Raw genomic sequence first — 72,089 nt, 5'->3', positions numbered from 1 at the left:
GGTGCCTCCGAGGGATAAGATGCTGTGGAAGAGTACGCTGGAGGACGAAAAGAAAGCATGCAGTATTTCCAAAGGACGAGAAGCCGGACCAAAAGATGGCTCGAGAAGGCCAGAAAATACGTTCGGGTAAGCCCCATTCTAGATGGTCGAGATCATCCAAGCGAACGGAGCCAGAATTGAGCAGAATCATAAAGTCAACTCTGAGTTGACTGATGTTCGAGCGCTCGGACCACTTTAGGTGCCCAGGGCGCCACCGAGGCACCCTCAACTACGGATAACATCTGTGAGGGTCTGGGCGCTCAGACCAGGATAAAGTTTTATCCCAACTCTGTCGCTTAGCCGTTTACAAGATGATAAGAGTTGCCATGCTGGGGGTGCCCGGAGAGGGTCCGGGCGCCCGGACCATGCCATGCCAGCAAACGATCATATTCGATCAGTGGACTATAAATAGAGCCTTGGTCTTCCCCTTTTTGAACAACACAGTCTGTACTTCGAGTTCTATTCAGTTTTACACTTTCGAGCTTCATTTTCGTGTGTGAGGCTTCTCAACCTCCGATGTTTTCATTGAGAATGAGATTTTCTTATTGAATCAACTTGCCTTAGAGTAGCAATTATCTTATTGTCAATCAAGTAAATTTTTGTGTCTCGTACTTATTTTAATTATATTATTCTCTTTCAATTAAGTGTGTAATTATTATAAAGCCCGATCAAGTTGAGAAAGGTATTACCATTTTTTGTTGTGCAGGGCAATTCACCCCCCCTCTTGCCGGCCGCAAGGGACCAACAATTGGTATCAGAGTCCAACCACTTCAAGAGGACTAATCACCGAACGAAGCACAAAAGACGATGGTCAGAATAAGCATTCATTCGCCGAAGTTCGATGGAGACTTCGCACATTGGAAGAAGAAGATGGAGGTTTATTTCAAAATTGATTTTGATATATTTCTTATTTGAAAAAAAATGGTTTTACAGTACCTACCGACAACAACATCAAGTTAAAGAAAGAAGAACACTGGACAAAGAAGGAACAAGCCTAATTTGTGGCAAATGGAAAAGTAGAATTTTATTTGCTAAGCACGTTGCCACCACAAGAGGTCAACTGAATCAAAGTCTATGAGTTTGCAAAAGATCTCTGGAAAAAATTCCTAGAACTTCACAAAGGATCATCTGAAGCCAAGCTCATAAGGAGAGACCTACTTCGGAACCATCTGACGAATTTGCGACTAAAGGAAGGTGAAACAGTTCCTCATCTACACACCATGCTAAAGGAGCTAGTCATCGAACTCACGAATCTCAGAGAAAAGGTAACCAACCGAGATTCGCTAAGGTATGCGACGCTTTTCCTAGAACTCCTGAATGGTCAACTCTAGTAGATGCATATTACATCTCTAGAGATTTAGAGTTAAGTAATTTAGAAGAGCTATTTTCTACTTTTGAAATTCATGAGTCTAGATTAGTAGATCTAAAAAAGAAGTTGAAGCACAACATTGCCTTGAAGGCAAAAATAGACTAACTAAAACCTGAAACTTCTCTCGATGATGACAAAACGACATTTATAGTAAGAAAGTTCAAAAAGTTTGTTAGAATTAATAAATTTAATCAAGAGCAGGCTAAAAGAGGACAAAGAAAAGTGAGGTGCTATCATTGTAATGAAGAAGAGCACATTAAACACAACTTCCCAAAATTGAAGAATAAGGACAAGAACAAAAGACCAACCCAGAAGAAGCACAAAAATCTAAACATGACGTGGAATGTCATCAGATTCGGAAGTCATAGCCTATGCTAGACTTGTACTGATGGCAAGTCACCAAGAAGATAACAAAGTAAGCTCATCTGAAATGAGTATCGAGAGCATCGACGAAGAGGGAGCCACTTCAGAAGGAAGTAGCGATATAGGGGGAGCATCAGACAGCGAGATCGATAAGGTAAGTCAGATACAATCTTTACCTCCTGATAAGTTATTTAAATTTATAAAAATACTGTCAAAAAATTCTTGTAAATTAGAAATTGAAAATGAAAAATTTTAAAAAGAAAAATGAGGAATTAAAAATAACCTTAGCAACATCTTGTCGATTAGAAGATTTAGACAAGATAAATATTGAAAATAAAAATTTGAAAGTAGAAAATTTAAAATTTAAAAAATTATGCATGTTCACATGTTTAAAAAATTAGAAATTATCAAGGACTTAATTGGAATTTTAGATATCTTAAGGGCTAAATTAAAAAATTATTACTAAAATATATTCTAAAAAATTATCTAATTAATCCAGTAGGCAAGAGCCTATATTGGGTTCCAAGATCATTCTTAAAGTAAAAAATTATTATACATGCTTTATTTTGTATTTGAATTTATAATTTTTGCTTAAAATTGTTTAATATTTTTTTTCATATGATTTCTCTTCAAAATTAATTTGATATTAATTTTTTTGAGAAAGAGGGTTTCATTACTTATCAATATAAACAATTTCAAAAAAAAATTGCCCTTTAAATTATTTTTTATAAATTTTTTAATAAAAATTATATTTTTTAATTTAAAAATATTTTATAGAGTTATTTTTGTAAACTTTATTTTTTGTGAAAATTTATTATGCTTTCTATCCATGAAAATAATTTCAAAATTTTTTAACCTTTATTGAATTTTATATGAGTTAGTTATCCAAATGCTAACTTTCAATATTAAAAATTCTCAAAAGGTTAATTTTTGAAAATTTATTTATTTTGAAAAATTACTTTCTCTAATACATTCCCATAAAATTTTTCAAGATTTTTCAAACTTAAAAATTATTTTTTAGCCATTTTTTATGAAAATACATCTTTTTGTAGATAATAATTTATTATTACTCAAATCATTTCCAAATTTTTGTGAAAATTTTATTACTACTTTAAATATGTCTGTTTAGCTGTTATAAAAATTTTCAGAATTTTTTAACACTAAAACTTAATTTTAAAATTCTTTCTCCAAAAATGCTTCCTAAATCGTAAAAGTTAACATTTTCAAACTTTTAAATTTCTCTGAATATTAGTAAGTTGTTAGAAATTATTTTAGAGTTATTTTAAACTTATTTTTTCAATATTTCCCCTATTTTTAATGTAATCAAAGGGGGAGAATTAGAAATTACGTCTAGAGGGAGATTGTAAGTACCTTGTTATAGTTTTGATGTGATCAACCAAGTAGAATTAGGTCTTATTGTCTTTTAATGTCTTGTGTCTAAGTATGCAGGAACTTAGAAGCATAGGAAGTTGAGCAAAAGATGCAGCTAGCGAAACGGATGACACAGGAGAGAGTCGACTAGCTTGGTGCGTTTGAGGAACGAGATGCTGCTGAAGAGTACACTGGCGGAAGAGAAGAAAGCGTGCGGCATTTCCAAGGGACGAGAAACCGGAGTGGAAGATGACTTGATAAGGCCAAAAATAGGATCAGGTGAGCCCTATTCCGGATGGCTGAGATCACCCAAGCGAGCAGAACTGAAATAGAGTAGAACCAAAAAGTTAACTCTGAGTTGATTGGTGTCTGAGCACCCGGAGCAGCCCCCCCTCCCCCGCGGAGGTACCCTCGACTACGGATAACATTAATGAGGGTCCGGGCACCCGGAGCAGGTATGGGCGCACGAACTGGGATAAAGTTGTATCGCAACTTCGTTACGTGGCCGTTTGTGAGACGATAAGAGTTGCCACGCTAGGAATGCCAGAAGAGGGTTTGGGCACCCAGACCGAGCCACGTCGGCAAATAGTCGTATTCGACCAGTGAGCTATAAATAGAGCCCTGGTCTTCTTCTTTTTGATCAACACACTCTATACTTCGAGTTCTATTCAATTATTCACTTTAGAGCTTCATTTTCGTGTACGAGGCTTCTCCACCTCCGACGTTTTACTCGAGAGGGAGATTTTCTTACTGAGCCAACTTACCTTCGAGTAGCAATCCTCTAATTATGAACCAAATAAATTTGTGTGTCTCATACTTATTTTAATTATATTATTATTGTCACGCCCCAGAGGAGTCTCTGTCCGAAGAAATTTCGGCAGTATCTCCCCTGTACGGCGGACAATATGAAACTTTCTACATATCACATATACATCAGCTACAAGCGGCTGGAATGATAAAAAAAAAAAAAACACCACGCAGTTTATAAAGATATTCAGCCTCTGGCTGTCACAACCACGCAGTTAATAATAGTAATCAATAACAATAGGACTCTGACTCGAAATCCACCCTACTCCACTACACTCGTAAAGCTCAAATCCAACGAACTCACCTCTTCTGCCGTCCAGGCAGGCACGTAGTAGAATGAAATCCAACATCATATCAAAAATCCATCAAAAGGTATCACTCCATACAATATCCATAGGAAAAATCCAAAGACAATACTAAAACAAAGTCTGATATAGCAAAAGGCCAAAATAAAACAAATAATGAACTAGTAGAGAACTGGCTCTACGTGCAGATGGGGGCTAGCGACTGGAACTGCTCCGGACAGCCTCAACCTGAAAATATCAACAATGGAGGCGGGGTGAGTCCAACACTCAGCAGGTACAATTGATATACAAAGTAGGGAAACAACACCTAGCACTAATCATGCGTACAGTCTCCTGATAAGAAAGATAAAAATGTATCTGAAGTAAACAGGATAATACTGTACTAACCAGGTCCTGAGTATAAGGTCAAACAGTCCGAGGGATAAGGAAATCCTGTATGCATGTCAAACATAGGTATCCAAACAATATCAGCATATAAATGCAGTAAACACAAACACAAGCAATAAATGCATCATGCATATGGTGCCAATGATGCGTCCTGGTCACCCCTGACGCCAGTCGATCATCTCACAGAATAGTGAGGCCGAGTGGGTAGGGCTGTGACAACCGTGCACTCTGTCGTCACTACTCCTGATGAGTTACCGAGTGGACGGGATGCTGTCGGAGTACACCTATCCTCCTACCCCAAATCATAAATGGGGGAGCGCAATGCTCTCAACTCCCGGTACACGATGACGGGGAGGAATCCCTGCCGGATAACACGTTGTGTCTCACTACCCATGAGCGGACCAACGGTGCCTAACAGAGTCCCTGCTGCAACACACTCTGCCTGAATCGACCACTAACCCATGAGTGGTGGTGTGTGCAGATCCATGTAACTGGCGATGTGCTCAACAATAATGGAGCGGACTATCGCACAGCATGCAATCATGCAAATGATGCATGGCAAATATCCATAAAAGCATCCTGGCCTAATCCATATATATAGAAAAGTGCACCCTAGGTCAACGGATCATATCGAATCAAAGGTACACAGAAGGTATAAAAACCTAGGTCCTGAACATGGTGAAGCATGGTATATCACTACCCCCTATAAGCATGTATAAACAAATAAAGTATACATGGGATGCAAATCAAGCAATCAATCAATCATGTATCAGATAATGGGTAGTGACTAACTGAAAGAAATAAAGGACATAATTAATGCAACTTGTTAAATTCACTACTATGTATATCAAATGACATAAGTCAAAAGTACCCGCCTCCGAAAATAGAAAGGTCCAATCTGACTCCGAGATACTCGTCTCGCGTCAAAATCCTGTGTCATGAATAGAAATATATTTTATTTAGCTACAACCATATAAATAGCTAAATAAAAATCCTTTACACTAAATTAGGGCAAAACCTTAATCCATAAACCTTAACCAACTAGGGTTAGCTTCCTAAACCCTAATTCGTTCCACTATACAATTTGATCAAGGTCTATATATATATATATATATATATATATATATATATATATATATATATATATATATATATATATATATATATATATATATATATATATATATATATATATATATATATATACATCCGGCCTAACAAAATAAATTCGAATCAAATTCCATTTCTTAACCTTTCCTTCAATTCAATGCATGCTACAACAAAAGAAACCACTGCACTATATCTTACCTCAATTTCCACAGCCGTTCTTGGTTGGAAATCAAAGAATTTTGCTGGAAGCAGTGACTGCCAGATCCAAGAAAAACCCCACAGCAATTTATCCTCTTCTGGAATTCTAGTACCCTGTTCGGACCAAAAATGAGGAAAATAGGGGAGATCACAAATCAGATTCGAGATTCAACCACAGTACAGAATTAAATCACTATAATTTCAATACCAACCATACTTACCTCCAAGATCCGGCTAAAACACAACTCGGTATTGTCTTCGGCACTACCAAGCAGAGACACAAGAAGAACTCGTCACTGCTTGCTCCTGTCTGATACTAAACCCAAACAGATACGCACCGGCAAGAGACCCAAAACCAGATACACTATCCTGATCAAAAACAGAAATTCAAAACCAAGAATCCAACAAGGGTAGGCTGCTCACCTCACTACTGTTTTGTTCGGATCCAACAGCAAGAGAAAACCTAGGGCACAACGCAAGAAAACCAGAAGAAGGCGAGGCTAGGGCTCGGCTCTGCCCCTGGTCGAAGATGTGCGCTGGTGAGGAAAGAAATGAGGGGATCGCAAGTCCGAGAGGAGAAGTCGGCCGGAGAAGTAGGACTGAGGAGAACAGATCGGCCGGCGGCGACGCGACAGCAACACACCGAGAGGGAGAGGTCAGGTTGTGCCAGGAGATGCCGAGCACTGCTGGGCGCTAGGGCTTTTTGGACCGGCGGCGCTGGGTGGAGTGGCGTCGACTTCTTCCCTTGGTCACAGATTAGGCACGAGGGAGAGAGGAAAACCGCCGGGGTCGCCGGTTAGAGCTCCGGCGGTTAGGGCTCGGAGATGCCTGGCGCGCGGCGAGGCTCGAGCACTCGGGTTCGGCGAGGAAGAGAGAACGGCGGAAAGAAAATAAAGAAAAGGCAAAATAAATAAAGAAAAGGAATTAAGAAATTCAACTTTTCCTCATTTAAATGGGGTAGCCTAAACAGGCTTTTCCGGACCCCGTTTTTATCCCCGTCAACTCGTCCGTACGAGCTCCGAAAAATTCCCGAAAAATGTCCAAAAATTCCGGAAAATTCCCTTATTCATATTCGCCTATTTCTGGTATTTTACAATTATTTTTCAATTAAGTGTGTAATTGTTATAAAGCTCGATTGAGTTGAGAAAGGTATTGCCATTTTTGTTGTGCGGCGTAATTCACCCTCCTCTTGCAGGCCACAAGGGACCATCATATACTTCTTTTATTAGTCCATTTAAGAAGATTGATTTAACATCCATTTGGTAGAGCTTAAATCCTTTATGAGCTGCATAGCTTAGTAGCATTCTAATAGACTCAAGTCTGACTACTGGATATAGGTTTCATCATAGTCAAGTCCTTTTACTTGACTAAACCCTTTATCTACTAATCTAGCTTTATTTCTAACAATTTCCCCCTTTTCATTTAACTTATTCCTAAATATCCACTTAGTTTCAATGAATTTCTTATTATTGGGAAAAGGAATTAAGTCCCAGACTTGGTTTCTTTCAAATTGAGATAGTTCTTCCTATATGACAATAATCCAGTCTAGATCAACTAAGGATTCTTCTACTATTTTGGGTTCAACCTTAGAAATTGAGGATATTTGACTTAGGTTTCAAAACGAAGATCTAGTTTTAACCCTTAGTTCCAGATTACCTATTATTTGGTCAATTGGGTGGTCTGAACTTACTCTTATTGTTTTGGGTTCAGTTTGTGTTTATTTATTTTCTTATGGTTGATTTTGTTCATCTTCATATTCCTCTACTGGGCTAGCTTTAACGAAATCAATTGGTTGATATTGAGGTTGAGTTGAATTAGATTCTTTAGTAATTTTATCAAATTTTACATTGGTTGTTTCTTCAATTCTTAGAGTAGTTTTATTGTAAACTCCATATCCTCTACTATTTAGGGAATACCCTACAAAAATTCTATTTTCTACTTTTGAGGAAAATTTTCCTAAGTACTCTCTTGTGTTTAATATGTAAACAGAACATCCAAATACCTTAAAGTATTTAATATTTGGTAATTTATTATAGTAAATTTTAAATGGGATTTTATTATATTTTTTACTTATTGTTGTTCTATTTTATGCATAGCAAGCTATACTAACAGCTTCTACCCAGAAATATTTTAGTAGTTGGTATTCATTAAGTATTTTCCTAGTGGCTTCTTAAAGAGTTCTAATTTTCCTATCGACTTTTCCATTTTATTGAGGTGTATTAGGATATGTGAATTCTTGATGATAACTATTTTCTAAGTATAATTTAGTAAACCTATAATTTTTAAATTCCTCACTATTATCACTTCTATTTTTTTAATGTTTTGAATCTTTTTCATTGTCAGTTTGTTTACAAAGTTACTAAATATTTCAAATGTTTCATCTTTATTTTTTAAAAATTTTACCTAAGTGAATCTTGAATAATCATCAATTATTACTAGGCAGTATAAATTCCCATTTATAGATTTAATCCCATGTGAGTCAAATAAATCTAAGTGTAATAATTCAAAGGTTGAATTAGTTTGAGTTTGATTAGTTGATTTGTGGGTTGATTTGGTATGTTTTTCTTGTTGACAAGCATTACAAATTGTTGAGTCTAAGTTGGGTAGTTTTGGTAGTCCTCTAACTAAGTCATTTAGTTTGGTGAGGTTTCTAAAGTTAGTGTGGAACATTCTCCTATACCGCAATCAGGTTTGCTCTTTTGTGTCAAGTGACATTTAAGTGAGGAGCTAGTTAGGTTAATTGTGTAAATGTTATTATTCATAAGTCCTTTTAATTTTATTATAGGGTATTTTATATGTTTAATTAAATATTCAGTGGATGTAAACCTAACCTTATACTCCGAATCACATAATTAACTAATACTGAGTAATTTAAATTTGAAATTTTCAATTAGTACTTTACGAATAATAAAATTAGATTCTAGTTTAATGTTACCTATTCCAATTACCTTCAATTTGTCATTGTTTCCAAAAGTAAATGTTCCTAGTCTTTTGAAGGTTAATTTTATGAACATTGCTTGATCTCCAGTCATGTATTGGGAGCAACCACTATCCAATATCCATTTAGATTCCTACTAAGAATAGGAAAAAAATTAGTTTAAATGTGAACTTAGTTTAACTTAATTTAAATTTAAATTTAATTTAATTTAATTTGAATTTAATTTTAATTTAACTTAATTTAATTTATATTTATATTTATTTTTAATTTTAATTTAATTTAATTTAATTTAATTTTAATTTTAATTTTTTTATTTTAATTTAATTTTAAATTTTAATTTTTTTATTTTAATTTAATTTTAAATTTTAATTTCATTCATCTCACTTGATCTATATTTTCAATCAGGGAAACCTATAATTTTATGAAATGAGTTAAGTTAAATGTTAGAGTTTGGTTTAACTTGTGTTAGATTCAAGTTTAGCTTTGGGTTCAACAAACAAGAATTCTTTGGATAAACTTCTAAGTTGTGGTATGGGGTAGCTTCAGTTAGTTCTACTAAGCTAAATTCACCAAGTCGAATCTATATCTTACTAGACATGCATAGGTAAAGCTTCTCTAACTTACTATCATCTAAAACTTCTCCAATACCATTTATCTGTTGGTTGCTACTCGGAAAGCCTAGAGGTTCCACTGTACAAAAATTTTGTACAAAGGTCTGAATCTTTTCCTAGCTACCATGTGTTCTTTTAAATTAAATTTTGGATCGCCTGCGGAACTTAACACGTTTGATCCAAAACTTAATCTATTCGTTCTTTTAGGTTTTGACTTGGGTCTCCTGCGGAACTTAACACGTTCAACCCAAATCACCTTAAGTTATTAATTCCATTAAATATTAATTTCCATAATTGGTTCCCAGTACTGACGTGGCGAGGCACATGGCCTTCTTGGATATGGGAGCAACCACCACCGACTAGACAAAACCTTTTATGGAAAGCTAATATTTAATTTCCTAAAATAACTTTAGGTTAACCGAAAAGAACAATCAAATCACAAGGAAAAAGAAAACAAAAGAACACAACATCGAAAACATATTCGAAATACTAGAATCGCATGCCTCTTGTATTTGGTATTATTTCCAAAAATAACTAGTATGATGCGGAAAGGAAAAATACTAGTTATACCTTTTAGAAAGACCTCTTGATCTTCTACCGTATTCCTCTTCTAACCTCGGACGTTGTGTGGGCAACGATCTTCCGAGATGAGAAACCACCAAAGCACCTTCTTCTCCTTTCTTCAAGTTTCGGCCAAGCACAATGCTTCCAAAAGATGAAGATCTTTTTCCACCAACCAAGCTCCAAGGGATGTAAGCTTTCTCTCCTTCTTCTCCAAGCTAAAATCCGACCACCACTTGATCTCCAAGGAGGAAGAGAGGTTCGGCCACAAGGATGGAGAGAAGAGAAGGGGAAGGGCCGGCCACACCAAGGAAGAAAAGAGGGAGAAAATAATAGAGGTTGTTCACCATGAAGCCTTCTCTACCCCCTCTTTTATAATCCTTGGTCTTGGCAAATAAGAAAATTTAATTAAAAACTTCCTTAATTCTTTTGTCATGAAAAGGAAAAATTTATTTTAATTAAAATAATTTTTCTTCTCACTTAAACATGGCCGGCCACTTATTTCCTCAAATCAAGGAGAGTTTTAATTAAACAAGAATTAAAACTTCCTAATTTGTTTCCAGAAATTTATAAAAATTTCTCCAATAATTTTATCCCTTTATGATTGGTTTATAAAAAGAAAATTTAATAAATTAAAATCTTTCTTTTAAACATGTGGATAAAAAGAAAGTTATCTCTAAAAATTAAAATCTCTTTCAATCTACAAATAAGGAAAGATATCAAATCTTTTCTTAATCTTTTGTAGAAACTTATAAAAGAGAATATTTAATTTTTAAACTCTCTTTTAAATCATGAATATGTTTAAAAAGGAAAGTTTTCTTAAAATTTAAAATCCTCCTTTAATCAACAAATAAGGAAAGATTTCAAATTTTAAACTCTCTTTTAATCATGTAGATGATTTACAAATAAGGAAAGTTTTTACAAAAAATTAAAACCATCCTTTTAAACTACAAATAAGGAAAGAGATTAATCTCTTCTCTTAATCTTTTGTAGAAAGTTATAAAATGAAATTTTAATTTTTTTAACTCTCTTTTAAAATCATGATATCCACATAAGAAATAATTTTAATAAAAATCTTTTTTAATATTCTAGTGGCCGACCACCTAAGCTTGGGACCCAAGCTTTGGCCGGCCACCTACATTGCTCATCCACTTGGACTTAGTCGGCCCTAGCTTGGGTTCCAAGCTAGCTTGGCCGGCCCCATTGGATGGGTAAGAAGGTGGGTATGCGGTGGGTATAAATCTCTATATACTAGAGGCTACGATAGGGACCGAGAGGAGGAATTGGTTTTGGTCTCCCGATGAAATTAAGCATCCCGTGTTCGCCCCGAACACACAACTTAATTTCATCAATAATAATTCATTCCACTAAAGAACTATTATTGAACTACCGCACCAATCCCAAATTACATTTTGGGCTCCTTCTTATTATGAGTGTGTTAGTCTCCCTGTGTTTAAGATAACAAATGTCCACTAATTAAGTAAGTTACTGACAACTCACTTAATTAATATCTAGCTCCAAGAGTAGTACCACTCAACTTCATCGTCATGTCGGACTAAGTCCACCTGCAGGGTTTAACATGACAATCCTTATGAGCTCCTCTTGGGGACATTCTCAACCTAGATCACTAGGACACGCTTCCTTCTATAATCAACAACACACACTATAAGTGATATCATTTCCCAACTTATCGGGCTTATTGATTCATCGAACTAAATCTCACCCATTGATAAATTAAAGAAATAAATATCAAATATATGTGCTCGTTATTATATTAGGATTAAGAGCACACACTTCCATAATAACTGAGGTCTTTGTTTCTTTATAAAGTCAGTATAAAAGAAACGACCTCTAATGGTCCTACTCAATACACTCTAAGTGTACTAGTGTAATTATATAGTTAAGATAAACTAATACCTAATTACACTACGACCTTCCAATGGTTTGTTCCTTTCCATTTATGGTCGTGAGCTACTGTTTATAATTTATAAGGTACTGATAACATGATCCTCTGTGTGTGACACCACACACCATGTTATCTACAATATAAATTAATTGAACAACTACATTTATCATAAATGTAGATATTTGACCAATGTGATTCTTATTTCTAGATAAATGTTTATACCAAAAGCTAGGCTTTTAGTATACACTCTAACATTATCAAGTTAAACTTTTGTCCTTATTTATACTAGTCTTAATTACCCAGTCAGCTAACTTATTATTTTTGGATGTGCTAACTAATTTAGAGTCTCCCCCTATATTACTGAATTTTTAAGTTTTAGGTTTGTGTTGATTTGCTTTATAGTTATAATAAACTTGGTTATAGTTTGAGTTTAGATTTATTTTATTTTTATTTAATTTAGGTTTATTTGATTTTATTTTATTCTTTAGGTTTGAATTTTTTCTTGGAGGTTTAATTTTTGAGGTTGAGAGCGATTTATTTGATTTATTTTGATTTATATAGTGAATTTTATTTTTTGATACATAGTATTAATTGAGTCCTACTTGCGTGATTAGGCACGCTTTCGGAACCCAAGCTTTAGTTATTTTTAAATTTTGAGTTAGGGTTAAAAATGATTTAAATGTAAAGTTGCACTTGTATCCAAGTTCGATTTTATTGTACATAGCCCTTTGAGATCTAAGTATCATATTTAGATACTTGGATCCTAAGGTAAACTTTTCCAACTATTCTTTTAACTCTTTAACTTGATTTTTCAAAATAGAATTTTCTTACTCAAGATTTGTAGCTTGAGTTGAATTTCTGTCTTGAACTTGGTCAGTTAAGGAGATCAAGTTCAGTTGTTCTTTAAGGATGTTATTTTCCTTAAGGAGGAGGTTAGCGTGTTCCTCAGTTTTTTTAAAATTTTTTGTTTAAGCAGGAAATAATTTTTAAAAAAATTTATGGTATAATTAAAAGTTACCCCAGTTGGTTCGTCCAAACTGGATACGGATTCGTTGCTCAACTCATACCTGGACTCTTCTTCTGGATTTGAATCGCCTTCGATACTATCAGTGTGAGGTAGCTAGTTTGTTTCGATTCGTCAACTTCCGATCCGTCCAAAGAAGACTTGTCCCAAGTCGCCTTTAATGCTTTCTTTTGCTTCTTGATCTTGTCTTCGTTCGGGCATTCGTGTTTAAAGTACCCCTTCTTATTGCAGACGTAGCATGTGATGTTTGCCTTGTATGCAAACTTGGACATCTTTTTCATGTCGCATTTGGTGAAGCTTTTCTTGTGTTTAGTGAACATCTTCCTTACCATGTTCACTAGTTGCTCTTCTTCGTCTAATTCTGATTCAGATTCAGTTTCTACTTTGGGTTTAGCTCACTTTGAAGTGCCTACAAGAAATGCTGTAAGATATCGTAAAATTTAATAATAAATGTGAATGGACAAAAAATCTTATTGGATTTTATAGGGATTTTTAGAAATTTTTCGGGATTTAAACGGAGTCCGTTTAAACCGTTTTGAGGGGATGGATTTGGGGTACGGTGGAGGCCTGTTTGAAATCCTTTTAAATGGGAGTTGATTGAGGATTAAACTTAGGGTTAATTAAATTAAACCTAAGTTATATTTCTCTTATTTCCCGATTTTTCTCCTCCTTCCCCGGCCGAACTCAATCCTCCCGATCGCCCTTTCCTCTCGCCTCTACCCGAACCCCCCTCTCCGACGATTTCTTCCCAGCGACGCCGAGCACGCCACCGCCCGCCGGTGTAACCTCGACCGAGCCTCTCTCTTCCCTCTCCCTCCCGAGGCATGGAGTCTTTCTTCCTCTCTTCTCCTCTTCACCGCCGACGCAACCATCTTTTCTCCTGATCTCGTCGTCGTGCCCTAGATTGTTGATGCCGGATCTCTCTTGTCGAGCTCTCCCGACCAGGCCACTCCACATGGTGTAGCCGGTTCACCGCGAGCACCAGCGACATTGCTCCTTCCCTTCCGGCCAACCGTCGCCGTCCCTTTCCCGCGCCTGATCGCCGACCACCAGAGCTTGACCTTTAATTGTCAACCTAGCTTCAAGATTGATGCTAGGCATGATCCCGATTCTGATGTGAAGTGTCCGACCAAGCTGGATTGATCCAACAATGTGACCAAAAGGTGAGATTTGATCTTGTGCTCATTTAAGGAAGTGTTGATTTTGATTTAGGGTTTTGTTGCTTTGTGATGTTCTTCCTGAGGCTGGACTTGTGGGAAGCATCGGATCAACTTCTTGGTGGATTCTTAGTGAGCATATCACTGCCCCTTTACTTCTTGTAGTTGTTGAGGTCTCGATTGAGAGGTTAGGATCGATTTAGGTAAGTTCTGCTTCTGTTTTGTTAGAGTTCAGCAATTCTTTGCTGTATGATTTGGATTCTAGACTGATTCTTAGAGAGGATTGGTGAATAATATCTTTTGTAGCTTACGGGCAGTGTTCGTGCTGCTGGGGATAGGTGCTTCAGAATTATTATCTATACATCAAGGTGAGTTTCCTTTGGTGATGTATCTCTAGATCCTTTTATTATTGCTCTGTTGTAGCAGTGCTATTAATGGTTATTAGATTATGTTTAGTTTAGAGCACATGGAAACATGTAGAAGGATTTGTTGTAGTTGGTTGTTCTTGTGTGGTTGATGGAGTTTGATTCTAGATTTCTTGTGGTGGATGGGTGGTTAATTTAAGTTTATGGTGAAATCGGATCGATCCAATTATGTGTTTGGAGATCAGGATGCATTTTGTTGATGATATGGTTTTTAAGTGATGATGGTGCTAGGTTTGGTAGGAAATGAATTACTAAATATAGATGTGAATTGGAGGAGGAAATGATTGTGTTGATTGAGGATGGTTAGAGTTTATGGTTGATTGTGGTTTGATGATTTAGTTGATAGGTTGATTGGATGATTATTGTATTGGGAGATATTGTGATTGGTAGGGATGGATTAGAAATTATGATGAGATCTGATTAATGGCATGAATTTGGGTTGTGTGATTAAGGATTATTTGGAGGATTAATCAGAGATCTGATTTGAGTAGAGTGATCCTATTGGGTTAGAAATTTTATTTAGCTATTTAATTCATATGAGTTTAGCTAAATAAAATATATATTAATTTATGCAGGATTTTGATTCGAGGCAAGCATCTCGACGTGGGGGCTATATTTGGCACGATCTATATTTAAGGCGGGTATTTCTTCCTTGGCCTCTATGTAGATTTTCTTGTACTTAGTGCATGGTTATTATTGGATGAATTAGGTTGCTTTATCTTATATCATGATCGGTTGCTGTTTATTTCCTGCATGATACCTATGCTTGACCTTTGTGATGATCTATTTAATGCATATACAGTCTCCACTCTTGATATCTACTCTATTGTGATTACACGTATAGAGTATGTCTTGTAGGGAGTGTCGGGTTGTTGGTATTACCATGTTGATTGGGTATATGATGTGGACTGTCCATAGGTGAGTATGTGTTATAGGAGTTATCTTGTTGACCGTGCATTTACATGTAGTGTGTACATACGTATTTGTCATGTACTTGTGGAGGAGTTGTGTTGATTGGATATTTGGGGTATATACACATGTCTGTCGTGTTTTTTATTGGATGATACATGTTGATTGTACTTATCTTTTGTGTACATGTGTCTGGTGGGATTATTGGAGATTTTTGGTTGATTATACATGTATAGTGTGTACATATATTTGGTGGGATACGTGGAGGTATCATGACGATTATACTCTTGTTGGAGGTATTTATGATGTTTGAGGTTGTTGCATGGATGATGATTATATATATATATATCATGTTCATCATTCATTGCATCTGATGACCATTATCTCCCTTGTGGTTGAGAGAGTCATCAGTTGGTTTGGTTTAGCACCGCACACTCGGCCACTCATGGGTAGTGGTAGTTGGAGCAGTTGCTGCTAGTCCTGTCGTGCCACCCGGTCACGAGGTTTAGTGAGATCCGGCGTTGTGAGCAGTCAGAGACCCTGATGCTATGTAGTTAGATAGCTACTAGCGGACTGTCCACCTCGACCACTATATAGTGGGCTGGAGGGTAGTACAGTCGTCACAGACCCAAGCCTCTCGACCATACAGGGGTTGTGGTATTCGGAGAGGTGGCGGGGGTGACCATGGAGCATGCATGCACTTTTGCATTTGATGCGCGGTGCATCTTTGGAGATATATTTGCATACATGCCTACTAGATACTAGTTGCATGTGTTTGTGGTATGTTGCATTTGTTTGCGATATGATTGTTGCATTTGGTTGTCATGCTGCATACATGTCATTTATTTTACATGTATATGCAGTCGTACTTATATTGCACAGGTGTCACGGGTATATCTGTTGCAGATCCGGTGAGTTTACTGATCATTGTACCATGTGTCGATTCCAGATTGGGTATATATCAGTCATTATGTAGTTGTGGTTTGTACAGTTTATGTCAGGTTATTATGTCAGGTATGTTCAGATGCATTGATTATGATAGTATGATCATATTCTTATTCCCTACTGAGACTGTATACTTGTGATCTCCATGTTGTTTATGGACTATGCACTATCTTTTCTATTACCCACTGAGTTACCTATACTCACCACCGCATGTATATATTTATGTTTTCAGGTAGCCTGTAGATGGTTGGTGTCGCTCGGAGTATCCTGTCTGCCGGGTCCTACGTCACATCCGAAGATCGTGATTGTTTTCTTTTGTATATTCTTTTCTTATATTTGGCATTGTATTTGTGTATAGCCATGTGGCTATCCTATGGTTTTGGTGTTGTATTTGTGTTTAAGCTGTGCCGGCATGCATTGTATTTATTTGTGTTGTGTGGGCTTTCCTTCGTTTTTCCGCTGTGTTTTGGTACAGCCGTGTGGGCTGTTATACATATAACTGCGTGGTTGTGATTGTTTCATTCCAGCCGTGTGGGCTGTTATTATAACTGCGTGGTTGTGTATATAAATATTCCAGCCGCATGTGGCTGATGTATTTTGCTTGTAGTGATGTTTCAGATTGTCACCGGTACAGGGGAGATGTTGCCGGATTTTTTTGTCTGGCAGAGACTCCTTTGGGGGCGTGACAAATGCAATTCCTTTCTCGACCTTTGGGCCATTAGTTTATTCGTGCAGCTCTAATTCATAAAACAATTCATCTAACTTTAATTTTAAGAGGTTCCTCGAAACCTTATAAGCATCTACAATTGATGGCCATAGTGAGTTTCAAGGGAACGAGTTTAAAGCGTACCTGATAACATCATGATTCTCAAGTTGATGTCCGATCATGTGTAGGCCTTTGAGGATATCCTTGATCCTCGCGTATAATTGGCTTGCAATTTCTTCGTCCTGCATTTTAATATTTAGTAAAGAATTCAATAATAGATCACGCTTCATTACCCTTTGAGTCGGTAGTTCCTTCGTGTAGTTCGATGAGCTTGTCTCATGTTGCGACCGAAGGGATGTCCACATATCTCCACAATGACATGATATTGTCCACTTTGGGCCTAGGCTCTCATGGCTTTGCTCTTGAGTTCTCCCGCAAAGGTCTCATGCCAATGGAGATATCATCCATCCTTTTTAACCCTATGATCTTTACCAAATCTTTCCAATGTGGGACTTTGATTGAACCCCAACAATCCTCCCCTCAAACAAAAGATCACAATTACTCTCATGGTCCGGGCCTCTCAGCGAGCATCTGGTCACCCTGACCTACTCTGGGCCTCCCCGCAAGCATCCGTACCCGATCACCTTGACATACTCTAGGCCTACCCGCGAGTATTCGATCACCTTGACCTGTTTCGGCCGTCCCTGCGAGCATCTGGTCACCCTAACCTACTCGCCTCCCCGCGAGCATCTGGTCACCCTGACCTACTCCAGGCCTCCCCGCAATCATCCAGTCATCTTGACTTGCTCCAGACCTCCCCACGAGTATCCGGTCACCCTGACTTGCTTCAAGGCCTTTCCCACAAACATCCGATCAATCTTGACCTGCTTGGAGCCTATCCGCGAGCATCCGATCACTCTGACCTACTTCGGGCCTCCCTGTGAGCATCCGGTCACCCTGACCTACTTGCCTCCCCGCAAGCATCTGGTCACCTTGACCTACTCCGGGCTCCCCGCGAACATTTGGTCACCCTGACCTACTTCAAGCCTCCCCGCGAGCATTCAGTCACCCTGACCTGCTCCAGTTCTCCTCACAAGCATCCGGTCACCCTGACATACTCCGGGCCCACCATCAACTTCGTTCAAGGTCGCCCCACATGACATCTGGTTTGGACCATGGCTCTGATACCATTTGTTGCGACTAAAGGGATGTCCACATATTTCCACAATAGCATGATATTGTCCACTTTGGGCCTAGGCCCTCATGGCTTTGCTCTTGGGCTCTCCCCAAAAGGCCTCATGCCAATGGAGATATCATCCATCCTTTTTAATCCTATGATCTTTATCAAATCTTTCCAATGTGAGACTTTGATTGAACCCCAACATCTCATAGCTCCTTTGCATTCTTATGCGGGTCAACTCGGTTAAGTTCTTCTTTTATGAGTCCACACTAGATCATGTTCAACACTTTTGAGTAAATCTAGAATTTCTTCTTAACTTCTGGACTCCATCTTTCAGGATCAAGTGGTACTTTTGTTGCTTTATCTACAAGCACCTGGTACCCTCGTCGAATTATGAACCATTGCTCTGTAACAACCCACCCTTCTAACATTACTTTACAGGGCAGACATTACTCTTTTCATATCTAAAATTTTGACATTCTTACATATTATATACCGCTCAATCCAGAGATCTACTTTAAACTTGTTCAGACTGATAGGACGTGACCTGGAGCCAAGCAGATCTAGAAGGGAGTCCAGAGCTTCCAACGGTTCTGGGTCGTGTGGCCCTGACCGGCTGTGTCACCTTGGCAGCGTGTGACTGTGTGAGTGTCACATGGTCGTGCCACCTTGGTCGAGAGGAAGAGGTGCACGGCCGTGTGAACCCACACGGCCGTGTCACCTTGGCCAAGAGGAAGAGGTGCACGGCCATGTGAATCCACACGACCGTGTCACCTTGGCAGAGAGGGAGAGATGCACGGTCGTGTCAATCCACATGGCCGTATCACCTTGGCCAAGAGGGAGAGGTGCACGGCCGTGTGAATCCACACGACCGTGTCACCTTGGCCGAGAGGGAGAGGTTCACGGCCGTGTGAATCCACACAGTCGTGTCACCTTAGCCGATGAAAAGAGGTTCGAGGCCGTGTGAATCCACACGGTCGTGTCACGGGTCGTGTGGGGGTCACACCCTGCTCTACAAAAGGGGTTGTTCTCCCCTTTGTACTTATCTCTGCCACTCTAATTACTGCCAAATTGATAAATTCATCCTAAACAATTAGTGATAGTATTTCATATAAAGCGGAGAGAAGAAAATACTTTAGCATCAGTTCTAACATATTCCAAACAATCACAAGTTCCCATATCTCCTTCCACTGTTCCGTCACACACACACAAAACACCGCTCCTGATGCCTCCTCCAACTCGAGATTTCTTTTACCTTTATCTGCAGTATAAGGAAATGCAAATCTATAAGTGAATGCTTAGTAAGTACCATCTACTCACAAAACAAGAATTAAAACAAGAATAGGCTTTTCAATTCTTCTTGGAAAAAACACAAAACTCGCACTTGACAATAATTCACGCTAAAACGTATAATTCAGAAATATGTGCATGACATGCATTTTTAAATAGATTTATCATGCAAAACATCAACTTAATACTATGCTAGCAATGTAAACATGTAATGAAAACATAAGTCTTGCCATACTATAGAGTTCATCCATGCTACACTTTATAACTCAAATTCTCAAACTTAAGAAGGCTTCTACTAAGACAAACAACGAAGTTTGAAAACTTTATATTACATAACTAGTGAAAATAATAATACACATGTTTAGCTCCGGCATTGTACCACTTTGCGCGCATCCTTAATAAGATTTAAGGTAGCTAATCCCAAACCTATCAAGGTACTACTAGGCGATCTAAGGGCCTAGGGGCAATCTAGGAGCCCACCCATGGACCATGTGTCCAGTACATGTCATTTTAAAGTAAAATACTTTCTTTTACATATCGCTTTTTTATACTTGCACTTACTTGTCATTTAAACAAACACCTTATGTGCGCTTAATCCCCCACACTTATAGGGAAGCACTTTAGGGCACTTTGAATATACTTCTTAGCCCCAAAACTATATGGGAAGCAATTCAAGATACTCTGAACATGCTCTTAATCCCAAAACTTCAGAGGACATCTTACATATCATAGCATGTATCTTCTTAAATATGCATAAAACATAACACAACATGAATCTTCTTTACATGCAGAAAAACATATCACAACATGCATCATCGAAATAACTTATATTGCAGGTGAGTAGTACTTATATCCTTTCGCTAGATTTTACTATTATAGGGTGTAGGGAAAATAATCCTCTCTTATACGCCTTAATCTCCAAGACACCCTTCCCGCACGTACTAATCCTTGTGAAAACTCTCCTCTTAGATTCTCCTCTTGAAGAACTTAGAACCTTGGAACCTTAGGGTTCTTGGTCGAAAACTAAGAAGAGGGAAGAGGAGATTTCGGCTAGGGAGGAGAAGAGAAAATGAAAAGTTAGGTTTTCTTCTCTTCCCTTCCCCTTTTATACTATGTGGAACTTGAAGCATCTCTTCATCCATCATCAACATATAATGAATAGTTTCCTATTTCCAATGTGATGCTTTACTAGCACCCTAATGGCTACTTAAACCAATCTTAAATCAAGGGTCTAGGGTTCAAATCCCAGCCTGGGTCATTTATTATATTTTTATTTCTTTTCTCTTCTTCTATTTCTTCTTGCTCTTTCTTTTTGGAGGAAAGGAAATTTACAGGTGTTACAATCCCCATACCTTATAAAAAGTTTGTCCTCAAACTTAGAATAAGTGTGGATACTTCTGTCTCATATTATCCTCGTGTTCCCATGTTACCTCTTCATACTGTTGACTTTGCCACAGCACTTTCACTAACGGTATCTCTTTGTTCCTCGGCTTCTTAACTTCTCGATCTATTATCTGTATAGGTCGACTTTCATAACTGAGATTCTCTTGAACTTGTACCGGTTGTGACTCAATCACTTGGTTTACATCGGGAACATGTTTCTTCAGCATTGAGACATGGAATACATTATGAATGGCCGACATCTCCTAAGGTAGTTCCAGCTCATAAGCTACCTTGCCAACCCTTCTAGTAATCAGGTATGACCCCACATAACGTGGACTCAACTTTTCTTTTTTTTTCAAACCTCATCACTCCTTTCGTAGGAGCTACTTTGAGGAACACTGAGTCCCCAACATCAAATTTCAGCGGTCTATAACGCACATCCGCATAGCTCTTCTGCCGGCTCTGAGCAGTTTCTATTCTCTGGCGAATGTTCTGAATGGCTTTGGTGGTGTCTTCGATAAGATCTTTCTGGAGTCCCATTTCTTTCCTTTCACCATCTTCATACCAACAGATAGGAGATCTACATCTCCTCCCATATAGAGCCTCGTAGGGTGTCATTCCAATAGTAGCTTGATAGCTATTATTGTATGCAAATTCTGCTAAGCATAAGTATCAACACCCCTTTGAAATCTAAGGCAGAAGCCCATAGCATATCCTCCAGAACTTGGTTTACTCATTCTGTTTGCCCGTCAGTTTGAGGATGAAATGCAGTGCTAAATCATAGCTTAGTGCCAAGAGCTCTCTGAACACACTACCAGAAGTGTGAAGTAAAGCGACCATCTCTATCAGAAATTATGGTTTTGGGAACTCCATGTAATCTGATAACCTCTTTAACATACATTTGCGCTAGCTATTCAATAGAGTAGAATATTCTAATAGCTAGAAAATGAGCAGACTTGGTTAATCTGTCCACTATCACCCAGATAGCATCGTAACCATTCGTGGTTCTGGATAACTCTACTATGAAATCCATAATATATCCTCCCACTTCTACTCTGGGATCTGGATAGGCTGCAGAACTCTGCCCGATCTCTGATGTTCTGCTTTAACCCGTTGACAAGTCAGGCAGGTATTGACATATCTTGCAATGTCTCTTTTCATTCCAGGCCACCAGAAGCATTCCTTTACATCTTGTTACATCTTGGTGGAACCAGGATGCATATAGCGTAGGGTGTTCCATGGGCTTCATCTAAAATTTTTTTGTCGCAGTTATTCTTGATTAGGGACACAGAGGCGATCACCATAATATAGTATCCCATGGTCTGATACTCGGAACTCTCCATTTCCTTCTTCCTGTATTCCCTGCTTGATTTTCTGAATATTAGGATCTTCATCCTGCCCTTTCTTTGTATCTTCAAACAGGGTTGACACTAATGTCAAAGTAGAGAGCTGCCCAGTAACAATTTCAAGCCCAAAATTTACTATTTCTTTCTGTAGGGGATGGGACATAGCAGATAAGGACAATAAAGTTGCACGAGATTTTCTACTTAGTGCATCTGCCACTTTATTCGCCTTCCCTGGATGATAGAGGATTTCACATTCATAGTCTTTGACTAGTTCAAGTCATCTCCTCTATCTCATGTTCAGGTCTTTCTGAGTGAAGAAATACCTAAGATTCTGGTGATCTGTGTGAATCTTGCACTGAGCTCCGTATAAGTAATGCCTCCAAATTTTGAGAGCGAAGACTACCGCTGCTAACTCAAGGTCATGAGTAGGATAGTTCTTCTCATAATCCTTGAGTTGTCTCGAGGCATAGGAAATGACTTTGTCATTCTGCATCAGTACACCCCCCGAGTCCTAATTTAGAAGCATCACTGTAAATATCGAAGCTTTTGCTAGTCTCTCGAAGAGTCAGGATTGGAGAACTGGTCAGTCTCCTTTTCAGTTCCGTGAAACTCTTCTCACAATCCTCTGTCCACTCAAATTTTCTGTTCTTTTTGGTAAGTACTGTCAATGGAGAAGTGATCCTTGAGAAGTTCTCTACAAATTTTCTGTAGTAGCCTGCTAACCCAAGGAAACTCTTGATTTCACTGGCATTCTTGGATCTATTCCAGTTACTCACAGCTTCTATTTTTGTCGGATCTATCATAACCCCATCCTTGGAAATAATGTGACCTAGGAAGGACACTTGATCGAGCCAGAACTCACACTTGGAGAACTTTGCGTACAACTGGCTCTGTTGAAGAATCTATAATACTGTCCTCAGATGTTTAGCATGTTCTTCCTAAGTTCTGGAGTATATAAGGATATTGTCTATGAAGACGATTACAAACTTGTCCAAATATGCTTTGAATACTCTATTCATCAGATCCATAAATGTAGCAGGAGCGTTCATCACTCCAAAAGGCATAACTATAAACTCGCAATGCCCATACCTCGTTCGGAATGTCGTCTTCGGTACATCATCTGCTTTCACTTTCACTTGATGATATCTGGACCGCAAGTCTATCTTGGAAAAGACTATGGCTCCCTTTAACTGATCAAATAAATCATCAATTCTCAGTAGGGGATACCTATTCTTGATTGTTACTTTGTTCAGTGCTCGGTAGTCCACACACATTCGCATGAACCCGTCTTTCTTCTTTACGAACAACACCGGCGCTCCCCATGGTGAGTGACTAGGACGAATAAAACCCTTGTCGAGTAGCTACTGTAGTTGTCCCTGAAGTTCTTTCAATTCTGCCGGAGCCATGCAGTAGGGTGCCTTTGAGATTAGATGGGTACCAGGGATGAATTCAATCTCAAATTCAATTTCCCTATCTGGAGCTAAGCCTAACAACTCATCTGGAAACACTTCTAGGTAGTCACATATGACTCTAACTTCCTCTAACTTTTGGTTTCTTTCTTGTTGGGTATTAACCACATGGGCTAGAAACCCGGCACATCCATCGGCTAACATTTTTTGAGCTTTTATGGCCGATAGGAATTTTTGGGTTCTCTTTTTTGATTCTCTGATGAACTCAAACTTAGATTCTGCCTTGGGTTGGAATAGGACTCTTCTCTTACGGCACTCAATGGAAGCACCATACTTGCTCAGAAAGTCCATCCCAAAAATAACATCGTAGTCAGACATGTTCAGCATTATCAGATCACTGTACAGTTCTCTGTCTGAAATTTTGACTGGTACAGCATGTAGCCAGTGCGTAGATGTCATTATCTCTCCCGAGGGTAGTGTCGTCAAGAATTATCCTCGTAGGACCTTCGGGGGTATACCTATTCTTTTAGCAAATGCTATAGAGACAAACGAATGGGTTGCCCCAGTATCAAATAACACAGTTGCATATTGACTAAAAATGTGTATCTGACCTATAACAACAGTGGAGGCATTTGTTATATCCTCTCTGGTAAGGGAGAAAACTCGAGCATTTGTAGAACTTGGTGGAGCCTCCAATCTGTCTTGGCTAATATGAGGACCCTCCAACGCAGCCTGCATCTGGTGTAGCTATGCCTGCTTGCCTCCATACTGAACAGGTTGTGCTGGAGGTAGGTTGATCTTGGTCTGGCAATACTTGGTCATATGCCCTTCTTGACCACACATATAACAAGCACTAGTGCCCTTGCGATAGATTCTAGGAAGCATCTTTCCACACGTGGGGCACGTAGCATACTTAGAATGCTTGCTTACGTATCCTCCCTTTTTATTACTCCACTTCTTCCTCTTAGAACTCCCCTTCTAGGTTGAACATTGGCTCTGGGGTTTCTAAGTGCCAGAACTCCCTTGACTTTTATTCTCAACCAGTACTGACTTCTGCTGCTTGATACTATTTAGGTAATGCTCCGTGATCAGGGCACTACTAATCAGCTCTTCTGCAGTCTGTGGTCTATTAATTCCGCCAGCTACATTCAAAGCTATCTCTAGCCTCGACATCTTGAGCATTAACCTTAGCCTTTCTCGTTCTGTGCTGACCAGCTCGGGGCTATTGAATTTCTTTACGACTTCGTCAATAGATAAACTTCCTTGCCGGAATTCCGTGAACTCGTCATAATGTTTGTTTGTGACTCACATATGAAAGAACTCTTCGAAAAACTCAATCTCGAAGTCAAACCAGATCATTTGATTTACTATTCTTTTTGCCTTGACCCGTTCCCACCATATTCTTACATCACCCTGAGGTAGAAGGAAGCGCACTTTATCTTTTCTACCTCTGGCCAGTCCAGTAACTCCATTATACTCTTCAGGGTTTTGAACCATGCCTAAGCATCACATGGTTTCAGTTTTTGCAATGTAAACATGTAATGAAAACATAAGTCTTGACATACTATAGAGTTCATCCACGTTATACTTCATAACTCAAATTCTCAAACTTAAGAAGGCTTCTACTAAGACAAACAATGAAGTTTGAAAACTTTATATTACATAACTAGTGAAAATAATAATACATTTGCTTGGACCCGACATTGTACCACTTTACGCACATCCTTAATAAGATCTGAGGTAGCTAATCCCGAACCTATCAAGGTACTACTAAGTGATCTAGGGGCCTAGGGATGATCTAGGAGCCCACTCATGGACCTTGTGTCCAGTATATACCATTTTAAAGTAAAATACTTTCTTTTACATATCGCTTTCTTATACTTGCACTTACTTGTCATTTAAACAAACACCTTATGTGCGCTTAATCCCCCACACTTATAGGGAAGCACTTTAGGGTACTTTGAATATGCTTCTTAGCCCCAAAACTATATGGGAAGCAATTCAAGATACTCTAAACATGCTCTTAATCCCAAAACTTCAGAGGGCATCTTACATATCATAACATGTATTTTCTTTAACATGCATAAAACATAACACAACATGAATCTTCTTTACATGCAGAAAAACATATCGCAACATGCATCATCGAAACAACTTATACTACAGGTGAGTAGTACTTACATCCTTTCGTTAGATCTTACTATTATAGGGTGTAGGGAAAACAATCCTCTCTTGTACGCCTTAATCTCCAAGACACCTTTCCCGCGCGTACTAATCCTTGTGAAAACTCTCCTCTTAGATTCTCCTCTTGAAGAACATAGAACCTCAGAACCCTAGGGTTCTTGGCCGAAAACTAAGAAGAGGGAAGAGGAGATTGTTGGTGCAACCTTAGGTCAAGGTTGACCTGGTTGACCTGACTCGAGTTGACCTGACTCGAGTTATATTTTGATGTTTGACTTAGGAGGATTGTTGGTGCAACCTTAGGTCAAGGTTGACCTAGTTGAGTTGTATTTTGATGTTTGACACTCGTGGAAAAGTTGTATTCTTGATATGGGACAAGAATAGATGTTTGGGAGATTATTGGTGCAACCGTAGGTCAAGGTTGACCTGGTTGACCTGATTCGGGAAAAAGTCCAAGTATGGAGACTTGGCACTGGAAAAGTCCAAGCAGGGAGCTTGGCACGCGAAAAGTCCAAGTATGGAGACTTGGCAACGGAAAAGTCCAAGCAGGGAGCTTGGCACTGGAAAAGTCCAAGTATGGAGACTTGGCACTGGAAAAGTCCAAGCAGGGAGCTTGGCACGCGAAAAGTCCAAGTATGGAGACTTGGCACGGGAAAAGTCCAAGTATGGAGACTTGGCACGGGAAAAGTCCAAGTATGGAGACTTGGCACGGGAAAGTCCTAACTGGGATGTTAGGCAGTTGGAAAGTCCTGGTGAGTGAAGCCAGACAGTAGGAAAGTCCTAACTGGGATGTTAGGCAGTGTGGAAAGTCCTGGTGAGTGAAGCCAGGCAGTGGAAAAGTCCTAACTGGGATGTTAGGCAATGGGAAAGTCCTAACTGGGATGTTAGGCAGTTGGAAAGTCCTGGTGAGTGAAGCCAGACAGCGAGAAAGTCCTAACTGGGATGTTAGGCAGTGTGGAGAGTCCTGGTGAGTGAAGCCGGGCAAGGGAAAAATCCAGATGGATCAAGGGTGATCGGACATCTGGTGTGGAGAAGTCTAAGTGGGTCAAAAGGATTGACCGGACACTTAGCGGGGAGTGCTAGCAGGTCAAGGGAGTGACCGGATGCTAGGCGTGATGTACCAACAGGTCAAGGTTGACCGGATGTTGGTGTGGAAGCCTTAGGTTTAGGGCTGAGAAGTTTGGATCGGGCTGCAGACCGATCCAATGATACATGGCTCATCTGATCGGTCTGGTGACCGATCAGTGACCGATCAGTATGCTACTGATGGTTATCTGATCGGTCTGGAGACCGATCAGAAGGAGATCAGTGGTAAACTAGCAGAGAAGAGAAGCCTGATCGGTCTACGGACCGATCAGAAGGTTCCCTGATCGGTCTGTGGACCGATCAGGAGGTTTTCTGATCGGTCCATGGATCGATCGAGATGAACAAGCGAGCTTCTTCCCGATCGGACGGATCAAGATGTTGCCTGATCGGTCCACGCACCGATCAGATGTTCGATCGGTCCACGCATCGATCAGGTTCTAGCCGCCAGACGCACCGGCTAGTTTCTTCATTGTTTCTTCTTCGCAGTATAAGGAGACGAGGCATCTTCCGTGCGGTAATTCTTCCTTTTCCTCCTTAGAACTTACGGCTCTGCTGAAGTTCTGAGCTTTGTTGAGCTCACTTCGAAGCCCCGAGCTTCTTTGACCGAGTTGCTTATTGGCATTCGTCCGTGAAGTTGTTGCTTCCAGGACTTCAGTCGACGACAAGAAGGCAAGCTTGTATTGTTACATTCATTGTATTTACTTCTTGTATTCTGTTGTACTCTTAGCTTGCTGTTGCAAGTGTTTGTGGCGAGGTTTCTCCACCCACAAGGAGTTGATATTAGCCGGTTCTCCGGGGACTCATCCACCGACGGATTGATAGGGCTCGTCCACCTTACGGACACGCCGAGGAGTAGGAGTATCATCTCCGAACCTCGTTACATCCTTGCGTTGAGGTTTGATTTCTTCTCCTGTTTTCTTTCTGCATTTAGTTTCCGCTGCACTAACCCTAGATTGTAGAAAGAAACGCGAGAAAGATTTGGGTCGGCTATTCACACCCCCCTCTCTAGCCGTACAAAGGATCCTAACAAGTGGTATCAGAGCGAGGTCGCCCTTCATCGGATCAACACCCGTGGGAGCAAAGCTAGAGAATGGATCTCTATGGAGAAGATGTCACCATTCCACCCTTCTACGAATGCGGTGACTTCGCGTATTGGAAGGTAAGGATGAAGTACTTTCTTATGACTAACATAATGAATTGGTTTTGTGTACAAGAAGGTTTTATTCCTCCGGTGGATAAGGAAGGAAAACCACTTAAGAAGAAGGAGTGGACAAGAGAACAAATTCACAAATCCGAAATCAACGAAGAGGTAACGAGAATAATTGAATTTTCATTGCCTTCTAACATCTTGTGTATGATAGGTTACAACAATGCCAAGGAATTATGGGATAACTTGGCCAAGTTCCATGAGGGAAGCTCAAATTCAAGCCATGAAGAGGAGCTAAGTGAGCCAAGTAGCTCACATCATGGAGGAGAGGAATTAGAAGTTGAGGGTTACTCAACATCTAAGGACGAAGAGGAGGAGAGTTCTTCTTCAAGTTCGGAGCAAGAAGAAGAAGCTTCTACCTCCGAAAGGGATAAAGAAGAGAGCTCGCATCCACCCTCAACCCTAGGTAACTCAAGCAATTTAAGTTCAATTAAATTACACATTATGTGCTTTGAGTGTAGGGAACATGGACATTACAAGAGTAAGTGTCCGAAGAGGGTAAGAAAGACTCCACCGGCGCCAAAGGTCAAGGAAGCCGGAGTCCCGAAACGCAAGGGCAAGGAGCACATCGTGTGCTTTCAATGCAAGCAAAGGGGACACTATAGGAGCCATTGTCCGAGGGGGAGGCAACCTCACAAGGGCAAGAGATCGGGCACATCGATAGGGGGAGCTAAGGCAAACCCTAAGGTAACCTCTAAGGTTCATTTTTGCAATTCTAATAAAATGCATGCTAGGAATTTTATTGCACTTGTCGATAATAACAAGCATGATAACCTTAGGAATCAATACATGTGCTTAGGAGCTAAGCATGTGAGTCTAGATAAGGATAATTCTAGAAATGCTAACCCTAGAATTAACTCATCTAAGACTAAGGAAAACCTAGGTAGAAACCCCAAGACAACTAGACATATGCCTAGGAACACCTCAAGAAAGAATGATAAATTAAAACTTGAGGTTTTAGAGAAAGAAAATCAAGTCTTGAGGTCAAGACTTGACACTCTAGAAAAGGCTCTAAAGAATTTAGAGAAGTCAACTCTAGGGTCTAAGGGTCAAAAACCCAAGTCCAAGGACAAGAAAGGTTTGGGTCACAAACCTAAGTCCCAAGTGGTCAAGCCCACTTATCATAATGTTCCATTCGATTATGGAACAAAACCTAGGGCTAGGAAGACCACCACCAAGGTCACAAGGGGAGTCACCCCTAGAGTTGATCTTGATGAGTCCCAAATGACCAAGGCTTTAAAGCCTAAGAGGGTCATTAGGAGGGTTGCTAGGGAAGTCATCCCTAGTGAATATTTAGTGAACCCAATGAGCTCAAATAGGTATTGGGTTCCTAGGAGCGTGATTTCATCACGCTAGATGAGTTAGGGTGTGCCAACCTTACTTGAATAGGTAGTTAACCTAATCATGGTAAAAGGTGGCACTTTAGGAATTTTCAAGGTGTGAACAAGCCTTGAAAATGAACTTAACAATTATTCCTAAGGTGATGTGCCAACTACATTTGAGGAGTTCTCTTAAGTCAATCTAATTGGCACATAGTGATCTAAACATCTTTGATATATGATTTTAGATCTATTACACTTAGGAATATAGAACCTATGGCAAAATGATCAAAATTATCAAAAATGGCAACTAAGGCTAGAATTAGGTATTTCCTATACCTTTACATGTTACTTGCCATATTTTGTTTGTCATATGCCATGTCATGACATCATACTTAATTTATCATCATTTGATATGTCATGATAAAGCTTAGGTTCTTTATATGTCATGCCTTAGTTAAGTTTCATACTTTATGCCATGATATCATGACATTGACACATGTTTTCATTTATGATATTATGTCATGCCATGTCATCATCTCTTGCAGTAATAATCAATGAAATTGATTTAAGGATAGAAACACAATTTGATATTGAGATCAAATTGATGTTTAGAAAATGCATGAGAACTTAGCCTAAGATGACCTAAACCCATATCTCACATCAAAATTGACTTGGATGTGTTTGATACACTTTAGATGTGTGTGAGATATTAGGATCATGAGTTAGGATCAAGGTGCATAGTTCTTGTACCTAGATGAGCCTAATTCAAGAAATGAAGGATCATAGGGAAAGCTTGTGTACAAGTCATGTACATCTAGCCCTAAGATTATGGTCCTAAATTCAAATGGTTTTAAAAGCATTTTAAAATTGATTTGAAAAACCTTGATGAAGCATTCCTAGTGATAGCATTCATTATTGAACATTGTGATACAAAGTTGAGTTAAACTTGAACTATTTCAAAGTTTTTGAACTTTGTATCAAGATTGAAAAATGGAAGTTATTTTCATAGAAAACTATTTTTCCATGATAGTATATGTTATGAGGAATGTATCTTCAAAATTTCACAATTTTTTGAATTTTCTGGAATTTTCTAGGAGTTTCTGAATTTCGGGAAGGAAAATCTGAAATTCTGATATCAGAATTGGGGACCGATCAGGAAGTCCTGATCGGTTTGTGGACCGATCCAGTGAAGCATGGATCGGTCTGCAGACCGATCCAGAAGAACCAGAGAGCTTGGTGCGATCTGGTGAAGGCCTGATCGGTCGGGGACCGATCCAGCGATCGGTCTGGGGACCGATCAGGCGTGCCAAATTTCTGATTTTTCAGCTGTTGTCTGAAATTTCAGTTATGGAAATGGTGTTTTTGGATTTCTAAAGGTTTGGAACTCACAAAGACATTGTTGGTGCAATGGTCAAGGGGGAGTTGACCTTTAAGGGGAGTTTTACCTAATTGTCAAGGGGGAGTTGACTTTTAGGGGGAGTTTTTACTCCTTAAGACTTTTGAGGATTAGTGATATGGGATTATCACTAAGTTGATTGTTGAGTTCAGTATCAAGGGGGAAATTAAGAGTTTCAATGAAAGGTATGGGACTTTCATTAGGAAGAAACTCTTGACCTTGATACCCTCCTCTTCTTTTTGATGTGTGTCAAAAAGGGGAGAGTGTTCATTGGAGAATTATTGGAGAACCCAAGTTAGGTTGTCGGGTTAACCTAAGCTAGGGGAAGGATGTCAAGGAATGTTCAAGGAACAACATTGGAATTCTTTTTGATGTGTGTCAAAAAGGGGGAGAATTATTGGAGAACCCAAGTTAGGTTATCAGGTTAACCTAAGGGGAGAATGTCCAGAGAATTTTCAAGAAAAGAACATTGGACATTGGAAGATGGTTGGAAAACCTAAGTTAGGTTATCGGGTTAACCTAACTTGATTATGAGTTTTGTCAAACATCAAAAAGGGGGAGATTGTTGGTGCAACCTTAGGTCAAGGTTGACCTGGTTGACCTGACTCGAGTTGACCTGACTCGAGTTATATTTTGATGTTTGACTTAGGAGGATTGTTGGTGCAACCTTAGGTCAAGGTTGACCTAGTTGAGTTGTATTTTGATGTTTGACACTCGTGGAAAAGTTGTATTCTTGATATGGGACAAGAATAGATGTTTGGGAGATTATTGGTGCAACCGTAGGTCAAGGTTGACCTGGTTGACCTGATTCGGGAAAAAGTCCAAGTATGGAGACTTGGCACTGGAAAAGTCCAAGCAGGGAGCTTCGCGAAAAGTCCAAGTATGGAGCTTGGCACGCGAAAAGTCCAAGCAGGGAGCTTGGCACTGGAAAAGTCCAAGTATGGAGACTTGGCACTGGAAAAGTCCAAGCAGGGAGCTTGGCACGCGAAAAGTCCAAGTATGGAGACTTGGCACGGGAAAAGTCCAAGTATGGAGACTTGGCACTGGAAAAGTCCAAGTATGAAGACTTGGCACGGGAAAGTCCTAACTGGGATGTTAGGCAGTTGGAAAGTCCTGGTGAGTGAAGCCAGGCAGTAGGAAAGTCCTAACTGGGATGTTAGGCAGTGTGGAAAGTCCTGGTGAGTGAAGCCAGGCAGTGGAAAAGTCCTAACTGGGATGTTAGGCAATGGGAAAGTCCTAACTGGGATGTTAGGCAGTTGGAAAGTCCTGGTGAGTGAAGCCAGGCAGCGAGAAAGTCCTAACTGGGATGTTAGGCAGTGTGGAGAGTCCTGGTGAGTAAAGCCGGGCAAGGGAAAAATCCAGATGGATCAAGGGTGATCGGACATCTGGTGTGGAGAAGTCTAAGTGGGTCAAAAGGATTGACCGGACACTTAGCGGGGAGTGCTAGCAGGTCAAGGGAGTGACCGGATGCTAGGCGTGATGTACCAACAGGTCAAGGTTGACCGGATGTTGGTGTGGAAGCCTTAGGTTTAGGGCTGAGAAGTTTGGATCGGGCTGCAGACCGATCCAATGATACATGGCTCATCTGATCGGTCTGGTGACCGATCAGTGACCGATCAGTATGCTACTGATGGTTATCTGATCGGTCTGGAGACCGATCAGAAGGAGATCAGTGGTAAACTAGCAGAGAAGAGAAGCCTGATCGGTCTACGGACCGATCAGAAGGTTCCCTGATCGGTCTGTGGACCTGATCGGTCCATGGACCGATCAGGGACGGAACAAAAGCGAAGGCTTCTTCCCTGATCGGTCTGCAGACCGATCAGGATGTTGCCTGATCGGTCCACAGACCGATCAGGTTCTAGCCGTTGTGACGCAACGGCTAGTTTCTTCGCTGTTTCTTCTTCGCAGGTATAAGGAGACGAGGGCATCTTCTGTGCAGGTTACTCTTCCTTTTTCCTCCTTAGAACTTCTGTTCTGCTGCTGAAGTTTAAGCTTCGACTGAGCTTTGTTGAGCTCACTTCCGAAGCCCCGCGTGAGCTTCTTTCGGCTGAGTTGCTTGTTGGCATTCGTCCGTGAAGTTGTTGCTTCCAGGACTTCAGTCGACGACAAGAAGGCAAGCTTGTATTGTTACATTCATTGTATTTACTTCTTGTATTCTGTTGTACTCTTAGCTTGCTGTTGCAAGTGTTTGTGGCGAGGTTTCTCCACCCACAAGGAGTTGATATTAGCCGGTTCTCCGGGGACTCATCCACCGACGGATTGATAGGGCTCGTCCACCTTACGGACACGCCGAGGAGTAGGAGTATCATCTCCGAACCTCGTTACATCCTTGCGTTGAGGTTTGATTTCTTCTCCTGTTTTCTTTCTGCATTTAGTTTCCGCTGCGCTAACCCTAGATTGTAGAAAGAAACGCGAGAAAGATTTGGGTCGGCTATTCACACCCCCCTCTCTAGCCGTACAAAGGATCCTAACAGAGATTTCGGCTAGGGAGGAGAAGAGAAAATGACAAGTTAGGTTTTCTTCTCTTCCCTTCCCCTTTTATACTAAGTGGAAGTTGAAGCATCACTTCACCCATTATCAACATATAATGAATATTTTCCTATTTCCAATGTGATGCTTTACCACCACCCTAATGGTTACTTAAATCAATCTTAAATCAATGGTTTAGGGTTCAAATCCTAGCCCAGGTCATTTATATATATATATATATTTATTTATTTCTTTTCTCTTCTTCTATTTCTTTTTGCTCTTTTTTTTTAGGAAAGGAAATTTATGGGTGTTACATGCTCGACGTCCATCTTTAAGTAAACTTCCATCCTCTTCTTCCAATACAGAAAATCATTTCTGTTGAAGAGAGGAGGACGAGTGGTGCTAAATCTCTCAAGTTGAGTCATTGATTATTGAAAATAGAAAACTAAAAAGAGGTATCAAGACTTGGTCTTGGATTAGTAGTGCTTAAGAGAAAAATATATCAATGACTCGAGTGGTGTTACGCCAATTTTGAGTAAAAACTGAACGAAAAAGAGTTATTTGAAGAGGTAAACTTTACCAATTCAAATAAGGTACAAAAAATTAAAATCTGAAAAGAAATAGAACAATTCCCCCGACTTGTTGGTGGTTGCACCACTTCAGAACAGAAACTTGCTCTAATACCACTTGTTGGATTGAGACGCACATGAGAGGGGGTGAATCACGTGGTTTTCAAAAACTTTTTATTTTCATTTTAAAATCAAAGTATGCAACGAAAAAATATGGAAACAAAAAAACAAGTAAAAGGATAAGTTCAGTTTTACTTGGTTCGGAGTCTTTAGCAACTTCTACTCCAATACCCAGGTCCCGCAGACCTATTATAGGTAATCCATTAAATAACCACTTCTAGAACCATCGAAGAGGGGATCGAATATGAAAGAATTGGAAGAATGTAACAAACTATACTTTTCGTTTGTTGAAATTAAGTACAAAACTTTAATTTTTGTTACCAAATACTTTTGTAGATAGTCGAACCAAGCTCGGTGTTTGGACAGCTTCTCGGCAGCAGTCAGGCATAGTAGAGTCATAGCAGGGCATCGAAAGGAAGCCAAAGCAGTCAAAATGCCAATCAGGCGCTTATAAGCTTGTATGAGAGATATTCTTGAATGCATAGTTGAGATACCCTTTTATGGAGGGTGGAAGGCGCCTTCCATAGCTTTGAAGATGCCTTCCATTGGCTAAAGTTTATCCCAATTTTAGTGCTCCTTATCACCAACGAGGTCTAAATTTTATCCATTGGAAGGCGCCTTCCATAGCACCAAAGGTGCCTTCCATGAACAGTATTGAAGGTGTCTTCCAATACTTAAAGGTGCCTCGGTATTGTTCACCTGAGGCCTTTTTGCTCCTTTTGCCCTGCAAGTTAGGCTAGTCCAACATGACAATGTCTAACCTACAAAATAAATTTAGCACGATAATAATATAATTAATTTATGGCTTAAACCCTATCCTCCATACCAGGATCTAGTCAGGGTCTCAATTTACGTTTCTAAAATGGACCTAAATTGAACTGACACCTACTATCCCCTCAATTGGGATGCGTCCTCACTTAGTCACTTTTCTCCAGTGACTTACCTTCACTTACTGTGTGTCAAGTTATCTCCTTGACGTTAATCTGATCCGCCAAGTCTTCCTGCCAGAATCATACATCCGAACTTCCTCCCGTCGGGAATCAAACATCTCGATCTTCTGTCAGAATCGCACATCCGGACTTCCTCCTGCCAGAATCCCACATCGGGACTTCGCCACTCGAGAATCGCACATCCCGACTAGACTTCTTGTCTAGTGTCAGGTCCTCTTGACCCGTCAAGTTAGTCAACCCTGCACACTCGATAACAAGATTAGATCATGATAACACTTAACTTAACTCACTTGTCATTCATCAAAACCTGAATTAGACCGTTAGTACAAATTGCACCAACAGTAAGTATCCCGTGGTAGTTTTAATATGGCCAATCTGTTGGATCAAAAGAGCTAGAGGGAAATGAATAGCGCTCGTGGCTTTCACTTATATTTCGAAAAACTAAGAGTAAAACACAACGAAAATAAATAAAATAATTGCAAATACACAAACACCAAGTTTTTTATTTAGTTCGGAGCCTGGGGCGACTTCTACTCCAAGGCCCACGCTCGTTGAGCGTTTACTTTGGGCAATCACTATAAGTTCACAAAAGTTACAGTTTAGAGTACAGCAATTAAGTACAATAAGAAAATATACCAACAACTTAAGAATAGGAAATTTGAAGCTTCAAGTCGTCGATGTCTTGCTACAGCTTTATCGGGTGGTTGTTTGAGCAGTGCACGGAAGATGGATCACATTTTCATTGTTGTTCTAAGTTGCTGCTCGAATCTGGCTTATAAAGCCTGTGGAGGGCGCCTCCAACACCATGGAGGACGCCCTCAATCTCACCAAAACCGCAGCGATGATAAGCTTTGACTCCTTCACCACCTATCTGTCTGAGGGTGCCTCCAACCGCATGGAGGGTGCCCTCCACCAGCATCTAGGGCGCCCTCAGCTCCATGGAGGTGCCCTCGCGCCTTGCGTCTAGGGCACCCTCAGCTCCATTGAGGGTGCCCTCTGCCCAACTGCACGGAGGTGTTCGGCTAGTGCACCCGAGACGCCTCCAAGCTCCATGGAGGGTGCCTCGTGTACTGTTCATCCGAGGCTTTACATCCTTTTTGCTCCCTGCAAGATGTGTTAGTTCAAAATATAAAATATATCCTACAAGGCAGAGTTAGACATAATACAATAAGGTTAAGATTAATATCTAATAATCATCAGACTATCCGGTTCTGACTTCAGATTTCCAACCAGAAACCCTAGGTCGAACCGATGCCTACTGTTCCCTCACCGGGAAATGCATCCTCACCTACTCCACTCAGGAGAATATACCTGTTGCCAGACCGGTCCTCCAGATCGACTGGACTTTTGATCAGCGTCCGAGGCTCCAGGACTTTCCGCTGGACGTCCGCTCCATGACCTGCCCAGTCTTTCACCTGGTTCACACCACCAGGACTTTCCACCTAGAGTCCTCGACTCTAGGACTTTTCCTGAAGAATTCAACCAAGATTTTCCGCCTAGGGTTACCACCTCCTAGGACCTAGGGTTACCACCCCCTAGGGTTTTTCACTTGTCTAACCGCAGCTAGGACTTTTGCCTAAGTACACTTAGGATTTTTCTGCAAACTCATTCAAACACGTTAGATCACAAATGTCCTTAACTTTGAACCGTTTGTCATTATCAAAACTTAGATTTGATCGTCGGATACTTACCGCACCAACAATCTCCCCCTTTTTGATTATGGCAATAAAATTCAAAGTTAAGTATAAACATAACAAGATCATAGCATAAAAACATAGTAAGATAAATACAACATAGCATAAAAACATAGCAAGATCATAGCATAAAAACATAGTAAGATAAATACAACATGGCATAAAAATATAGCAAGTAATGCAATATCAAATTGTTCTAATTATTCAACTTTAACTTTTATTTATCTTTTAACTTAACTTTCACTTTCCTAACTCTCCCCCTTTGTCATATATCAAAAGTACTAAATATAAAAGGGAATAATTAGCTCCCCCTGAAGAGTAGCTCGAACTTGAAATATTAGCTTTGATAAAGAAACTTTAGCAAAATTTTTGAATTTTTGAAAATGACTTAGAGAGAAAGTTATATACATTTTAAAAAATTCTAAAACTTAGTGAACTACTTGAGTTTTTAAAAGATGTGAAAGAAAAGTCCAAATAAGTACTTTACTCAAAGCTTTAAGATTTTTGATAATATATTTTGATAAAATACTTTAAAAAATTGATTATAATTTTGACTTTAGCAAAAATGAGCTTAAAGAATCTTAAAATTTGGCACTCTAGCTCGGAAAGAGAAAAATCCCAAAAAACACTTTAGTAAAATGTGATAAAAAAAACTCCAACACTTAGTAAAATGTAGTTAAAATAATTTTGTCAAAAGACATTTTTAAGCAAAGTCAAAAATATTTATTTTAAAAATAAAAAATTTATTTTAACACTAAGTAAAAAAAATTCCAACACTTAGTAAAATGTAGTTAGAAACATTTTCAAAACTATAAAAAAAACAAATTTTCAACACTAAGTAACATTTTAAAAACTAAATTAAAAACGTTTATATCAAAAACTAAGTAAAAATATCAATTTTTTTATTTTTATTTAATTTATTATTTTTTTTAAATTCCTTGTTCACTCCCCCTTGATTAATGGCAAACGATTTTATTATGAAAAAGTCCTAGAGTCCAAGCATGAGTAAACAAAATATTTACTTTCAAACAACTGTCTAACCTTTAGTTACTAGCTGTTTACCAAGAGATAGTAGTTTTTACTTGGTTAGTCAAATTAAGTAAATATTCTAGTTAATTTTGACTAAACATGGATCACTCAATTTGATTGATATAAAGTTTGTATTTATTGCTCAGACTTATGTTAATGCATAGACATAAGCATTTTGAAGTTCAGGTGGTACCCTATGTATCTCACACCATTGTAAGTATTTTTCATACACAAGCAAGGTAAACCTACTGTGCTTGTGAAATGCTCTAGCTAAGAACTAGGGGTACATGCTTTTTAGGGGATAAATACCTAGGCTAAGTCCAATATTTTGAAAACTGATAAAATTAGAATTTTGAAAATATATTTCCTAGAATTTTAAAAGTTTGAAAATGTATTTTGAAAAGTAGAACGAATATAAGTCTATAAAGCATATTCATCAACCAAACTAGAACAAACTATCTATATAGTATGTCAATTATATGCAAAGCATGGACTGATCAAGTCGGATCATTGTCAGTAGGTGGTGGTAATGGTCACTCAAGGGCCCACAGAGACTAAAGGATTTGGTCAAGTCTGGTAGTCACGTCATCCCAGAGAGCAGTCATCTCCCCCCGGAGTGTACTGAAACCATCTGAGACTGTCTGCTGTAACTGCGCGGAGGACTCCTCGAGACGAGTGAGTCGATTCTCGACGGGCAGTGAAGTCGAGGGTCGGGTTGAGGTCGAGGGATGTGCTGGAGGAGGATGCTCAAAGAGATCTGCCTTTGTAAACTCTAACCACTACTCTCCCTCGGCTAGGGCATAAAAATGATCTCCTACTGGAGCAGCTGGCTGTGGCCCACCTCTCCAGGCTAGGATCTCCTGAGCGGTAATATCTACATACACTAGGGCTAATTGATGCTAACCAAACTCATCGTAAGGACTAAGGGAAGTAACCTTCCTCTGAGTCACGTCTATCTCTAAGGTCGAAAACATATATGTTAAGACATGACAATATGGTATATGGATCTCGAGCCTAGTGACAAGACCGGATGCACGTATAATGTTATGAAACATATGTAATGCTATATCTATATCTAAGCGCTGACAGAGAGCGTACAAAAAGAAGGAATGAGAAGGGTGCATCGTCGGAATGTTCCGAGATGTGATTGGCAAAATATAGAAAGTCAGGACTCGATACATTATATAGTCCTGAACCCTAAGAGAGAGTGACCTGAAGTCAGTCACTACAGGTAGTCTCTTCTCCCCAAAAAGATACATATAGATAGTATCTAGGGTGATATGGGAGTAGGTCTCACCAAATGGCAGGTCCCTACTAGGGTAACACAAAAATGAATATGTGGATGGCCTAAGTCCTAGACAGTGCATAAGAGAGTGGGAGAAAACTGAAAATTCCTTCCACCAAATCTGGTGGAGTAAGTCAAATCATCTACTCTATCTAGATTATTATAAAACTGAGCACACATGTCATGATTAACTGTATGACTGCAGTAAACCAGCTTATCTAGCTGGTAATGCTCAAACATCTGGATGATAGATGGACAATATATAGCAAAAAAAGATCTACTTAAATATCTATATTTTAATGAAGTAAATTTATGCCTAAGGAACTCTATCCTATGTCGCTCAGAAGGAAACCTAGCATCAGTGGATAGAGTACTACTAGAAGCAGCATCTATATTCCTTCTCTTCCTATTTTTATACATGCAAACATATAACAGAAAAATATGAAGAAAAATACATATTGAAGCAATATAACGAAATAGGGTATACCTAAGAGGCATTTTGGGGTCGGAAGGGAGAAAATCTGGTGGATGAGGGTGCCTCGGTGTGAGTTTTATCGTGAGAAACACGAACAGAGAGGCTCTCTGTTCGCTAGGAAAAACAACGTTGAGGGCGCCCTCAACCGCATGGAGGGCGCCCTCAATGGGTTATGGGGGGCGCCTCCGACTGGTGGGAGGCGCCCTCCAAGGCTTCGGCGGGAGTTTTCCCGCCGCTAACGAGGGCGCCTCCTTTTAATGTGGAGGCACCTTCGTGAGGCGCCCTATGCAGTTTTTTTTTAATTTATTTATTATTTAGATTAATTGATTTATTAATTATGTTTATTGATTTATTAATTAGTTTTAAATTAATTTATTAATTAGATTAGTTGATTTATTAATTAGGTTTGTTTAATTAGATTTAGTTATGTTAGGTTAAATTAAATTAGGTTAAGTCAAATTAATTAGATTAAATTAAATTAAATTTATTAGATTAATTAAATTAAATTTATTAGATTAATTAATTAGGTTAAATTAAAATAATTAGGTTAAATTAAATTAAATAGATTAAATTAAATTAATTAGATTAAATTAAATTAAATTAAATTAATTAGGTTAAATTAAAATAATTAGGTTAAATTAAATTAAATTAATTAGGTTAAATTAAATTAAATTAAATTAATTAGGTTAAATTAAATAGGTTGATCTAAGTTTTACCTAAGTCCATCTCACTCTTTTTTAAATTATCAATTAGGGAACCTTATGGATTTTGTGAGATGGTTTAAATTTATCTTTGATTTAGGTTATCATCTAAGGATTAATTTACATTTGAGTTAGACTTAGGTTTTCCAATTAATCAATTAAATATCTATTTCAAGGATTGGCTTCCAGACTGTGGCGAGGCACTAGGTCTTCTTGGATATGGGATCATCCACCACTTCTAGACAAAGCCTTTCAAAGAAATTGGATATTTAATTTTCTTTTTGAAACCCCTAGATCTAACTAGTCAAGTGTAAATTACGCCTAACTCCTTATTTAGCCTAATCTAAGCATATATAATAAAAGCAATAAAAGCAATCATCAAACAATTCTATCTGTTGATAAAAATAGTCTTTCTATTGGCTCCCCCTAGATCATAGCCTTGATAGGGTCTATAGTGTCCTTGGGGACCCAATAGTGTCCAAGTCCAACTTGATTTACCAAGTTTGACTTGGGGACCCATGCTTGGACTAATTTTCTATTAGTTCGATTAACAAGGGATAAATTAGATTTATAATTTTTATTAGTCTTAAATCCAAGTTCGGATTAGTTGTAAACAGCTCGTTATTTTCCAAGAATCAGATCAAGATTCTTGGAGCTCAAAGTAAACTGTTCCAATGTGTCCTTTAGTTCCTTGACTTGATTTTTCAAGCTAGAATTCTCTTCCTCAAGCTTTTAGACTTGAGTTGAGATTCCAGTCTGAATGAGATTAGTCAAGAAGCTAAGGTTAGTCACTTTTTTAAGGGTTGTTACCTCCTTTTGAAGTGATTTGACCTGAACATTTGATTTAGCTAACTTGGGCACTAAATAATTAACTAAATTGTGCAATGAATTTCTTATAGTGGGTTTGGGTCCTTCGGAAACGGATACAGATCTGTGGCTTCGTTTAGACTCGACTTTTGATTCGTTCTCGGTCTCTGATTCGTCGATGTGTTCTCGGGCCGTCAGTGTAAGAAAGCTCGTCTGTTCGAGCTCTTCGTCGGAGTCTTCTGAAGAGGGCTCGTCCCAAGTTGCTTGCAGTGCTTTCTTTTTCCTCTACTTCTTTGTTTCTTTTAGGTTTAGACAATTGGCCTTGACGTGTCCCTTTTGATTGCACCCGTAGCAGGTTACTTCGAACCTTACCTTTGGACTCGTTTGAACCTTTTTGGACTGAACCACCTTTTTGATATCCTTCTTTGTGAACCCCTTCTTCTTTTTGTAGAGCTTGCGTACTAGGTTGACGAGTTTAGCTACTATCTCGTCATTGTCATCTTCTGAGTCTGGTTCTTCTTCAGACTCGGGTTCAATTTGATGCTTCTTTTAGCCTCCTTTGCCTTGCTTGTACCTGCAAACAATGCACACCTTTCTCGGCCGAACATGCATTAATCTGCTCATGTAATTCAAATTCGGAAAAAAGTTCATCTAACTTAATTAAAGAAATATCCTTGGATACCTTGTAGGCGTCTACCATTGATGTCCACAAGGTATTCTTTGGAAAAACCGTTTAATGCATACCTGATTATGTCGCGTTTCTTCACCTTCTGTCCGATAGCGTGGAGGCCGTTGAGGAGGTCTTGTATACGAGCATGAAGTTGACTCACTGACTCACCTTCCTGCATTTTTATGTTATACAATTTATTCAAAAGCAAATCACGTTTGCTTACCTTTGTATCGAAAGTGCCCTCGTGCAGCTCGATCAGTTTTTCCCACAACTTTTTCGCGCTCGAGAATGAGCCGACTCGGTTCAGCTCCTCCTTTGTTAGGCCACACTGAAGGGTGCAGGTTGCTTTGGCGTTGGCCTCAACCTTCTTGATTATTCTTGCATCCCAGTTCTCGCACGAAAGTGGTTTTCCCGAGCCGTCGAGTGAAAGTGAGATGTCGGTTTTGATGATCATCCACATCTCGAACTGGGTTTGAAGGTAAGCCTCCATTTGGCCCTTCTAGTAGCCAAAATCTTCGCCGGTGAAGAGTGGAGGTTGGGCTGTGCTATAGCCTTCTTGATGGATCATTTAAAAAAAAATCTCGCACACAAAAAAAATAAGGAATTTGGTTCCAAGACTAGGTCTTGGATTTAGTAGTGCGAGATAAAGAGAAATAAAGACGCGAACTCGAGTGGTGTTACACCAACTTCGAGAGAAAAAACTCGATTATGAAAAAACAGATCGGAAGACGGTAATTTTACCGATTTCGATCGACTCTGAAAAATTGAAAATTATCACGAAAAATTGCTTGAATTATGGTTTCACCAATTCAAAGCGACCCCGCTCTTATACCAATTGTTGGATCGAAAGCGCTAGAGGGGAAGGTGAATAGCGCTCGTGGCTTTCACATACGTTTCGAAAAACCAAGAGTAAAACGCAGTGGAAATAAATAAAATAATTGCAAATACGCAAGCACCATGTTTTTACTTGGTTCGAAGCCTGAGGCGACTCCTACTCCAAGGCTCACGCTCATTGAGCGTTTACTTTGGGCAATCACTATAAGTTCTCAAAAGTTACAGTTTAGAGTACAACAATTAAGTACAGTAAGAAAATATACCAACAATTTAAAAATAGGAAATTCGAAGCTTCAAATCGTCAGTGTCTTACTACTACTTTATTGGGTGGTTGTTTGAGCAGTGCATGGAAGATGGATCGCGTTTTCGTTGTTGTTCTAAGCTGCTGCTCGAATCTGCCTTATAAAGCATGTGGAGGTCGCCTCCAACACCATGGAGGGCGCCCTCAATCCCGCCGAAACCACAGTGATGATAAGCTTTAACTCCTTCACTGCCTATCTGCTAGAGGGCGCCTCCAACCGCATGAAGGGCGCCCTCCACCAGCATCCAAGGCGCCCTCTGCCCAGCTACACGGAGGTGTTCGGCTAGTGCACCCGAGATGCCTCCAAGCTCCATGGAGGGTGTCTCGGGTACTATTCATCTAAGGCTTTACATCCTTTTTGCTCCTTGCAAGATGTGTTAGTCCAAAATACAAAATATATCCTGCAAGACAGAGTTAGACATAATACAATAAGGTTAAGATTAATATCTGACAGTCATCGGACTGTCCGGTTCTGACTCCGGATTTCCAACCCGAAATCCTAGGTTGAACCGACACCTACTATTCTCTCACCGGGTAACGCGTCCTCACCTACTCCACTCAGGAGAATATACCTGTTGTCAGACCGGTCCTCCAGATCAACTGGACTTTTACTCAACGCCCGAGGCTCCAGGACTTTCCGCTGGACGTCCGCTTCACGACCCGCCCAGTCTTTTACCTGGTTCGTGACACCAGGACTTTCCACCTAGAGTCCTCAACTCTAGAGCTTTTGCTCGAAGCCCTCAACCCGCCAAGACTTCTCACCTAGGGTTACCACCCCCAGGACCTAAGGCTGCCACCCCTTAGGACCTAGGGCTACCACCCCCTAGGGTTTTCCACCTGCCTAATTACAGCTAGGACTTTTGTCTAAGTACACTTAGGACTTTTCTGCAAACTCATTCAAGCACGTTAGATCACAAATGTCCTTAACTTTGAACTCTTTGTAATTATCAAAACTTAGGTTCGATCGTCGGATGCTTACCGCACCAACACAATCGAATTAAGTTAAGTCATATTTATATTTAATACCTTATGTTTAAATATGCAAGAACTTAAGGCACAAGATGTCAAGTGAAAGATGTAATAGATGAGAAGAATGACATGGAAAAGGAGTCAACGAGCTTCATTAAATGAGCTTCGAATAGCTCACTAGCGATTTAATTCATTTGCACCCCTAATTTTACCTTTCTTATTGTATATTTGTGCTCCTTTCTTATTGTATATTTTTACTCAAGCTTGTAAAAAAAAATGTCAACCTTTGGAAGGTTTACAAGGAGAAAGTTTGTAGTGAAAGCTATGATTTTATTTGATATAATATTCAAAATATAATAATAGTTATATAAATACATTATTGATATATTAAAATTATATTTGGATAATTATAAAATTAATTTATATAATTTAAGAAATTATTATCATTTAATTAAAAATTAAGATTAAAAATAATTATTCATCAAATAATCAAATTTTTGGCATAACATAACTTTAATTTTTTTACTAACTTCAAAATAATTTATATAAAAATCACTTTTAAATAAGAAAAGCTCTAGCAAACATCTCTATATACTTGCAAACATTTCTAAATATAGTATAAATTTTATTATCAAAACATAACTATCGCATTACTAAATTTTATTCAAATAAATTTTCAAAAAATTTCAAACAAATTACCATAACATATTTTCTATTTAATCCATAATTTAAAATTCATTCTTAATTAATTAATATTTGTGAAATAAATTACATTATGAAAATATAATTAAATACAACCTTCAGGTGTTCACTTTAAGATGCGGAGACTGATTATGATCCAAATTTATTCAGATTTTATTCGTCGCTGTTTTTATTTCTCAAGATTCTAATATTTTTCATATGGTCAACTACTCATCTAGCAGTCCATCAAGCTCAAGCTTCTCCGTGAGACCTGATCCAAGGCAGTTTTGAGGCAACAAGCTCAACAATCACACTTCAATCTTATGCTCCATGTTCTTGAGCCCTCTGTGCTCCTATAAAGCTACATCATCACTTGATCTAAACCGCTGATATCAAGTCGTCAAGTTGATCCAATCGAATCAACAAACTCTATGAGAAACGTCCGGCAATGAAAACCAGTTAGAGCTGCGCAACAAGATCAATAAATTACCACAAAAATCCGACGAAAAAATTACATTCATCCCGTTAATTCGTTTAGAAAGAGATTTTTTGCAAAGGTCTAAAATAAAAAAAGATCGATAATATCCGATCGATTTAGAGCCCCAATGGAACACGCAAGGCCATCAAGTTTAAAACTAGGCGTGTAACGAAGAGCACCGTCGATTTCCCGAGCATGTAACTGTACCAGCCAATGGATTTCTCCGGCTGTTACCTGACTAATGCACGGAAACGCTTAACAAAAGATCAAACCAACATTTGCAATTACAAATATTCAGATCCACGTAGAACCAAATGTTCATATGCGGAAGGAAACAAATAAAGAGGAAGAAGAAACCAGATCGAAGAGAGGCAGAAATTTTAATTATCGGATCGGCTACAAGAGCGAGATCAAAGAAATGTTATCACCAGCTCGGTCATGCGATCCGTGAGATTACCTTTGGCTGATTGCAGGACCCGATCGTCGACGGAGGAACCGACGACAGAAGAGGATCGGCGACGTCGCCGCTGCAACCAGCGTCAATGATCAAAGTACGATTATAAAATCAGCTACAAGAGAGAGATCAAAGAAGCACTATCACCCGCTCGGCCATGCGATCCGTGAGATTAGCTTTGGCTGATTGCAGGGCCCGATCGTCGACGGAGGAAGCGACGACAGAAACGCATCGGCGACGTCGCCACTGCGACCGGCGTGAAAGAGAACGATGCGAAGAAAAACAAAAAAGCCAAAAGAGGAAGAAGCAAAGAACGGCGCCCTATTGGAACAGAAGGAAGCACTGACGGCGAGGCTTGAGAAAGGTCCGGATTCACAGCTATTTATAGAGGACATCATTACACCTAGGCGAACTAGGGCCAATAGTTTCCAGGCCCATCTAAATAAAGCCCATCAATTAATTTAAGGGATGTTTTCGGCCTGTCGGTCGTCCACCCACACTGGTCACCGTCGAATGAGAGCCTTCGCCAAGTGCGTGGCTCGAGCTCGCTATCACGCGGTTCCGCACTCGAGCCTGCCCTCTCCCCACCCGTTGCTCCAAACCTTCGCGGGATTATGCCGGCACGGCGCCTTCTCCGAGGCTATCGCCGCCATGGCCTCTCTCGAAGTCCTCGGCCTTGTCGCCGACTCCATCTCCTACTCCGACCTCATCAAACTCTGCTTCCGGCACGGCGCCGTCGAGCAAGGCCGGCTCTTGCATCGCCATCTTTCCTCTGGCGGACGCGCTCCGGAATTGTTCCTCTCCAACTCTCTGATGGGCATGTTCGTCCGGTTCGGCCTCGCGGACGAGGCGCGGAAGGTGTTCGACGCGATGCCTGTTAGAAATGTGGTGTCTTGGACTACTATGATCTCGGCGCTGACTAACCTCGGGCAGGCTGAAGAAGCTCTGAGGCTTCTGATCTCGATGCAAAGAGAAGGAATTGCGCCTAATATGTACACATTCTCATCGGTTCTCAAAGCTTGTCCGACTTCGGCATCTCTCCGGTCGATGCATGGCTGTATAGTTAAGCATGGTTTGGAGTCGGACGTCTTCGTTAGAAGCTCTCTGATCGACGTCTGCTCAAAATTCTTGGACATGGAGTACGGATACAGGATTTTTAACGAGATGGCCACTCGCGATTTGGTGGTTTGGAATTCCATCATCGGGGGCTTCGCGCAGGGTGGAGATGGATACATGGCCATCACCCTCTTCGCCCAGATGAAGAAAGCTGGATTCTTTGCCAACCAAAGCACATTAACCAGCGCTTTGAGAGCTTGCACAGGGATGGTTCTGCTCGAGATGGGGAGGCAACTCCACGTCCATGTGCTCAAGTACAACCCTGATTTGATTCTTAACAACGCGCTGTTAGATATGTACTGTAAGTGTGGGGATCTCGAGGAAGCAGATGAGATGTTCGATCGAATGCCGGAAAGGGATGTGATCTCATGGAGCACCATGATCTCAGGCTTGGCACAGAACGGAAGAAGCACTGATGCCTTGAAGCTCTTCGAGTCCATGAAGGTGTTGGGCCCTAAACCCAACCACATCACCCTTCTTGGTGTTCTCTTTGCCTGCAGCCATGCCGGTCTTCTGGAAGATGGGCGGCACTATTTTAGCTCAATGAGGCAGCTTTTCGACATAGAGCCAGGGAGTGAGCATTACGGTTGCATGGTCGATCTACTTGGAAGAGCTGGGAAGCTGGAGGATGCTATGAAGTTCATCGCTGACATGAGTTTCAAACCCGATATTGTCATCTGGAGAACACTTCTTGGAGCTTGTAGAGTGCACAAGGATTCAAATTTAGCAGCATTCGCAGCTAAGCAGGTCTTAAGATTGGAACCCGAGGACGAAGGGGCATACATACTTCTGTCGAACATCTATGCAGATTCTCACCAATGGACTGAAGCGGAACAGGTGCGGAGGTCCATGAGAGACTGTCGAGTGAAGAAAGAACCAGGTCACAGCTGGCTCGAACTCGGCAAGCAAATCCATGTGTTCATTGCAGGAGACATGTCGCATCCGCAAGCCGATGGCATCAAGAAGGAGCTAAGCAAACTGCTAACAAGAATAACTGCAATGGGATACGTTCCTGACATAGATTTTGTGTTGCATGATGTAGGAAAAGAGCAGAAGGAAGAATCGCTTCGATATCACAGCGAGAAGCTAGCGATCGCGCTCGGAGTGATGAACTCAACAGGAGCCAAGCCGATCAGGATAATGAAGAACTTGAGGATATGTGGTGACTGTCACACCTTTGCAAAGCTAGTTGCTAAGTCGGAGAGCATGACCATTATAATCAGGGACCCCGTTCGGTTTCATCACTTCAAGGATGGATCTTGTTCTTGCGGAGATTATTGGTAATAACATATTAGAACGATATTATTTCGGTACAGGTGATCGTTGATTGAGTAAATGCTGAAGAGAGCGTGTATGTGGTATTGCAATGGTTCTTTGCATGGATGTGGTATTGCAATGGTTCTTTGCATGGATGTGGTATTGCAATGGTTCTTTGGCAAAGATGTGGAATTGCTATAGGATCGTATTCCATCACACTACAAAACAATCAGATGTTGGATGTCTCTATATATTGACGGACTTATTAATTACCGTTGCTATTAGCGATGGATTTAAAACATCCGTCGCTACTAATAATGATTTGGTGATAAACTCTAATTTTTTGCCATCGGAATAGCGACGGATGTACGACTATCGCTATTATCGACGAATAATTTAATTATCCGTCGTTAATAGTGACCGGTGTTTTAATTATCCGTCAGTTAATAATGACTGATAATTTAATTATCCATAGCCGATCTTCTCTGGGCGCTTGTGTTTCTTCTCCTTCGAATTTTCTGACGATTTCCTCCTGCTCTGGTGATTTCCTCCTCCTCTAGCTTCTCCTCATCCAGCTTAAGGTACATTCTTCTCCTTCCCCTTGTTCTCTTCTTGTGTGCTCTGGCCAAGTATTGCTAGGCTGCGGTCGGCGCTGCTCTGTCGTTGATCGCGACCTGACAGTGTCAGCCGCTACCAATCAACAGCCAATCAATGTCAGGGCTCGGCTGGCATTGATCAGCCGTGTCCGGCACTAGTCGACGTCCGGCATTAATCAGGTAAAAATATAATTATATTTGCATCATTCAAAAATATAATTATCAAATTTAGAATATTAATATAATTATCAAATTGATATTACTTACATGATTAATTATATTGATATTACTTGCATGATTAGCTATATTGATATTATTTGCATGATTAATTATGTCCAAAAATATAATTATGCTTAGTTTGACATGATTAAGCATGTTGAAATTTTATTTCCATTAAGATATAATGTATATAAACAACACTTGGATGTACAATAGGTTAGACAATGGATTTATCAGTCAAAACTTTTTTACTAGGGTTGAAGGGTTTATGAACTCTGCTAAGTCTCATCCAGAATGTTTGAATGGTATCAAGTTAAAGTGTCCATGTAATTAGCACAAATGTAAAAATACAGCTTTCCGTGATGAAGATACAGTGAAAACTCATATATAGATTTGTTCCAAATTATTACAGCTGGTATTATCATGGAGAGTCGTATGTATTTGAAGAAATTGGACATTTTATTACTTTATCATCCAGTCTAATTGCTCCAGAGGAATCATCAATATATGTGAATGCAATGCAATTAATAGTTTACGACGGAATGAATGCATATGATCAATCAAATATAGAGGAAACACCTATGCACGAAGTTCAAAAAATGTATGACATGTTGAAGGCTAGTAAGAGAGAATTGTGGGAAGACATTCCTTCTGATCATTCTCAACTATCAGCTATTGTAAGATTACTAAATATGAAGGCAAAATATCATTTCTCTGAACGATGTTATAATAAAATGTGTCAATTGATGTCAGAGTTGTTTCCCACGGATAACTGCATGACCGATAGCTCCTACAATACAAAAAAATTGATTAGAGATTTGGGTTTGCCAGTAGAGAAGATTCATTGTTGTATCAATAATTGCATGATCTTTTGGAATCAAGATAACGAATTAATGGAATGTAGAATGTGCAATCACCCTTGAAAGTCATGTATTACTTTCCATTAACTACTAGGCTCCAACACTTGTATGCATCTACTGCAACAACAAGCCACATGATGTGGTATCAAAATCATGTACAAAAATGAGATATAATGTGTCATCCTTGTAACTCACTAGCATGGAAACAACTTGATACAATATTTTCTTCCTTTGCAATGGAACCACTGAATGTAAGACTTGGAATTCCTGCAAATGGATTTTAGTCGTTTGGAAGTTATGGATAGCAATATTCATCTTGACCAGTTATATTAACGTCATATAACTTACCTCCATTTGTAAGACTAGATGTTAATGTTACTTACGAGAAAATAGATGATAGAGAGATGTTTAGCAATAAGAAACTTGATATACCAATGGAGTCTAGTCATGAAAACTTACAAGATGTTAATTTAGTTGATTTAGAATGACATCAGGTGATTAAAAATTATTAACAATGTCATGATATATTTTATGAATTTTATTTTTATTTTTATTTTTTTATCTCCCTAGTTGGCAATATTATATCAATTGTGTATATCTTATACTATGATTTTGCATATATAGTCATGCAATCAGCACAGAGACCGCGTGGTGACCAGATTATTTTATGAGTTGTTGGTAACTGATAAGTAATTATATATTTAGTAATTATTTCAATACTTTAGCTTCTTTTTAATAATCAAACATATTTAATACAACATTTTTTCATACAGTTTTATCCCAGATGGTCATTAGGTAGCATCATATATATAAAAAAAGTTTAAAGAACGATTATCTCCTGCTAGTACTACATGGCGGTTCATAGATCAGGATATGAAGAATTTTTAGTAAGTATTTAGAATAGAAACATATTTGTAGTTAACATGATATTAATTGTCAAAATATATTGTTGTAGAAGAGAAATGTTTGGGAGGAGGACCAGGAGGAAATGTTCAAAAAAATTTGGAATACCTACTGCTATAAATCGTATAGGGGCATATTGTACAAGTGGAGATAAAGGAGCATCAGACCATCTAAGATCCCTAATGTAGTTTAGCAGTCTTAGAGAGTCATTTAAGTTGCCCAGCATTGGCAGGACAATTCAGCAATTGCACGCAACAATCACAATTCAGAGCCTGATGGGTCGAGTACCGGATTCACAAAGCATATTACTAGATCCCGTTGGATGGGAGAGCATGTCTCTGAGTTGGTATGTTTAAAATTAAGTTATATAAATATTTCTTACATATGTTTTGTTATTAGTTTTAATGTATTTACATTTTCTGTACACAATCTGCTGAATTACAAAGACCTCCTACTTATTGTGAGATATTTAAAAAAAAAACTCATAAGAATAAAGATGGGGCATTTGTCAATCGGGGTTCCTCAGCAATTAACATAAGAATATTAAATTTTGTGAATATATTTGTACACTTTATGTGAAGGTTACTAAAATTATTATTTTGACACAGGAAGTAATGTTCACTAAAGTTGTTGAGGTGTCTCAGCCTGGGGCAGAGGGAGAGGGGTCACAACCTCTTTCTATCGATACAGTTAATGATATTTATTATGATATCATCGGTGGAAAGAAGAAGATATCCCTCTATAGGTCTGGCTCTCAGGCCAAAGTTATGTATGAGCGGATGAGGACTCAGATATCAGGAGTCGTCCTACTTCCTTCTCCTCATCTAGTGGACTACAAGAATTGCAGGAGGAAAATGAGGACTTGTGGACTCGACTATCGCTCAGAGATACAGGACATGCAGTCGCGACATGCTCAGACTGAGGTGATAGTGTGTCATATGCAAGCATTTGCAACGACGTTCTCTCCAGATTCACAGATAGTTGGCTTATATCGTTTGGAGTTTCAAAACACTCAGGATCCCGACCATTCCCCTATAGAGTAGATTATTTTGAGGTATGTATCATTTATCTAAACTTTTAATTTCAGTTAAAAATAATATTATTTTTTAATAATTATATGTATATCTAATTGTATTATATATTTCTATAATCATTTTCAGATTTGGCATATTTTTATTCCAGGGACGCATGTATATATGTATTTTTTTTTCCTTTCCGCTAGCTAAACTACTTATTAGTTTAAGATACAACTGTTCTTAATGAAATTTCATACAGGACGTACAGATGATTTTGTTCCTTATTTTGATTATGATGTAATGTGTTGGATTACTTTGTATTGGACAAACTTTATCTTGTATTAAATTTGGATCTGTGTTTCGATTTACTATTATGTATCTAGTTCATTGTAGTTCATCTAGATTTTTGTGTTGTTTGTGATGTGTTGTGTATTTATTATGTTGTAATTGTTGATGTGTAGTGAGTTTATTATGAGTTTTGTTGTTAAGTATTATGAGTTTATTGTGAAAACCATCACTTGTGATGGTTGGAGTGATTTAGATTTATATGTAAATAGGAAAAATAGAAAAATAAAAATATAATTAGCAAAATGTAGAATAGATTAGCAACGAACGTTTAACTTTCCGTCGCTAATAGCGACAGACTTTTTTAAAAAACGTCGCTATTAGAGACGGATTTTTCAAATATACATCGCTATTAGCGACGGAAGGTCAAATGTTCATCACTACTATCATGGTTGTGATGCCTTTTATGATACGTTTGATACATAAAACAAGATATTAGTGACAGAAAATTTAAATATTCGTCACTATTAGGGATGAAAAATTTAAATATTCGTCTCTAATAGCAACAGATATTTAAATTTTCAGTCGCAAATACTTTAACAGAAATTTTTCCTCCATTTGGCTAGTAGCGATGGAATTTAAGACATCTATCGCTATATATAGCGACAGAAATATAAATATTCGTCGATATAGTATCAACTACTGAAATTTACACGATGGGATGCTTTCAGTCACTAAATATAAATATGTATTTAGTGATGGAATAGTGATGGACTATTTCCGTCTCTATTTTATGTATTTTTTGCAGTGTCAGTTGGATTGAAGAACTGTTAGTTGTTCCATCAATATCGCATTGTTTACATCATTTATAATATTTTTTTTGGATAAAAACAAAAGGGCATCTATAATCATCAAATGGAGGTTCCTTTTTTACTTAAAGTTAAATGGACGCCCCATTAAAATTAAACTAATTAAAATTAAACTGCTCAAAATACCCTGATTTTAAGATTTAGGTTGTAACTTCTATCATGTGTAGTATAATAATGTTATTATTTTATGTTAATTTTACTTATTGGAAAGTGATAATTTGATTAAAATAATATTTTAATAAGTAAAACAAATTAAGAGAATTTCAAAACACCCACTACATTATTCAATGAACATTATTTAATCATGATCAACTGTGTAGAAATTAGCAAGTGGCTACTATAATATATAACAACTAGTTACTAACTTCTACAACATTATCATCTATGTTGATTTTGTTTATTAGAGGATGATAACTTAATTAAAATAATATTTCAATGAACAAACAAAACTAAGAGAACTCTATGATATTCATTATATTTCAAATGAATATTATCTATAGGTAGCTAATACAATATGTAGTAGTTGGTTGTTAACTTCTACAACAGTATTATTATCTTATATTAATTTTGTTTATTAGATTATACTCTTCCCAAATGTTTCTTATAGTACGTCTCTATAGTATATAAAAGAATGTAAATCATGAGAATAATTTATAATCGATAACCAAGATTCAATCAAAGAGTGATAATCTGATTAAAGTAATATTTTATGGAACAAATAAACTAACGGAATTTCATGAAATCTACCCTATCTAAACTAGCAAGCAGAAGTGTTACAACAACGCTATGTTAAGAATATTTTCAGGATATGGAGCGCTTATTTAAATTAATTAATAATAATAAAAAAAAAGAAGATAGATGTTCGTATGATTGCTCTTCAACCCGGGTGCTCTTTTAATTTCATCCGATTATTTTTCTTAGAAATCCATGAAATCAACTGATCGGAGAATTTTGCATTTTAATCCCGAGACAATACAAATTATTTCCTTTGCGTTTATTATATAAACTTTAATAATATCTTATTGATCTAATTAGTTGTTTAAAATTTAATGGTTAAATATATATTCTCATTTTTATATCTTTGGTTTTCCTTTTAACTTAATTTGTATTGAATTTTTTTTCCAATTACTTATTAAATAAAAAAATGTGATTAAATTATGAAGGGCATTAAGGTCAAGAGAATTTTATTTGTAAATTGTACAGGGGTAAGATGAAATTGTTGTCTTCTTTCGTTACCTACTTAAATGGAAACCCTTTCTCTTTTCCTCTCCCTCCTTCGCAAAACCTCGCGTACTTCCGGAAGCAGCAAGGCGGATAGCCGGAGAAACGAGGGTTTCGACGGCCATGGCGTCTAAACCGTTCAAGTTAGAGGAGACGGTCGCGAAGAAGCTGGCGCTGTGGCACACCCGCACGTTCCGCCCCATCATGACCCACAACGAATTAGAGCCCCTCATGGCCGCCTTCGGCTTCGTCGCCCTCCCCCTCGCCCCGACGCCGCAGCTTCCGGAAGGACAGCAACAGCAGTCAGCTGCGGTCGTCTGGCAGGAGTACGCGTCGCAGTCGGAGGCGGCGGTGCGCGGCGGCGGAGAGGGGAAGGGGAGGCGGCGCGCCTCAGGGGCTCCACCTCGGCCGAGATTGCCTTACCCCCGCATCGATGGCCTCCATCTGATGGCCTACAAGGCCTTCCTTTTGGCCCTCGAGTTCTACCTCGGCCCCAACCGCGTCCCCAATCTCTTTCACGTCAGGTGAGGACCAGAGACATAGATCGATCCCGATCTCCTCTGCAAGCAAAATTACAACTTTTGTTTTAATGAAATGAGTCAAATCCATGATTTTGATCGAGTTGCGCAAGAACTCATCTTTCTGAATCTTTAACTGGTCAAGCGATCGGTTGTTCTTTTCCAGGACGATGTCGCTGTCGAGAAGGCTGGACCGCGTGTTTGGGAAATGCTACCGGCCAATGAAGGACTGCGACATGGAGGACGAAGGCATCCTGGTGTTCCGCGACGGCACTCTCGATCACATTACGAGAATCACTATCAGCCAATACAATGACGACGAAATCGAAGATAACAACAACGGCGGCGGCGGCGGCCGCGTTAACTCCATGAAAGAAACCAACCTCGACGATAGCATCAAGAACACCTACTTGGTACCTCTCAAGGATCTTTTCCCAACTGACAATATTACGAGCTCTTAAGCATTCTTTTATCATAGATCATAAGCATCTCGATGCATTGTAGGTAGAGTCGGAGTAGTTTTATTTTTATTTTTTATTTTTTTTCTTGACAGTTTTGAGGGATCAATATTTTATCTTATCTGAGTTTTTAATCCAAATATTTCTGGATGAATTGCTGAATTAAGAGGCTTCACAGATTGTATTTTGATTGATATAGTTTGAATAAAATCACTGATAAAATTTTCTCACCGTTCATAGCATAATGAATGACAGAAATTAAGCTAGAAATCTCACTGAAGACTAAACTAGCAAAACACACGACTAGATTGTGTCAAACGTTAATACATATGCGAGATACCGACAACATTTATACAAAAGTTCAGCGACTTACAGGATTAGTAATAAAAACATGACCTAATGAAATCTAATAGGCTACAGATGAAAACAAACAACTAGGATCAACTAACACAACAACAAGAACGGAGGACCAACCAGATGGAACAGCAGCGATTTGTTTCGATAACCACTAAAAGCTAGGGCTAAAGAAGGATCAGCAGCTCATTTCCATGGGATACTAGGCAATCCCTGTTGGTTGCCATTGTTGCATGTCCCAGTACTGTGATTGAGTGGGCTCCCAGGTCCACCTGAAGATTCACTCAAGGTGCCGCGCGAAGGTGGGCTGTGAGCCATCAGCCCCCCTACCAGTGCAAGTTTTTCCGGAGCAGACATTGGTTCTCCGAGGGGTATACTCTGCTTCTGCTCTTTCTTCCCATCGGCAATGAAGCTCCCTACAACAACCTGCAGAGAAACATAAACATTTAGAATGGCAAGTTTAATGCAAACTGTCATTGTTTAAAAAGATATATCGATTCCTATCAGTGTCAGGTTTTGTGTCTTAACGCGACACTCAGAGAGTATCCAACATAAGAGAGCTTCCATAAGGATGAAAACATCCATCTCTTGCGGCATCAACCATATTGTCGGTGACAGTAAACTATGAAATATTGCTGGAGATTGTCATTATCCAGACTTCAGCAGGTTAAAGTTCACAAACTGGTACAACGCTTCTAATCCAGTAGGTTAATCAAACAAGCTTTAAGAGAGCATTATTGTATTGATTGTAGAGAAGCTGTCGCCAGTTTCGGGTTATTTGTCTCAGGGAACTACCTGCATTTGGCTATAAATTGGCTTCGATAACTATGAGATTTGTGTTAAATCATGTTTTCAGAACACAAAACACAAAAGACCTGCTTGACATGATACTAGTCTAGCAGAGGACCGAATGACATAATGTAGATGACCTGAACCGGAGAGGCTGCAGTCAGCATTCCAGCCACTCCACCACCCAACACACGGCCATCAGGACCAGAAAGTGAAACGCTCAATCCACCTGTACGACTTCGTTGGCCTCCATTCTCTGTTAGCAGAAATGAGCCTGACAGTGACAATATCTCAAATCGCCCCTGCATGTAAGATATAGAAGTAAAAAAATATTAGAGAGCAATAACGAGTAAAGAAGACCTTTGTTAAAATTATCAGACTGAGGAAAAGATCTCCACTTTTCGAAGATAATAGCATGGTCCTGCTAAGCAAAAATTACTATGGATACTCAAGTATACTTGTGTGACTATTATAGCAAAGTGCCTTAAGCAATATATGATGCCGCCGAGGTAGAGTTGAGTTAGCTAGCGCGAGAAAGAGTTGCTACCATAGGACAAGGGTTCGAATCTCAACAAAGCCGAGAAAAAAAACCCTCCCCGTACTGGCCAACTACAGCTTCCGGATTTATCTCCTCCTCACATATGGTCATGGGACCAACCGTATAGGGCTGCTAGGGTACCACCCTTGCTACCATTAAGCCATATACGACTCGATAGTAAGATGAAGAGATTTTATGTTATTTTTATCATAGTTGTTAAAAGCGAGCGCTTCGCTCACTTAGGCGCGAAGCACAGTGAGGCACAAGCCTTCCGCTTCAGAGACCTTGAAAGCGCATGAGGTCTCTGCTGCGCTTTGTGGAAAAGCACGAGCGTTCATTTTTGCGCAAAGCGCAAAAACTTTTCTTTTTTTACGTTTCCCGCAACGCTTTCGGTGTCCCTGAGGCATCGTGGGACACCTCCAGCGGCGCCGAGGGCATCCATGACACTTCTAGAGGAGTCCTGCGATGCCTTCGGCACCGCTTAATGTGTCCCACAACTCTTCTAGCGTCTCACAACACTTCTGACATCCTAAAGGCATCATGATGCCCGTGGTTACTGTAGCACTGTGAAAAACTTTGAAGCTGATTTAATTAATTCAATCAACTCCCAACTTAAATGAGATAGTTCGAATAGGTTTTCATAATTCATAAATCCTAAATAAACTATCCCAATAAAATATATAAAAAATATATTTAAAATTTAAAAAAAAATCTAATAAATTTTATTAATTCATATAAATCAGATTTATATTCTAAAAAATTCTATCACATTTTCAAAAACTTTTGATTTATTTTAAATTTTTTGAATAATCTACACCTTCATTAAAGAATCTTTTGTTTATGATCATTTGAGTTTTCAAAGACTTTTAATAGTTATAATAGCCCTTTTGTTTATTACATTTTTTTCATAAAGCGTGAACTTCATTTTGCACTTTAAGCCCCAAGACCTTTGAGCGCTTTTTTGAGTTTCACACTTTTGACAACTATGATTTTTCTTAATGATTTGGAAGATATACTATGGAGGATGAAGAATGGCGATAGCTGAAAACAATTTTCACTTTCACTTCCAATGGGACAAAAATAAAAAAGACAGCCCGGTACATGAAGCTCCCACCAATGTGAGGTCACAAGGAAGGGTTGGACCGCATTAGATCTATTGTACGCAGTCTTACCCTGCATTGCAAAAGGCTATTTCCAAACTCGAACCATGACCACAATGTCACACAGCAATAACTTTACCGCTGCGCCAAAGCTCCTTCCAAAGTGATAAAAGATACATCAAAGGTCTCAACTTTATGACTTATATAACCAATGCATATTATCAAGATCAAGGATTAGTTTATTCATGCATAAAAACAATTATTAAAAACAGTAGAGATGTTAATTGATAAGATGACTAGAACAGTGATCATGCTTAATACTATCAAATCACGAAGAAAATGTGAATAAAAAAAAGTAAAACTATATAAAGAAATGATGTGACATTTAAATCACCAACCTCATAAGTTACAGTTCCACCTGAAGTTGCTGCCTGACGTAATGTTACATTAGAGATTGCACCATTTGCTGAAAGAATGCAAACAGCACGAGGACCATGCTGAGAAAAAGACATTATTTTTGACGATACATCCTGAAAGCAAATATCATATTGTTAGTAGACCAGACCAATGCCTAGAGAAATTGTTTTGTGATGCAAACTAAACCTCAATTCGCAAGATAGTCTATATCAACACATTATACACAAATTGTTCTATATAACATATCCACTAGATAAATAGAAATCATACATAAGAAACTTTCATACAGAGTATTGGATTATGACAGTATTAAACATAAAGGAAACTCTTCATTAGAGGTGTCAATGGTTGTACTCGAGCCGGCTCGTTCCTTGCTTGGCTTAGCATGCACACAAGCGTGGCCAAGTTGAACCATGCTCGGCCCAGGCCTGCCTAGTTGATAAAAAAAATTAAAATAAAAAGCAAAAAATATATGTGTGTGTATTAATATAGATACAAATATACATATGTAGATCAGGAACGATAGCTCTATCCACATGTATGAACAAGTGTCGAAAAGATGTCGCTAGTGTAACCTCATTTTCTATTGAATACGTAGTTATAGTCATAGTGAAAGACTGGTGGGGATTTCAGAGTTTTGGAGAATTAGTTAAGCGCTTGGACATATTAAGGTTAACAGCCATTTGAAAAATATATCCCCAAACTTTGGAACATGATTGTGCCACTTCTTGGATAGCCTGATAGGATATCATTTGTAGATCCAAAATATGTAAAAATAGATGTCCCCGATTGAAGACTTTGGCATTAAACCTAAGACATGGCTTGAAAATTGAAGATCGCGATGTTATGGTGAAGCCAAAGACTTCAAAGCAACCTTAATCATAAGATTCCATTCACCATGATCCTTTGTCGTCCTCACATCATAGGTGATATACCTGTGTCCACATTGATGACGCTAACTCAACCCCAAGACTCCTGACAAATAGTCTTGTTGACTAATAGAATATGAAAGAATGAGGAAGATATGAGAAATTCAGGAGTAAAATTAGAAATGTAAAATACAAGAGTTAAAAAGATTAGAGAATGAGAAGTAATGGTATTGTGGGATTGAGACACAAGTTATGAGAGATGTGAATAACATGCTTCCAAAATAATTTGGGAGAGAGGGTATTGATACAAGAATGTTTAGTATTTTTATATATTTTTTAAATTTTTGAATTTTATAAATTGATTTATCAAAGAGTGAAATACTGATGTAAAAAAGAGGGACAATTTTGGGAATTTGAGGTGAAAAAGTGTACCAAGCCTAATGTTGGGCAATGCTCAACACATGAGAAAAAAACTAACTCAACTAATGCCCAGCCCATTTAGAATGCAGACCAAGTTGAGCTCGTGGCCCGGGCTTACCCAAGTCTATCTATGCAACCTCAACTTGCTATCAGGCCATGTCAAGCATGTTTGAGAGTGAAGGATTAGAACCTTAGCCCAACAAATTTTGAGTTCAATTGGACTAGAAGCAAACATACTGACACAATTGCATTTGCCACCTCTTAAAAAAAAACAATGTGCATGAAGCTCCTGTCAATGCAGGATCCCAGAGAAGGTTTATTGTGCGTAACCTTACTTGCATTGCAAGAGGCTATTTCTGCGACTGGAACTCGTGACCATCAAAACACATGGCGGAAAATTTATCGTCATGTCAAGGCACCCCTTCTTTTAAAAAACATTAGCCAATTTTAATTATATTTTGACAGCTACAAATTCTACTTGTCCACTAAAAATTTGATGACCAATTAAAAGAACAAAAACCATATCATATTTTGCATTAGTTGATGCTAATCAACATAGCAAATTCAAAATGTCATGCTTAAACTATAAAATAATTAGGAACCATATTAAATCCTAAACATAACTTGTCTGCATTCTTGACAACAATTAAGAATACATAGCAACAAAACATTGAATGGCATCAAAAAAACATGCATATCTCTGATGCACACAAAATATAGTCAAGGAAATTTTGGACATACCACATTCATATGGATACTCAATATGCTATTAAAGTCTTCATGGAATAAGTTTGTCCACTATTCTAATGGGGAACAGAATAAGTTAAAAAGAAATAATAGACAATCTTCAGAGTTGAAGACAAATTCTAGTTTCGCCAATAGGTTAAACATTGGACCATTGAAATTCCTAGCTGGAGACAAGCAGATAGAACTGTTAACTAATAGCAGTTTTGCAGTTAAATTCATCTATTAGCATCTACTGTTGAGATAAACAAGGAAGCGAGCTAGAGGCGTAGCTAGCAATTATTGTTATGTATGTTGCATGCAAACAAAAAAGGCATTTAAAAAAGTGGCATTCAGAGGCGAGTTATCATAGATGAAGACACTCAACAGTTGTTAATGATAAAATGATTGTCATTAATAAAGAAAATATCAAAGAATTTAAAGGAAATGTAGACCCAATTCGACATAATAACAGACAGCCAACAATACAAATGTTGAAAGAAATTAGTCATCCTAAAAATTATGTAATTGAGATACCTCTCCTGCCTTCACAGTAATAACATGAGGTGTAAACCCAATGCCAGCTGATCCTGCAAGTGAAATAAAATTCCCTATGTTATTATAATTTACAAAAAAAAAAAAGTATATGAGGAAATATTGAAAAGATCTTAACCAAAAATATTTATTTAGCTAATAAAAATTTAAATCTTTCAGGAATTTAAGGTGAACCCATTTTAATGTTACCCATACAAAGAAAAAAATGATTTTCAACAAAACTAAGTAAATTGAAGTCTTACTAAGAACAACACTCAGCAAGTTGCAGTTTAAAATGTTTGCTAGTTAAAACAACAAAACATTCAGCGGTGATAAAACTTCTATAGCTGATGTACAATCTCACTTAAAATTGCATACTACTACAAACTATTGGATTTTGTAAGCAACTACTGCATTATATCATCAAATCAAACAATTAAAAAATAAAATAAAATATGTGACTAATTTAATTTAGATGTGTCAATAAGACTCTCAGATCCACCAGAAATTTGAGTCACCACCAAATTCAATCAGCATTGTTTACTCATTTGAATGAGACCACTTCGTTCCAAGTTGCCAACCATATTTAGAAAATATTCTGCAATCAGTTAGGTACGAAACAAGTATACCAATATCCAGGTTTTGTGCTGCTCTAGAATACCCCTTTTATTTTCCAAATTATTGTATATATTGTGCTTCCCAAAAGAGGAAGTAGGAGAAAAAGAAAGTATTAAGTGGGGAAAAGAATAATTATCTTCCTTCCACTCACTTTGACCCATCTTGTTTACTTGGATGAAACTGGAAAGAAAAGATTAATGCTCCTTGTGCTGTATTTGTTAGAAACTCAAGCTTCCTTTACCTCCATTTTCATCTGATATGTGTGACATAAAATGGAGGGGAAAAAAAAGTACCTTCCTCCTCTCTTCTTTCCAAGAGAAATTGGAAATTTTATTGCTTTCCTGCTTCCCCTCCTATTTGGCTATTTCAGTCTATATAAACTCACAGATTGAATATTGCGAAAACATGCTTGGGATAAATTTTCCAAAAAATATAGGAGCAATTAACATACAAAACAATAATTTTTTCTTGTTTTTTGGAAAGAAATGGATCAGCCATTGTGAATATATATATAATATAAAGGGTGATGGCAATTGGCGAACACATTTTTATATAATTTTTCTTCCAATTTGAGATTATATTTCTCATTAGAAATATTTTTTTTTTCATGAGGCAGATGCAGCATTAGAATGACTACTCAAATCAGTTCCTATGGTGCATCATTGGAACCCTAGTGGATCAAGCATTAATCAGACCTATGGATAAAAGATATGAAATATAAATATACAACGGGGATTACCTAGAGCAGCCAACTGCTGCTTCTTTTTAGAGTTGTAAGGTCGGCGCTTCACTGTTGCTCCAGTGGGTGAAGGAGTTAAAGCAAGAGCCATGGTGCCATCAGGTGCGTACTTTCTGGGTCGCCCTCGTTTCCGCTTCAGCGGCTCCCCGGTGTTGATATTCAAGCCTTGTGATGGCAACCCCGACGAGGGAACATCAAGGCTCCCACTGCTCCCCCCGCCTCCGCCTTCGTAAGTGGAAGTAACAGGTACAGGAGCTGGAGCAGGAGTAGGAACATGTGCAGGCGCAGGAGGCGAGGTGTTGGCAGTAGTAGTAATTGGCTTGTACAACGCCGTGCCATCCTGCGAATAAACCAATCGCATACTCTGCATCGGCGACTGGGTTTGCACCGGGCTTTTCTGTACACTGGAATTGAACGGCATAATTCCAGGCTCTGATCTCACTTCCATGGGAAAGACGACGAAGCTCGAACAATATTAGAAGGTCAAACCAAAGTCCTACCAGCCAAAGACTCCTGAGGAAGTACAGAACCGAGTGCACGCCCCAGACTCGTGCGCGTAGCCAAAGATCTAATTTTGAAGACGTTTCCACTGGCTCCAGAAAGTCCACTACTGAGAGAACATCCAGCAACCAAGGAGAGAGATCAGTCGAAAGTTTGAATTTTTACCACAAGAAACTACTCAAACAAGCTCAAAGTCACAGATGCAAGAAGTAACTCAAGTACCCTCAAAAACCCTAAGCACCGAAGTCCAATCTTCACATCAGTAACAAACAAGAACCATAAAAGCGGCGTAACTAGCAACAACCGGAAGATCAAACCACAAGAAACAGTGCAAAATACAGTGGAAACTGGACCGAAAAAGTTAAAATAATTCTATACGCTTAGACCTGATGCGAGAAACAGTAAGAAAAAGGGTAAAGAAAAGAAAAAGAAAAACAAACCTGAAGTATGTCTAAACCGCAGAAATTCCTCAACCACACAAAAGAAAAAAGAAATTAATCGCCAAAGTTCCATTTTTTCACGGAGTTTTCCCGTAAAAGTCAGAAATTTATGAATTTTGAGGGGGAAATGCCGAGAAATACGGAAAAAATAGCGGAAGTGTGACGAAAAAAATACTGCTCCGCGAAGAAAAAAAAGGAAATAAACAGAAGTAAATAGAAAAACCTAATTCGTGTACGCGCTCCAAATCCTCGCCGAGACTACTCACTCACATCAGACTAGATGAGGCAAATAAAAGAGGGCAAAATCCTGCCCTAATATTTCTCCTACTCCATTATCAAAAATTACTTTTTTAATCATTTTCAAAAAGTAATTTCAAAAATCCTGCCCTCTTAGCAGATAATAGAAAGTGAAAAAATGAATATGGATTTTTTTATTTTTTATTTTTGTTTGTATATATATATTTTTTGGATAAATAAATACTCTTGCTCCAGGAAAAAAACATTTTAAAGAAAAAAACAAACTTAATTTAAGTTAATTAATTAGTATTCAATGACCAAGTGGGGCCATAACACGCCATTATTACTTTGGCTTCCACGGACTTTTGCGTTGAGATCCGTGAACGCGAATCTCGAGGATGCTGAGGACTACGACTGGTGCAAGTTCCGAAATAAATGTTTCCACTGCCCAGATGCTAAATTTGTTTAATTTGATAAATAGGTCCAGTAATTAAAAAAAAATCTAAAATCTTAATACTGACGTCAAATGTTTATTAATAATTTATAATATATTTTATTAAAATCATATATATATATATATATATATATATATATATATATATATATATATATATATATATATATATATATATATATATATATATAGAGGACACTCATTCAGTGCACACTCTAAATCCGAAAACCCAAAGTGATCCTCAGACATCTGGACCTCCAAAAATAAATTGGGATTTTCAGGAGTGACTCTAGGCGAGAGACTTATGAAGGTCGCCCAGGAGTGTGCATTGAATGGGTGTACACATTGGGCAATCAGCGTGGGCGACCCTTACGCGCGGAGGTGAAATCGATATTTTTTACTTTGGTTCGTAAAAGTGAATAGTTCGTTATATTTTTACATTGGTTCATAAAAATGAATAGTTCGTGTAATATTTTTATGTTGGTTCATAAAAGTGAATAGTTCATGTTGAAGAGTTATGTTTTCTAATATTTTAGGTTTGTAAATAATAATTGTAAACAGTAAAAATGAATAGTGATTATAAACAGTAATCTTAAATAATGTTTGAAAAAAATAAACCGTAATCTTAAATAGTAATTATAAACAATAAAAAATAACAATGATGGCTAAATTAGGATATTTTTCTTATTTTTTCTTCAATTTTTAGTTATATCTAATTGTTCAAACTTTACCCTAACTTTTATGGGTCCTATAACGAGCTTCTAGTAGCTCTTGTTGCCTAACTTAGTTGTCACAGGCTTTACAAGCTTAAATCACAAGATGGTTTCTAATTTTTGAAGACATCTTTATTAAGTTGTCATAGAAATTTTACAAGAAAGCATACAAACTAGGAATTTGAAAGCTAGTTACTGACTTACATTAGAATATTACAAGGGCATTAACTTAGCTATTTATATAAGGAAAATACAAGGACATTACAGGAGATAATTACAGAAAAACTAGAAACACACTTACACTCTTACACACTTGTACACTTCTTGGATACCTTCAGTGGTTGGAGAAGAGAGGTATTTATAGAAGGAGGGGTAGAGTTTGCTTTGAGGTGGAGAAAAGATGAGATGTTCGATTTACCAAGAGTTGAAGGGAGGACAATTTTACTGGAGATGAGATGTTAGAAAAATAGAAAATGAAGTGAGATAGTGAAGAATAAAGTTGCTACCCATGAGTAAAATTGTCCATTACTAGGTAACATTGTAGTAGAAAATATCATTTTATATCGTCATGGCTTACTTTTTTAATATCATGATGTCATTGCTTACGCCTTCTTCAAGGTTCTAACATATTATCCAAGTTATGTTCTCCAATGGAGTCTAATGACAGGGCTCTGGAGTTGGTGGCCTTGGCTTGAGTATCATCTCTATTTTGGGCCTCTAACTAGGCTGTAGCATATATGGCTAAGCTAGCTGTTTTCTTTCCTATCCATTTTGTATTTTTCTTCTTATAATGTTGGTATAGAATCTTGTCTTGAGTAGCAAAGTTAAAAAAAAAAAAATTATGTATCCATATCTGTGGAATAATAGATCTTCTCTGTATATATTTCACCAACTAGAAGATATTTTGAGGGGTTATGAACTTGATCTCCAAAACCAATTGTTTCCCTAGACAGAGCTCACCGGTGTTTTAGTTGATTAGTAGGGTCAACAGGTGTTATTCATTCTAAATCTGGGTCAGAAGGATATTCTGATATGTCTAGCTGAAGTCCCTTCATTTCATGAATATATATTTTAATCAGGTGTCTAATTGGCTCAATTTTTAAATCTATCCATTCTGGAGGATAATTGTCAAAGGTACAAATGACAAAATCTTCTTCTTCAAGGGCCTGAGCCAAGATATCACCTAATTTCTTAGGAAAGTCTTTTACAGAGTCCAAATCATGAACCCAAAGTTCATGTAAAAGTCCATAGTCTATTAGAGTAAAGGGGGTAATTAATTTTCCCCTAATGTTATGAGGAACATATTTTTCATAATCAATATTTGTTCTTCTGAAAGAGTAAAGTAACTAGCATGGATAACCATAATTCATGGTTTGGTCACATGTTTTCGAAAGTTTTTGACACTTAAGTTTATAATTGAACTCGGCTTCATAAACTATGGTCATACCTTCTAGTGGACTTGTATATAGGATTTCGAGTAATTCACATAAGTCCAGAAAAGTTTGAAATATTGATTTTTCTGCTAAGCTATGAACATATGTATTAATGTCTTCAGGAAAGTTGTTGGGAAAGCCCAATAGTATAGATTATGAAGTTCGTTGAGTTGATATACTAGTCACTTTGGCTTTAAGTTGTGCTAAAGTCAAGTAATTGGGCCTATGGATTAGGCCTGAAGATTGTTTGTCCATTGTTCCAAGCTCAGGCTCAGGCGCAGGCTCAGGCTCAGGCTCAGGCTCAACAGTAACTTGTGCATATGTTTTATATGTCTGAATAGTTGTCATTGGATTTTTTTTCTGTGTTTAGTAAAGTAGTGATGAAATAGTTAGGGCGTAGCCTAGCCCTGACATAAGTGAAAACTTCTTCAAGAGAGTAAAAGCCTTTGTAAGAGGGATGTTCACATCCTTGTATTGCTAAGTGGACTTCATCTCAATCATGGTAGACTCCAGCTTGTGTTCTGAAAAATAATAAGAAACAAGAGAATTTTTTACCCATAGGTCTTTATATTATTGTCAAGAAGTAATTAGATAATACATTGATCACAACAATTTTGTAACTGGAACTTCCTGGTACTGTAGGGATGTTCTAGATGTTGTTGAGTAGACAGTTTTGTACATGGTCATGTTTTTCTCTTAATGGGAAGTGGAACTGGTCCTTATATTGCGTGAATTGTTGTAAGTCCTGGTTGCCAAACTTTATGTTTTTTATGGGAAAAGTTCGTACCTTCTTTTGTCTACCCATAATCTTGAAATATTTAGTGAAGTTTAATGTAAAAGTCTAGATAAAATATATGTTAGGAAATTGTTTATTCCCTTGATATGTTCCCAATTGATTCCTTTGTTTATAATTGTATCTATAAATTTAAGTCATATTTTGGTGCTTAGAGTTTTTCTTAATCATTTTGTTTGCTTGCTGTATTTCACAATTACTTCGCAGTCAGTTCTAATGATAATTTCTTACTTATTGCAAATGAAAAGCATGAATAAATCAAGCCAATAAATTACTGCTAAGAGTTTATAATCTAAGAAAGTCAAGTGGTCTTTCTCTTTATATTTTCCTGAAGCATATCTACATAAAGTTTGCGTGATTTTAGGATCATTCTTTGAGGTTTTTTTTAATAACACTCCCCTAATCCTAATTCACATCTATATGTTTCTATCACCAAGTAATTAGTGTTGAATGGAAGTGCTAAGACTGGAATGTTTTTAACCATTGATTTGATTTATCTTACTAGTTCGATATCTTGTTGGTTAAAATATTTCTGTCATGTGTTTGACGTCTTATTGCATAATGGTCTACTAATTTTTTTTTATATCTTTTAGATACTACCGGGCATAATTTAGAAGTCCTAAGAAAGCTTTGAGTGTGCTTGTGTCTTCCATTTTGTTAGGGAAAGTTAATATTTTGGAAGTAATATGAGGTTAAAGTGAAATTTTTCTTTGTCTGATTTTTGCTCATAGAAATTCAATATGTTTAGTGGTTAGTTGCATCTTTTTACAGGATATACAATAAAGTCATGTTTTTCAAATAGGTTAAAGATCATATGGGGATGGGTGCAATGTTCATCTTTTATTTTTGAGAAAACTAAAATGTCATCAATATACACACACGTGAATAAAGAAATATCTCTAAATATATTATCCATTTTTTGTTTGGAATATTTGAGGTGCTTGTTAGGATCGATGATCGCGGCTAGAGAGGGGGGGTGTGAATAGCCGCCCCAAATCGCTCGTTTCTTTCTACAAATCAGGTTAGCGCAGCGGAAAACTAAACTAGAAACGAAAGGAAGAATATCAAACCTTAACACAGCGATGTACGAGGTTCGGAGATGATACTCCTACTCCTCGGCGTGTCCGTAAGGTGGACGAGCCCTATCAATCCGTCGGTGGATGAGTCCCCCGAGAACCGGCTAATATAAACTCCTTCGGGGTGGAGAAACCTCACCACAATCTTTGCAACAGCGATAAGGAGTACAAGAAGAACAAGAAAACAAGAACAACAGGAATGTAAAAACACTTGCTTGCCTCTTGTTGTCGATTGGAACCCAGATGAAACATCAGCTTCTAGGATCCAAACTCAGCTAGAAAACCAGCAGGAAACTCACGCAGAGCTTCAGCACAATGAGAGCTCAGCAAAGCTCTAATCGCCGTAATCAGGAAGAAGAAGAAGAGGTAGAAGCAGAGGCTCGATCTCCTTTTATAACCTGTGAAGAAGAAGACACAGAAACTAGCCGTTGTGTCGCAACGGCTAGGACCTGGACCGATCAGGCTCCACCCTGATCGGTCCAGAGCCTCTCTGATCGGTCATGGGACCGATCAGGCTCTAGTCTGATCGGTCCCCAGACCGATCAGCCATATCTTCACAGAGCCACTGATCGTGCTCTGATCGGTCTGTGGACCGATCAGGCTCTAGGCTGATCGGTCCCCAGACCGATCAGCCAACTCTCTGTGAGAGTTGGCTCGTCTCTGATCGGTCTCCAGACCGATCAGAAGAGCCTCAGTAAGCCACTGATCGATCAGATACCCAGCGTATCGCTGGATCGATCCACTGATCGATCCAGAGCTTGGTTTTTGCCCAAACCAAGTCCAAACCAACATCCGGTCAATCTTGACCTGTTGGTACATTGCGCCTAGCATCCGGTCACTCCCTTGACCTGCTAGGACTCCCCGCTAAGTGTCCGGTCAATCCCTTAGACCCACTTAGACTTTTCTCTCCGTACCAAGTATCCGGTCACTCCTATGACCTACTTGGACTTCCCATCACCAGATGTCCGATCACCCTTGATCCATCTGGATTTTCCCTTGCCCGGCTTCACTTACCAGGACTTTCACCTAGCTTCACTCACTAGGGTTTTCACCTGGCTTCACTCACTAGGGTTTTCACCTGGCTTCACTCACCAGGATTTCCACAACTGCCTGGCTTCACTCACCAGGACTTTCCAACTGCCTAACATCCCAGTTAGGACTTTCCCATTCACCTAGCTTCACTCACTAGGATTTTCACCTGGCTTCACTCACCAGGATTTTCCCGAATGCCTGGCTTCACTCACCAGGACTTTCACCTTCACCTAACTTCACTCACTAGGATTTTCACCTGGATTTCCCGACTGCCTGGCTTCACTCACCAGGACTTTCCACACTGCCTAACATCCCAGTTAGGACTTTTCCGTGCCAAGTCTCCATACTTGGACTTTTCCAGTGCCAAGTCTCCATACTTGGACTTTTCCCGTGCCAAGCTCCCTGCTTGGACTTTTCCAGTGCCAAGTCTCTATACTTGGACTTTTCTAGTGCCAAGCTCCCTGCTTGGACTTTTCGCGTGCCAAGCTCCCTGCTTGGACTTTTTCCCGAATCAGGTCAACCAGGTCAACCTTGACCTACGGTTGCACCAATAATCTCCCAAACATCTATTCTTGTCCCATATCAAGAATACAACTCTTCCACGAGTGTCAAACATCAAAATACAACTCAACTAGGTCAACCTTGACCTAAGGTTGTACCAACAATCTTCCTAAGTCAAACATCAAAATACAACTCGAGTCAGGTCAACTCGAGTCAGGTCAACCAGGTCAACCTTGACCTAAGGTTGCACCAACAATCTCCCCCTTTTTGATGTTTGATAAAACCCATAATCAAGTTAGGTTAACCCGATAACCTAACTTAGGTTTTCCAATCATCTTCCAATGTCCAATGTTCTTTCCTTGAACATTCTCTGGACATTCTCCCCTTAGGTTAACCCGATAACCTAACTTGGGTTCTCCAATAATTCTCCCCCTTTTTGACACACATAAAAAAGAATTCCAATGTTCTTCCTTGAACATTCCTTGACATTCTTCCCCTAGCTTAGGTTAACCCGATAACCTAACTTGGGTTTCTCCAATAATTCTCCAATGAACACTCTCCCCTTTTTGACATACATCAAAAAGAAAAAGGAGGGTATCAAGGTCAAGAGTTTCTTCCTAATGAAAGTCCCATACCTTTCATTGAAACTCTTAATTTCCCCCTTGATACTAAACTCAACAATCAACTTAGTGATAATCCTATATCACTAATCCTCAAAAGTCTTAAGGAGTAAAAACTCCCCCTAAAAGTCAACTCCCCCTTGACAATTAGGTAAAACTCCCCCTAAAGGTCAACTCCCCCTTGACCATTGCACCAACAATGTCTTTGTGAGTTCCAAACCTTTAGGAATCCACAAAACCAAACTTCCAGCTGAAATTTCAGACCAACAGCTGAAAATCAGAAACTGGCACGCTCTGATCGGTCCCCAGACCGATCAGAAACCCCATGGATCGGTCACCTGATCGATCAAGCCTTCACCAGATCGCACCAAGCTCTCTGGTTCTTACTGGATCGGTCTGCAGACCGATCCATGCTTCACTGGATCGGTCCACAGACCGATCAGGCCTTGACCGCTCCAGACTCTGATAGGCAGATTTCTGAAATTTCCTTCCCGAAATTCAGAAACTCCTAGAAAATTCCAGAAAATTCGAAAAATTGTGAAATTTTGAGGATACATTCCTCATAACATATACTATCATGGAAAAATAGTTTTCTATGAAAATAACTTCCATTTTTCAATCTTGATACAAAGTTCAAAAACTTTGAAATCGTTCAAGTTTAACTCAACTTTGTATCACAATGTTCAATGATGAATGCTATCACTAGGAAAGCTTCATCAAGGTTTTTCAAATCAATTTTAAAATACTTTTAAAACCATTTGAATTTAGGACCATAATCTTAGGGCTAGATGTACATGACTTGTACACAAGCTTTCCCTATGATCCTTAATTTCTTGAATTAGGGTCATCTAGGTACAAGGACAATGCACCTTGATCCTAACTCATGATCCTAATATCTCACACACATCTAAGGTGTATCAAACCACATTCAAGTCAATTTGATGTGAGATATGGGTTAAGGTCAACTTAGACTAAGTTCTCATGCATTTTCTAAACACCAATTTGATCTCAATATCAAATTATATGTTTGTCCTCAAATCAATTTCATTGATTATAATGCAAGAGATGATGACATGGCATAAAGTTTGAAAACTTAAATAAACATGACATATAGATAACCTAAGTATTATCATGACATTTCAAATGATAATACAATAAATATGATGTCATGACATGGCATATGGCAACCAATCATGGCTAGTTAGCACAAATAAAATACCTAAATTCCCTATCTAAGTATCCTTAGCCTTAGCTAACCTAAAATTTAACCCTTGATTGCCCTAAAATGCCAAAATCCTAATTTTGACACTTCTTGAACTCTAGATTAATTCATGCCACTTAAAGATCAAATTTATCCTCAAGACTTGGCATGTTTCATTTTTCCTCGAGAGTTCTCTAGATTTTCCCAAATTGTGCCAATTGAGATTAAAAATAAAATTTCTAATCTTTTAGGCACATTTAACTCTTCAAAGGAGTAAATGATAATTCCATTTCATTTTCAAAAGTTCTCAAAACCTTGAAAATGCTCCTTGAGTGTCAATTTCCTCAAAGTTGGGTTAACTACCCTTCTAATCGGAGTTGACACTCTCTAACCCATCTATGGGGTAGAGAAGATGCTCCTAGGAACCCAATACCTATTCGAGCTCATTGGGTTCACTAAATATTCACTAGGGATAACTTCCCTAGCAACCCTCCTAATGACCCTCTTAGGCTTTAAAGCCTTGGTCATTTGGGACTCATCAAGATCATCTCTAGGGGTGACTCCCCTTGTGACCTTGGTGGTGGTCTTCCTAGCCCTAGGTTTTGTTCCATAATCGAATGGAACATTATGATAAGTGGGCTTGACCATTTGGGACTTAGGTTTGTAACCCAAACCTTTCTTGTCCTTGGACTTGGGTTTTTGACTCTTAAACCCTAGAGATGACTTCTCCATGTTTTTAAGAGCCTTTTCTAAATTATCAAGTCTTGACCTCAAGACTTGATTTTCCCTCTCTAATACCTCAAGTTTTAATTTGTCATTTTCTCTTGAGATATTCCTAGGCATGTGTCTAGTCTTCTTGGGATTTCTACCTAGGTTTTCCTTAACCTTAGAAGTGTTAATCATAGGGTTAGCATTCCTAGTAGTATCCCTATCTAGGTTGACATGTTTAGCACCTAAGCATATGTATTGATTTCTAGTGTTAACATGCTTATCATTATTGACTAATGCAATAAAATTACTAGCATGTATCCTACTAGAATTGCACGAATGAGCCTTGAAGGATACCTTAGGGTTTGCCTTCGCTCCCCCTTTACACGTGCTTGGTCTTTTGTCCTTGTGAGATTGCCTCCCCCTTGGACATTGACTCCTATAGTGTCCCCGTTGCTTGCATTGAAAGCACACCACGTGCTCCTTGCCCTTGCGTTTTGGGACTCCGACTTTCTTGATCTTTGGCGCCGGTGGAGTCTTCTTT

The 72,089-nt window shown here is 38.7% G+C and overlaps 3 protein-coding genes and 1 long non-coding RNA gene across 8 annotated transcripts; 2 read left to right on the top strand and 2 right to left on the bottom strand.

Annotated features, from left to right (window-relative positions):
* Nucleotides 1-44,559: 44,559 nt before the first annotated feature.
* On the bottom strand, nucleotides 44,560-45,768 carry LOC121977630. Its single transcript, XR_006110979.1, has 2 exons — nucleotides 45,421-45,768; nucleotides 44,560-44,950 (listed from the first exon to the last, which is right to left on the bottom strand). It is a non-coding gene; the product is annotated as an uncharacterized LOC121977630 (long non-coding RNA).
* A 138-nt stretch (nucleotides 45,769-45,906) lies between these two features.
* Nucleotides 45,907-47,945, top strand: LOC121975207 (pentatricopeptide repeat-containing protein At2g03880, mitochondrial-like). Its single transcript, XM_042526703.1, has one exon. The coding sequence runs from the start codon at nucleotides 45,931-45,933 to the stop codon at nucleotides 47,815-47,817; it is 1,887 nt and encodes a 628-aa protein (XP_042382637.1). The 5' UTR covers nucleotides 45,907-45,930; the 3' UTR covers nucleotides 47,818-47,945.
* Nucleotides 47,946-53,778: 5,833 nt separating this feature from the next.
* On the top strand, nucleotides 53,779-54,935 carry LOC121975206. 2 transcript variants are annotated; one of them, XM_042526701.1, is made up of 2 exons: nucleotides 53,779-54,283; nucleotides 54,423-54,935. In XM_042526701.1, the coding sequence occupies exons 1-2, from the start codon at nucleotides 53,883-53,885 to the stop codon at nucleotides 54,736-54,738; spliced, it is 717 nt and encodes a 238-aa protein (XP_042382635.1). In that variant the 5' UTR covers nucleotides 53,779-53,882; the 3' UTR covers nucleotides 54,739-54,935. The 2 variants fall into 2 exon arrangements, with proteins under 2 accessions (XP_042382635.1, XP_042382636.1); XM_042526702.1 differs by having other exon boundaries at nucleotides 53,780-54,283; nucleotides 54,444-54,935.
* An 83-nt stretch (nucleotides 54,936-55,018) lies between these two features.
* LOC121975205 (AT-hook motif nuclear-localized protein 10-like) lies at nucleotides 55,019-63,154 on the bottom strand. 4 transcript variants are annotated; one of them, XM_042526696.1, is made up of 6 exons: nucleotides 63,001-63,154; nucleotides 61,837-62,446; nucleotides 60,483-60,535; nucleotides 57,915-58,046; nucleotides 56,019-56,180; nucleotides 55,019-55,515 (listed from the first exon to the last, which is right to left on the bottom strand). In XM_042526696.1, exons 2-6 carry the CDS (start codon nucleotides 62,282-62,284, stop codon nucleotides 55,276-55,278), a joined length of 1,035 nt encoding a protein of 344 aa, XP_042382630.1. In that variant the 5' UTR covers nucleotides 62,285-62,446; nucleotides 63,001-63,154; the 3' UTR covers nucleotides 55,019-55,275. The 4 variants fall into 4 exon arrangements, with proteins under 4 accessions (XP_042382630.1, XP_042382631.1, XP_042382633.1 ...); XM_042526697.1 differs by having other exon boundaries at nucleotides 61,837-62,443; nucleotides 63,001-63,152; XM_042526699.1 differs by lacking the exon at nucleotides 63,001-63,154 and adding an exon at nucleotides 62,560-62,731.
* Between the last annotated feature and the right edge of the window lie 8,935 nt (nucleotides 63,155-72,089).

This window comes from Zingiber officinale, chromosome 4B (genome assembly GCF_018446385.1).
Source record: "Zingiber officinale cultivar Zhangliang chromosome 4B, Zo_v1.1, whole genome shotgun sequence".
Lineage (NCBI taxonomy): Eukaryota > Viridiplantae > Streptophyta > Magnoliopsida > Zingiberales > Zingiberaceae > Zingiber > Zingiber officinale.
The sequence above is the reverse complement of the archived record's forward strand: the minus strand, read 5'-3'. Positions and strand labels throughout refer to the sequence as shown.

What these genes read in the sequence shown, in the direction of transcription:
- LOC121975206 (XM_042526701.1), top strand. Translation starts at nt 53,883, where the DNA reads ATGGCGTCTAAACCGTTCAAGTTAGAGGAGACGGTCGCGAAGAAGCTG. An exon ending in CCCAATCTCTTTCACGTCAG is followed by an intron (nt 54,284 to 54,422) that starts GTGAGGACCAGA and finishes TAACTGGTCAAG; the next exon opens with CGATCGGTTGTTCTTTTCCA.
- LOC121975207 (XM_042526703.1), top strand. Translation starts at nt 45,931, where the DNA reads ATGAGAGCCTTCGCCAAGTGCGTGGCTCGAGCTCGCTATCACGCGGTT.
- LOC121975205 (XM_042526696.1), bottom strand. Translation starts at nt 62,284, where the DNA reads ATGGAAGTGAGATCAGAGCCTGGAATTATGCCGTTCAATTCCAGTGTA. An exon ending in GCAGCAGTTGGCTGCTCTAG is followed by an intron (nt 60,536 to 61,836) that starts GTAATCCCCGTT and finishes TTTCACTTGCAG; the next exon opens with GATCAGCTGGCATTGGGTTT. An exon ending in TTACTGTGAAGGCAGGAGAG is followed by an intron (nt 58,047 to 60,482) that starts GTATCTCAATTA and finishes ATTTGCTTTCAG; the next exon opens with GATGTATCGTCAAAAATAAT.